Genomic DNA, 64,781 nt, shown 5'->3' with positions numbered 1-64,781 from the left:
AGGCTGCACTTCCATATATACCTCTTATATGAAAAACTTTGAAGCAATGATACTGCCGGCATTTATAGGTAAGAACCTGCGTTATGAAAATGTTGAACCAACATGAAACCTGAAAACCTTAAATACAACATACGTGTGGTGTGTGTGTCGGGGGGGGGCTACTAATTATTCAGTCATTCAGCCCACATCACCTCACATCAAGCCAATAGAGTTGCCTTCTGTACAGTTGGATTAGCTGATAACATCCAAATTCCCTGCAGTATTAATTTGGATTTAAAATGAAAAAGAGGAGAACATGGAACACTTTGCGTGCCATTCGCATTAATTCTGTTTTTTAAAGGTGATTATCCTAGAAAGAAAACTTGAACAGGACCACTTTTGAGAACCATCTATGTGCTGTGATGACTTTGCGCCCTGTTCCTGCCACACATTATTCTGACACCACGTAATATTAGCCTATATTACATTTTATTGACTTTTGTGACTTTATCAATTATATGTCCAATGAAAATTGTTGTGCTCATGGTATATCAAGTTTCTAGTTCTAGGTATAATAACAGAAACATTACGACCCCTTTTAAATCAATTATACCCAGACTTTAAATTCCCTGGACAAATAATATGCAATCACATAGCTTCATTGTTAACTATATACCTGCGATATAGTAAGCTCATTAATACAATCGCGGAAATTTATAGAATAAACTCAACTCACAAGACTGTGAGCTCTTATATTTTATTCTGCATCAATTGTGTGATTACTGTTTTCATATATCCCATTAAACAAATCCCCTATTTAAATCCAAAACCCCACTACACATTTCACGCACGAATAGGGCCTAAACCAAATGTATTAGCCAACTCCCTCTTTATATTATTGTCCTTCGCATGAGTATTGAACGTGATGTTGCTCAATTTTATCGTGATTGCCGATCACTACTGAATAAATTAGCCCCTCCATCCCCTCTAACTCGCAACCATTCCTACACCACCACCAACCCTTACTGTTATTAAAGTTTCCAGTCTTCAAATGTGTTTCAACCATTACTCCATAACCCTTTCGTAACCATAACACTAGAGAAACGGGGGGGGGGGCTGGAAGAAGCCACTTTAGCATGACCGACTGACAGAGAGGAGGTCATGAACAGCGCGAGGAGGGATGCTCTTTTCCTCCAGATGTGTCAGCTGCCTCTCAATAATAAACAATGCAATGCAATCACGCACCATAGGCTACATCAGCAGCAGCATCCAAGGACCCGCTGACATCTATCCCAAGCATTCTGGTAACATGAATATTCATGAAGCTGATGGGTTGCCATAGGAGCCAACGTGGTCTCAGAGCATTTCTTGTTACTCTGTAGTCGACATAAATCAGAGACACTCCATTTAGTATGATATGTTACCTTTCGTATGGTATGTATTAATTTGTGATGTCCATCATCCATGTTGTATGATATGTTACAAATTACTATGATATGTTACGATATCGTATAATATGTTACAAATTTGCAAAAGGTATGATATGTTACGAATTCCAATTTGTTGTGGCTAATGTTAGCTAGGTGTCTAACGCTAGCTAGCATTAGGGGATAAGGTTAGGAGTTAATGTTAGGAGAAGGGTTAAGGTTAGGGGAAGGGTTAGCTACAGTCCTTGACTTGGGCAGTAGCTCACTGGAGCTGATCGGCACCTTAAATGTTCTACTGCTTGAGCTCATGTTCATTTTCTAGAATATTAGCTCAAAAGTATTGTGGAGCTCTTGCACCTTAATATAAACAGTACAGGTGTTGTGCCGAAAAGCTCCCCCCTTCGCACGAACGCGCACGCACTCAATTCTTCATTGCTGCGACTTGCATGCTAGTTGAGATTTCTGATCACGTTTTAGGCTGCGTTTCATTTGATGTTTTATGTCGGTTTGATCGCGGGGGAGGCTCTAGTAATGTCTGTAGTTTTCAGTTTGGCTATTTGTTTCAAGTGTATTAGTCAAAAAAGAAATCTCTTTGCCAAAATTCATCTCTCCCATGTCTTATTCGACAAGTAGTTGTTCTGAAATGTTTATTGCTTGCCTACATTTTACTCCCTCCTCTATGTTTAATATAACACACATACATTAATTATTAATTTTGGTTGCCTATCCTGACGTGAACTTTGTTCTATAGAAAGTATTTGACTCTAGCCACAAAATGAAGGAAATTAGAGGGGGGGGGGGGTCGGCAAGGCCATTTTCTTGCCAGCCGAAATTCTCCCCCCCTTCTATCTTGGGAATGATCTGAACATATATGTTAATAAAAGTACAGCATTTTAAAACACTTTATTGATTACCATATGGAGATTCATAACAGAGGGGAATCTGAGAATGCAGGGATTTTAGCAGGGTGTGAGTTGAAGGAGTCCAATCTGGAGCTGACAAGGGCTGGAATGTAAATGACGAGATCATCTGGGATGATCTAACATCTGAGAATGGGCAGGCATTCCCTCGGATGAAGAGCATCTCTGTCTTGCTGATTATGGGCTGTCATCCAGGTGGAAATGTMACCTGCATATCTGATGTAGGAAAAGAGATGAGATCAGTTGAGTGTCCTATGAATATGTATATGTACTTTTTCTATTATTATTATCATTATTGTGTTTTGTGGTTGAGGGTTAGGGGGAGGTTGATGGGGATGTTGGAGGTGCCCTATTGAGGGCGAAGGGACCTATTCTGGAGGGGATTCTTCATGGAGGCACATTCAGTCAGTTTTGTTTATTATATATATATATATTATGTATTTATTTTTGTCATTTTTTTTCTATTATTATAACAGTTTACTGTGATTATGTATATGCACTCATGTTGACTTATAACTTCCTTTTTCGCCCAGAGTACACATTTTTTATTTATTATTGTTATTATTACTGTACCTACGTTCTTAAAAACTAAAACAGAAAAAGTCTAAAAAAAATTAGGAAAAGCCATAAGAGGGAAAAGCACGATGGGATGGAGGGTTGAGGGCTGGGTAGAGAGAACATTAGAGGGCTCTGAAAACTATTATTGCTGAAATAACCACTTCCTTTTGTGACTAGAGTCTAATACTTCCTGTGGCACACATCAGAGGGCATGATAGGTCACCAAAAAAATGATTCTGAAGTGTGCCAGTCCTTGCAGTCCCAAGATAGAAGGGGGGAAGAATTTCTGCAGGCAAGAAAATGGCCTTACCCCCCCACCCCTTCTAATTTCCTTAATTTTGTGGCTAGAGTCAAATACTTTCTGTGGCACACATCAGTCAAATACTTTCTATAGAACACACTACACGTCAGGATAGGCAACCGAAGGTAATAATTAATGTATGTGTGTTATATTAAACATATAGGAGGGTAGTAAAATGTAGGCAAGCAATAAACATTTCAGAACAACTACTAGTCGAAAAAGACATGGGAGAGATGATGAATTTTGGCAAAGAGATTTMTTTWTWGACTAATACACTTGAAACAAATAGCCAAACTGAAAACTACAGACATTACTACTGCATCCCCCGCGATCAAACCGACATAAAACATMAAATGAAACGCAGCCTAAYGTGATCAGTAATCTCAACTAGCAAGCAAGTCGCAGCAATGTAGAATTGAGTGCGTGCGCGTTCACGCGAAGGGGGAGGGATTCTGGCAGGGGGGAGCTTTTCGGCACAACACCAGCACAACATCTATTTCAGTCCAAGTCAAGCACTGGTTAGCTAACATGCTAAGCAGTTGCAAAGTAGTTCAAAAGTAGTAAGTAGTTGCAAAGTTGCTAATTAGCCAAAATGCTAAAGTTTCCATAATGGGATTGGAAAACGCCGTTCGCGTTATACATCAACCTCGATCAACCCCACTCCTTTCATTTTTGCCTTAAGTAACCTTCTATCTTATGTAACCATGCCAAATGTAACATATCATASTAATATGTCTAGTCTATGAGACCAGTCTGTAGAAGCGAGAACTGCAAATAAGCAAAGCTCTCCCCATTTCTTAAATAGCTATCAGGTCCTTTTAAGTTATATCCCCTTGGGATAGTTTTTTTGCAGCCTGGGCTACGCGTATCCAAAGGTGATACTTAGGCTACTATGCCATTMTTCATGCTTTTGTTCATCAGGTTGTAGGATATACAGACAGCAGCTGTGGTAGATTGATCAGCTGGTAAGGGAAACTGCTACACTAATTTAATGCCATACTGGTGATTTATCAAGATAACTTTCACAGACCAAAATGTATATGAAATAAACATTGTTAAAGGGTTATAGAAATGTATTTTTTGTCTATTTTGCTCAACCTTAACAATGCCTACATAATGCAAATTAACTATGCAAATAAAATCAACAAAATGAATGTTCAAAAAGGATATAGGCTGTGGTAAGCTATCTCATGAATTGATATAATGTATCCAAGTGAGCAGACACCTAAGCCAATTGATTCATGAATGGTTAACTCAAGATGCCCTCAAATGCCCTTTGTGCCCGCTCCCATACTCAATAATTCTGGATTTCTTTGTGGTATACAGGTAGATCAGAAAAGCCACATCCCTGATTGGCAGATGTGTGGCAACCCTGATTAGAAGTATCTGCTGCTCATCGGTTGTTCCCTACAAATGCTGTTTTGAATGTATTTTTTTTAACCTACACACTGAAGAAGACTGCAAGCTGAATCATCTGTGTATGCTATCCCTGATGCAGTAAAAATAATAGATAAACCTAAAAATGAAACATATTTTTCAGTGCAGGCCTATTCTACCGTTTGTTAGCCTATAGCCTAATGATATAGCCTAATGATGCAATGCAGGAAATGTACAACTTGTAGTGTATTTGAGGTTTAAAAAGGCTTATGAAGTTTGTAATTTCCACCTTGAAATTTCAGACTTGATTTTCTCTTATGAAAAATKTATTTATTTACTTTATTTATTTTGCTGATACTCTGTACTGGACCTTATAGCCTACTGGCTACTTTCACCCCTAATTTAGACATGTTTCTGCTCATMATTTCCAACATTTGGTAGGCCATATTATAATTTCAGACCATTTGTTGGACATTTGGTAGGCCATTTATATGTCAACTATAGTTAAGATWCATGCAGCTTCTCTTCTGTCATAACTTTTTGCCCCAAAAAACTAAATAAAGTAKTGCTCAGCAGAATAATGTCTTACATCGATAGAATKAATGCATTAGTAATCTAGGTAACAATGGTAAAGTTGTCTGATTTGTTTAGGGACCGGGAAGAAAACGCAATAACTCGAACAAAGTGGAAAGATTGGTCCTGTGCAAAATGTCCAAATGTCATCAGTTCGACCGGTTTTAAGGAAATGAAAAGCTGAGAAAACAATGAAACAAGTTTCTGATAAGACTTCAGGTCGTCTTTGGTGCATATTTTATGTGATTGAAAATCAGCGGAGGCTCCTCAGAGGAAGGGGAGAACCATCCTCAGTGAATTTCATAAAAATAAAAATAGTGAAACATTTAAAAAGTTACCCTTTTTAGATAAAACTAGGCCTATACAAAATATATTCACATCACCAAATAATTTATTAAAACAAACTGTTTTGCAATGAAGGTCTACAGTAGCCTCAACAGCACTCTGTAGGTTAGCACCACCAGTTTCCGTCCTCCTCTAGGTACATTGACTTCAATACAAAACCAAGGAGGCTCATGGTTCTCACCCCCTTCCATAGACTTACACAGCAATTATGACAACTTCTGGAGGACGTCCTCCAACCTATCAGAGTTCTTGCAGCATCAAAGGATCAGAGAATGAATCTAGTACTAAAAGCATAAGCTAGCTAGCACTGCATTGCGTGGTGAGTAGTTGACTCAAAGAGAGAAAGACAATAGTTAAACAGTTTTGAACAAATTAATTTCTTTAACAATGAAGGAAAATCAAGAGAGAGCGAGAGAGCGAGAGAGAGAGAACTAAAATCAGATGTATTTTTTAAAAACTTTCACTGTCATTTAGCTAGCTAGTTTAGCCTACTAAAACACCAGGCACCAAACAGAGGGATGCTATGTTAGCTAGCTGGCTATGGCTATCCAACACTGGAACTCTTCCAAGTAAAGGTAAGCTTTTGGTTTTATTAAATGATTTCTACTGGGTGTAACTACTTGCTGACTGTTCACTGTACTCCATAATTGTAGCGGGTTTATTAATGAGTTAGTTCTAGTAGCTACATTGACTATGACATTACTAACKWTGTTAGCTAATATGGTGACAAAAATGTAGGCTGTGTGTAGCAGTCAGCAGTTATGATAGGAAGGTTTGGAAATATTTTTCACCTGGWCACAGACAGCTGATGTGTTGTGCACTGTCATCCACAAGCGAACTGAAAAGGTGGGAGGAGGAGAGCATGTAGATGTGAGAAGGAATTATACAACGATCAAAATGTTCATGCTGTTTGTATGTGGCTGCTATGAAAGTGAACTGTGTTTGCACGTGATCAAGGGGGTATTCATTCTCCCGATTCTATTGAAAAACTTAAACAGAAGCAAACAGAACGAAACAGGGATAAATATACCTGAATTTGTCCAATAGAATCTCTCGTTTCCAACTKGTGGACTAATGATTACACCCTATATCAGCTAGATGCAGGCAAGAGTGTGCAAGRCGGTCACTGTCACCTCGATTACTCACATTTTTCTCTCGACCTGTGCACCTACGTTGCAAACTTTTATTCATAGGCTAGGTTTTAGCAACCTCATGATGGGTATTGGGAAATTTTGAGGATCATGTAGTAGCCTAAACCTATCGATGTTACATTGAGCTGGGTGAATGGAATATGAATTATAGTCATCCAATATGCTGTAATAGAAATAAGGCCATGCTCATTTAAAAAAGTATCGTCCTCCCTCATCTTAAACATCAGCAACCACCACTGGTGAAATACTGCTTGCATAACACATTACACATTACATGACATACTCATTCATATTTTCTCAAGAAAGGCTGAAAGAAAAGGCTGACATCATATTTCTCCACTTCTGTTCCTGAGACAAAATTAACATTTGTTGTATCTGCAAGAACTGCATAATTCAGCATGAGTTAATATTATATTTGCGAGGGGTTATTTGCCTACAGTCAGTGTCCATATTTCAGTTACTATTCCATATAAATTTAAATKAGGAATATTCTGTTTATTCGTGAATATAGGGATACTCRTGAGCGGGATATCAAAGGTGCATGTAAACACTTTATCCAAGACTTTACGCTGTATGTGAGCTATGAATACCTTGCGCACTTAAACGTGGTCACTATTCTAATCCATGCACCATCAACACATCACTAAGTAAATCAAAAAATTTAGCAATTGAGTTTGGGGATTAGTTTAGAGTTGAGTAGGTGTAACTAATGTGCTGGGCTAACACAAAAAAAGGCGCACTTCTAGCATCTCCAGACAGAACCCAGCGCATGCGCGCACACAGAAACACAATCTACATGCGTGACTCATGAGTTCGCGAATTTCTGATATTCSCGCGCTCATCAAGCAAAACAAACGTGGCTAACTAGCTAGCGTTAGCTCTTCTTATACTTCTTAAATATTTTATTTTTTACAAATGACAACTGTACATAAATCTATATGGAGGTTGAAACGTTTTGGACGTTTTTTGCCTGGGACCAAAGAAGACGGGGGTAATCCATGGAAGGTGRCATGGAGTTGTCTAGTCKTGAATTTTGTCCTACAACGTCTGTTTTTATAGGAGATAACGCTATCCAAAGTTAGCTACCTAATGCCACTTGCTAGCTAGGCTAACCAAACATTGTTTACAAATATAGGCTAGTTTACTACATTAGCCAATCAAAGAGTTATAGGTCTACACTTTACATTATGGATCTTGCCTCAGATGTGATGTTGAAAAATGTGTCCTGAAACTTCTCTAGATGTTTGAGCACAGTGAAAGCGCGGGTGAATTGGTGCTCACCATTGTGGAATCCGGTCATGTGTTGGTGTCCCAAGGTCACGATCTTCTGGTAAGTGAGTTGAGGTCTAACAACATTATATGTCCTTTGATGTTAAAAAGTAAAGTCATTCCTGGATGGATCTGGATCTAGTTTTTACTGTCTTTTATCTGGACTCGCACATTTCATGCATGCACATCTCTAGGCCAAGTAATAATGTATCCAAATATGATAAAATAAAATATCCCCCAATATATTCAATAATTGATTATTATATACCAAGTTACTGCCAAATGTACACTCAATAGACATATAATAACTGTTATTGTCCAACCTGCACTCATTGTTGGCCTAAATTACACTGACTGTACAAAACATTAGGAACACCTGCTCTTTCCATGACATACTGACCATGTGAATCCAGTTGAAAGCTATTAACACTTACTGATGGCCACTTGTTAAATCCACTTCAATCAGTGTAGATAAAGCGGAAGAGACAATTTAAAGAAGGATTTTTAAGCCTTAAACATTGATTGTGTATGTGGGCCATTCAGAGGGTGAATGGGCAYGACAAAAGATTGCAGTGTCTTTGAACAGGGTATGGTAGTAGATGCCAGGTGCACCAGTTTTAGTGTGTCAAGAACTGCAAYGCTGCTGGGTTTTTCACACTCAATAGTTTCCCATGTGTATCAAGATTGATCCACCACCCAAAGGACAACCAGCCAATTTGACAACTGTGGGAAGCATTGGTGTCAACATGGGCCAGGATCCCTGTGGAATGCTTTCAATACCTTGTAGAGTCCATGACCTGAAGAATTGAGGCTGTTCTGAGGCCAAAAGGGGGTGCAACTCAATGTTAGGAAGGTGTTAATGTTTTGTACACTTATTTTTTATTAACAAGTATGCCTTCTAACTCAGGCTAGTCTATTTTATATTTTTAGATCTATTTTATTAGGATTATAAACAGATAGCCTAGCTATGGATACAATTGTATGTTTTTTTACAACAATGTTGAAAAGTGACCCCAATTTTGGCATTCAAATGACTTGATTACAAGTCCTTGAAAATACAAGGAACGAGAACAAATACTGAACACCTTCTATGTTGCTGCTGTACATAGAATAGTGCCTGTGTTAGTGTGTAGTTTATCCTGTGTCTTCTCAAGGTTCACCTTCAGACTCTGTGTGCAGCTGAGAGACTCAGCGGGAATGGCTGTAGAAACACAATGGCCATAGCTGCACTATGCCACAYCGAGTGCTGGATGGAAAGTGGCTACAGCTATCTTGCTGAGCCAGGGTGCCAGGCAAGGCTACATGCTTATTCAGGTCAGGACACAAAGTGCTCTCTGACAAAAGGGGATAGTGGTCATTGATAGATCGGCGCCCTTAATCTTAATGCTCTTGAGTATCTTTCAATGAAGAGAGTTTACAGTAGTACACGGTGGCTGATGCCAGGGGAGTCCCAACTGAATGATGATGCCATATTAGGATGCATCATGCTTGGAGGAGAGAGGGTTATTGTGTGTAATCATCATCCAGATTACTCCTGATTCTAAGATATAGTGTAACGGGGGCTTTCTCTCAGTATTTGGAGGAAGGAGGGGCGATTGGAATTATAGGAAATGGAACCTCTCAACCCCGACTCAGATAACTAACCATGCCTCAGAAAACGACTGGCTATGCCTCACAGAATGATTTGAAGACAAGTCTTGTTGAAATTATGTAATGTGATTACTTCCTGATATGATAATTTTCAACAAAAAATAAAAATTTGATCTAATCCCTTCAGAACATCTCAGCGGAGTAGGAAAATTGAAATCTGTTTTGAATCTGGAAGTACGGAGCTGAAGTGTAATGTTTTATGTAACAGAGCTGAGTAGACTATTCATCCCTCCATTGTGCTGAAGTCCATTTGAAATGGAGAAACATAACTTGTAGTGTCTATAGTGGTAAAAAAAAWATGTGAACCCTTTGGAAATACCTGGATTTCTGCATAAATTGGTCATATAATTTGATCTGATCTTCATCTAGGTCACAACAATAGACACACATAGTCTGCTTAAACTAATAACACACAAACAATTATACGTTTTCATGTCTTTATTGAACACACCGTGTAAACATTCACAGTGCAGGCTGGAAAAAGAATGTGAACCCTTGGATTTAATAACTGGTTGACCCTCCTTTGGCAGCAATAACATCAACCAAATGTTTTCTGTAGTTGCGGATCAGACCTGCACAACGGTCAGGAGGAATTTTGGATCATTCCTCTTTACAAAACTGTTTAAGTTCAGCAGTATTCTTGGGATGTCTGGTGTGAACTGCTCTCTTGAGGACATGCCTCAGCATCTCAAATCGCGTTGAGGTCAGGACTCTGACTGGGCCACTCCAGAAGGCGTATTTTCTTCTGTTGAAGCCATTCTGTTGTTNTATTATTATTATCATTATTGTGTTTTGTGGTTGAGGGTTAGGGGGAGGTTGATGGGGATGTTGGAGGTGCCCTATTGAGGGCGAAGGGACCTATTCTGGAGGGGATTCTTCATGGAGGCACATTCAGTCAGTTTTGTTTATTATATATATATATATTATGTATTTATTTTTGTCATTTTTTTTCTATTATTATAACAGTTTACTGTGATTATGTATATGCACTCATGTTGACTTATAACTTCCTTTTTCGCCCAGAGTACACATTTTTTATTTATTATTGTTATTATTACTGTACCTACGTTCTTAAAAACTAAAACAGAAAAAGTCTAAAAAAAATTAGGAAAAGCCATAAGAGGGAAAAGCACGATGGGATGGAGGGTTGAGGGCTGGGTAGAGAGAACATTAGAGGGCTCTGAAAACTATTATTGCTGAAATAACCACTTCCTTTTGTGACTAGAGTCTAATACTTCCTGTGGCACACATCAGAGGGCATGATAGGTCACCAAAAAAATGATTCTGAAGTGTGCCAGTCCTTGCAGTCCCAAGATAGAAGGGGGGAAGAATTTCTGCAGGCAAGAAAATGGCCTTACCCCCCCACCCCTTCTAATTTCCTTAATTTTGTGGCTAGAGTCAAATACTTTCTGTGGCACACATCAGTCAAATACTTTCTATAGAACACACTACACGTCAGGATAGGCAACCGAAGGTAATAATTAATGTATGTGTGTTATATTAAACATATAGGAGGGTAGTAAAATGTAGGCAAGCAATAAACATTTCAGAACAACTACTAGTCGAAAAAGACATGGGAGAGATGATGAATTTTGGCAAAGAGATTTMTTTWTWGACTAATACACTTGAAACAAATAGCCAAACTGAAAACTACAGACATTACTACTGCATCCCCCGCGATCAAACCGACATAAAACATMAAATGAAACGCAGCCTAAYGTGATCAGTAATCTCAACTAGCAAGCAAGTCGCAGCAATGTAGAATTGAGTGCGTGCGCGTTCACGCGAAGGGGGAGGGATTCTGGCAGGGGGGAGCTTTTCGGCACAACACCAGCACAACATCTATTTCAGTCCAAGTCAAGCACTGGTTAGCTAACATGCTAAGCAGTTGCAAAGTAGTTCAAAAGTAGTAAGTAGTTGCAAAGTTGCTAATTAGCCAAAATGCTAAAGTTTCCATAATGGGATTGGAAAACGCCGTTCGCGTTATACATCAACCTCGATCAACCCCACTCCTTTCATTTTTGCCTTAAGTAACCTTCTATCTTATGTAACCATGCCAAATGTAACATATCATASTAATATGTCTAGTCTATGAGACCAGTCTGTAGAAGCGAGAACTGCAAATAAGCAAAGCTCTCCCCATTTCTTAAATAGCTATCAGGTCCTTTTAAGTTATATCCCCTTGGGATAGTTTTTTTGCAGCCTGGGCTACGCGTATCCAAAGGTGATACTTAGGCTACTATGCCATTMTTCATGCTTTTGTTCATCAGGTTGTAGGATATACAGACAGCAGCTGTGGTAGATTGATCAGCTGGTAAGGGAAACTGCTACACTAATTTAATGCCATACTGGTGATTTATCAAGATAACTTTCACAGACCAAAATGTATATGAAATAAACATTGTTAAAGGGTTATAGAAATGTATTTTTTGTCTATTTTGCTCAACCTTAACAATGCCTACATAATGCAAATTAACTATGCAAATAAAATCAACAAAATGAATGTTCAAAAAGGATATAGGCTGTGGTAAGCTATCTCATGAATTGATATAATGTATCCAAGTGAGCAGACACCTAAGCCAATTGATTCATGAATGGTTAACTCAAGATGCCCTCAAATGCCCTTTGTGCCCGCTCCCATACTCAATAATTCTGGATTTCTTTGTGGTATACAGGTAGATCAGAAAAGCCACATCCCTGATTGGCAGATGTGTGGCAACCCTGATTAGAAGTATCTGCTGCTCATCGGTTGTTCCCTACAAATGCTGTTTTGAATGTATTTTTTTTAACCTACACACTGAAGAAGACTGCAAGCTGAATCATCTGTGTATGCTATCCCTGATGCAGTAAAAATAATAGATAAACCTAAAAATGAAACATATTTTTCAGTGCAGGCCTATTCTACCGTTTGTTAGCCTATAGCCTAATGATATAGCCTAATGATGCAATGCAGGAAATGTACAACTTGTAGTGTATTTGAGGTTTAAAAAGGCTTATGAAGTTTGTAATTTCCACCTTGAAATTTCAGACTTGATTTTCTCTTATGAAAAATKTATTTATTTACTTTATTTATTTTGCTGATACTCTGTACTGGACCTTATAGCCTACTGGCTACTTTCACCCCTAATTTAGACATGTTTCTGCTCATMATTTCCAACATTTGGTAGGCCATATTATAATTTCAGACCATTTGTTGGACATTTGGTAGGCCATTTATATGTCAACTATAGTTAAGATWCATGCAGCTTCTCTTCTGTCATAACTTTTTGCCCCAAAAAACTAAATAAAGTAKTGCTCAGCAGAATAATGTCTTACATCGATAGAATKAATGCATTAGTAATCTAGGTAACAATGGTAAAGTTGTCTGATTTGTTTAGGGACCGGGAAGAAAACGCAATAACTCGAACAAAGTGGAAAGATTGGTCCTGTGCAAAATGTCCAAATGTCATCAGTTCGACCGGTTTTAAGGAAATGAAAAGCTGAGAAAACAATGAAACAAGTTTCTGATAAGACTTCAGGTCGTCTTTGGTGCATATTTTATGTGATTGAAAATCAGCGGAGGCTCCTCAGAGGAAGGGGAGAACCATCCTCAGTGAATTTCATAAAAATAAAAATAGTGAAACATTTAAAAAGTTACCCTTTTTAGATAAAACTAGGCCTATACAAAATATATTCACATCACCAAATAATTTATTAAAACAAACTGTTTTGCAATGAAGGTCTACAGTAGCCTCAACAGCACTCTGTAGGTTAGCACCACCAGTTTCCGTCCTCCTCTAGGTACATTGACTTCAATACAAAACCAAGGAGGCTCATGGTTCTCACCCCCTTCCATAGACTTACACAGCAATTATGACAACTTCTGGAGGACGTCCTCCAACCTATCAGAGTTCTTGCAGCATCAAAGGATCAGAGAATGAATCTAGTACTAAAAGCATAAGCTAGCTAGCACTGCATTGCGTGGTGAGTAGTTGACTCAAAGAGAGAAAGACAATAGTTAAACAGTTTTGAACAAATTAATTTCTTTAACAATGAAGGAAAATCAAGAGAGAGCGAGAGAGCGAGAGAGAGAGAACTAAAATCAGATGTATTTTTTAAAAACTTTCACTGTCATTTAGCTAGCTAGTTTAGCCTACTAAAACACCAGGCACCAAACAGAGGGATGCTATGTTAGCTAGCTGGCTATGGCTATCCAACACTGGAACTCTTCCAAGTAAAGGTAAGCTTTTGGTTTTATTAAATGATTTCTACTGGGTGTAACTACTTGCTGACTGTTCACTGTACTCCATAATTGTAGCGGGTTTATTAATGAGTTAGTTCTAGTAGCTACATTGACTATGACATTACTAACKWTGTTAGCTAATATGGTGACAAAAATGTAGGCTGTGTGTAGCAGTCAGCAGTTATGATAGGAAGGTTTGGAAATATTTTTCACCTGGWCACAGACAGCTGATGTGTTGTGCACTGTCATCCACAAGCGAACTGAAAAGGTGGGAGGAGGAGAGCATGTAGATGTGAGAAGGAATTATACAACGATCAAAATGTTCATGCTGTTTGTATGTGGCTGCTATGAAAGTGAACTGTGTTTGCACGTGATCAAGGGGGTATTCATTCTCCCGATTCTATTGAAAAACTTAAACAGAAGCAAACAGAACGAAACAGGGATAAATATACCTGAATTTGTCCAATAGAATCTCTCGTTTCCAACTKGTGGACTAATGATTACACCCTATATCAGCTAGATGCAGGCAAGAGTGTGCAAGRCGGTCACTGTCACCTCGATTACTCACATTTTTCTCTCGACCTGTGCACCTACGTTGCAAACTTTTATTCATAGGCTAGGTTTTAGCAACCTCATGATGGGTATTGGGAAATTTTGAGGATCATGTAGTAGCCTAAACCTATCGATGTTACATTGAGCTGGGTGAATGGAATATGAATTATAGTCATCCAATATGCTGTAATAGAAATAAGGCCATGCTCATTTAAAAAAGTATCGTCCTCCCTCATCTTAAACATCAGCAACCACCACTGGTGAAATACTGCTTGCATAACACATTACACATTACATGACATACTCATTCATATTTTCTCAAGAAAGGCTGAAAGAAAAGGCTGACATCATATTTCTCCACTTCTGTTCCTGAGACAAAATTAACATTTGTTGTATCTGCAAGAACTGCATAATTCAGCATGAGTTAATATTATATTTGCGAGGGGTTATTTGCCTACAGTCAGTGTCCATATTTCAGTTACTATTCCATATAAATTTAAATKAGGAATATTCTGTTTATTCGTGAATATAGGGATACTCRTGAGCGGGATATCAAAGGTGCATGTAAACACTTTATCCAAGACTTTACGCTGTATGTGAGCTATGAATACCTTGCGCACTTAAACGTGGTCACTATTCTAATCCATGCACCATCAACACATCACTAAGTAAATCAAAAAATTTAGCAATTGAGTTTGGGGATTAGTTTAGAGTTGAGTAGGTGTAACTAATGTGCTGGGCTAACACAAAAAAAGGCGCACTTCTAGCATCTCCAGACAGAACCCAGCGCATGCGCGCACACAGAAACACAATCTACATGCGTGACTCATGAGTTCGCGAATTTCTGATATTCSCGCGCTCATCAAGCAAAACAAACGTGGCTAACTAGCTAGCGTTAGCTCTTCTTATACTTCTTAAATATTTTATTTTTTACAAATGACAACTGTACATAAATCTATATGGAGGTTGAAACGTTTTGGACGTTTTTTGCCTGGGACCAAAGAAGACGGGGGTAATCCATGGAAGGTGRCATGGAGTTGTCTAGTCKTGAATTTTGTCCTACAACGTCTGTTTTTATAGGAGATAACGCTATCCAAAGTTAGCTACCTAATGCCACTTGCTAGCTAGGCTAACCAAACATTGTTTACAAATATAGGCTAGTTTACTACATTAGCCAATCAAAGAGTTATAGGTCTACACTTTACATTATGGATCTTGCCTCAGATGTGATGTTGAAAAATGTGTCCTGAAACTTCTCTAGATGTTTGAGCACAGTGAAAGCGCGGGTGAATTGGTGCTCACCATTGTGGAATCCGGTCATGTGTTGGTGTCCCAAGGTCACGATCTTCTGGTAAGTGAGTTGAGGTCTAACAACATTATATGTCCTTTGATGTTAAAAAGTAAAGTCATTCCTGGATGGATCTGGATCTAGTTTTTACTGTCTTTTATCTGGACTCGCACATTTCATGCATGCACATCTCTAGGCCAAGTAATAATGTATCCAAATATGATAAAATAAAATATCCCCCAATATATTCAATAATTGATTATTATATACCAAGTTACTGCCAAATGTACACTCAATAGACATATAATAACTGTTATTGTCCAACCTGCACTCATTGTTGGCCTAAATTACACTGACTGTACAAAACATTAGGAACACCTGCTCTTTCCATGACATACTGACCATGTGAATCCAGTTGAAAGCTATTAACACTTACTGATGGCCACTTGTTAAATCCACTTCAATCAGTGTAGATAAAGCGGAAGAGACAATTTAAAGAAGGATTTTTAAGCCTTAAACATTGATTGTGTATGTGGGCCATTCAGAGGGTGAATGGGCAYGACAAAAGATTGCAGTGTCTTTGAACAGGGTATGGTAGTAGATGCCAGGTGCACCAGTTTTAGTGTGTCAAGAACTGCAAYGCTGCTGGGTTTTTCACACTCAATAGTTTCCCATGTGTATCAAGATTGATCCACCACCCAAAGGACAACCAGCCAATTTGACAACTGTGGGAAGCATTGGTGTCAACATGGGCCAGGATCCCTGTGGAATGCTTTCAATACCTTGTAGAGTCCATGACCTGAAGAATTGAGGCTGTTCTGAGGCCAAAAGGGGGTGCAACTCAATGTTAGGAAGGTGTTAATGTTTTGTACACTTATTTTTTATTAACAAGTATGCCTTCTAACTCAGGCTAGTCTATTTTATATTTTTAGATCTATTTTATTAGGATTATAAACAGATAGCCTAGCTATGGATACAATTGTATGTTTTTTTACAACAATGTTGAAAAGTGACCCCAATTTTGGCATTCAAATGACTTGATTACAAGTCCTTGAAAATACAAGGAACGAGAACAAATACTGAACACCTTCTATGTTGCTGCTGTACATAGAATAGTGCCTGTGTTAGTGTGTAGTTTATCCTGTGTCTTCTCAAGGTTCACCTTCAGACTCTGTGTGCAGCTGAGAGACTCAGCGGGAATGGCTGTAGAAACACAATGGCCATAGCTGCACTATGCCACAYCGAGTGCTGGATGGAAAGTGGCTACAGCTATCTTGCTGAGCCAGGGTGCCAGGCAAGGCTACATGCTTATTCAGGTCAGGACACAAAGTGCTCTCTGACAAAAGGGGATAGTGGTCATTGATAGATCGGCGCCCTTAATCTTAATGCTCTTGAGTATCTTTCAATGAAGAGAGTTTACAGTAGTACACGGTGGCTGATGCCAGGGGAGTCCCAACTGAATGATGATGCCATATTAGGATGCATCATGCTTGGAGGAGAGAGGGTTATTGTGTGTAATCATCATCCAGATTACTCCTGATTCTAAGATATAGTGTAACGGGGGCTTTCTCTCAGTATTTGGAGGAAGGAGGGGCGATTGGAATTATAGGAAATGGAACCTCTCAACCCCGACTCAGATAACTAACCATGCCTCAGAAAACGACTGGCTATGCCTCACAGAATGATTTGAAGACAAGTCTTGTTGAAATTATGTAATGTGATTACTTCCTGATATGATAATTTTCAACAAAAAATAAAAATTTGATCTAATCCCTTCAGAACATCTCAGCGGAGTAGGAAAATTGAAATCTGTTTTGAATCTGGAAGTACGGAGCTGAAGTGTAATGTTTTATGTAACAGAGCTGAGTAGACTATTCATCCCTCCATTGTGCTGAAGTCCATTTGAAATGGAGAAACATAACTTGTAGTGTCTATAGTGGTAAAAAAAAWATGTGAACCCTTTGGAAATACCTGGATTTCTGCATAAATTGGTCATATAATTTGATCTGATCTTCATCTAGGTCACAACAATAGACACACATAGTCTGCTTAAACTAATAACACACAAACAATTATACGTTTTCATGTCTTTATTGAACACACCGTGTAAACATTCACAGTGCAGGCTGGAAAAAGAATGTGAACCCTTGGATTTAATAACTGGTTGACCCTCCTTTGGCAGCAATAACATCAACCAAATGTTTTCTGTAGTTGCGGATCAGACCTGCACAACGGTCAGGAGGAATTTTGGATCATTCCTCTTTACAAAACTGTTTAAGTTCAGCAGTATTCTTGGGATGTCTGGTGTGAACTGCTCTCTTGAGGACATGCCTCAGCATCTCAAATCGCGTTGAGGTCAGGACTCTGACTGGGCCACTCCAGAAGGCGTATTTTCTTCTGTTGAAGCCATTCTGTTGTTAATTTTCTTCTGTGTTTTGGGTCGTTGTCCTGTTGCATCACCCAACTTCTGTTGAGCTTCAATTGGYGGACAGATAGCCTAACATTCTCCTGCAAAATGTCTTGATAAACTTGGGAATTMATTTTTCTGCCGATGATAGCAAGCTGTCYAGGCCCTGAGGCAGCAAAGCAGCAAAGCAGCCCCAAACYATGATGCTCCCTCCACCATACTTTACAGTTGGGATGAGGTTTTGATGTTGGTGTGCTGTGCTGTGCTGTGCCTTTTTTTCTCTACACATAGYGTTGTGTGKTCCTTCCAAACAACTAAACTGTAGTTTCATCTGTCCACAGAATATTTTGCCAGTAGCGCTGTGGAACATCCAGGTGCACTTTTGCAAACTTCCGACGTGCAGGAATGTTTTTTTGGGACAGCAGTGGCTTCTTCCGTGGTGCCCTGCCATGAACACCATTCTTGTTTAGTGTTTTATGTATCGTAGACTCGTCAACAGAGATGTTAGCATGTTCCAGAGATTTCGGTAAGTCTTTAGCTGACACTCTAGGATTCTTCTTAACCTCATTGAGCATTCTGCGCTGTGCTCTTGCAGTCATCTTTGCAGGATGGCCACTCCTACGGAGAGTAGCAACAGTGCTGAACTTTCTCTCTACATTTATAGACAATTTGTCTTACTGTGGACTGATGAACATCAAGGCTTTTAGAGATACTTTTGTAACCCTTTCCAGCTTTATGCAAGTCAACAATTCTTAATCTTCTGAGATCTCCTTTTTTCGAGGCATGGTTCACATCAGGCAATGATTCTTGTGAATAGGAAACTCAAATGTTGAGTGTTTTTTATAGAGCAGGGCAGCTCTAACCAACATCTCCAATCTCGTCTCATTGATTTGACTCCAGGTTAGCTGACTCCTGACTCCAATTAGCTTTTGGATAAGTCATTAGCCTAGGGTTTCACATACTTTTTCCAACCTACACTGTGAATGTTTAAATGATATATTCAATAGAGACAAGACAAATACAATAATTTGTGTGTTATTAGTTTAAGCACACTATGTTTGTCTATTGTTGTGACTTAGATGAAGATCAGATCAAATTTGATTACCAATTTATGCAGAAATCCAGGTATTTCCAAAGGGTTCACATACTTTTTTTTGCCACTGCAAGTTATGTTTCATTTCAAATGGACTTCACAATGGAGGGATGAATAGTCTACTCAGCTCTGTTACATAAAACATTACACTTTATATATATATAAATTATATATACATTACATACATACAGTTGAAGTCGGAAGTTTACATACACTGTATCACAATTCCAGTGGGTCAGAAGTTTACATACACTAAGTTGACTGTGCATTTAAACAGCTTGAAAATTCCAAAAAATGATGTCATGGTTTAGAAGCTTCTGATAGGCTAATTGACATCAGTTGAGTCAATTGGAGGTGTACCTGTGGATGTATTTCAAGGCCTACCTTCAAACTCAGTGCCTCTTTGCTTGACATCATGGAAAATCAAAAGAAATCAAGACCTCAGAAAAAACATTGTAGACCTCCACAAGTCTGGTTCATCCTTGGGAGCAATTTCCAAACGCCTGAAGATACCACGTTCATCTGTACAAACAATAGTACGCAAGTATAAACACCATGGGACCACTCAGCTGTCATTCCACTCAGGAAGAGACGCGTTCTGTCTCCTGAGATGAACGTACTTTGGTGCGAAAAGTGCAAACCAATCCCAGAACAACAGCAAAGGACCTTGTGAAGATGCTGGAGGGAACAGGTACAAAAGTATCTATATCCACAGTAAAGTGAGTCCTTATCGACATAACCTGAAAGGCCGCTCATCAAGGAAGAAGCCACTGCTCCAAAACCGCCATAAAAATGCCAGACTACGGTTTGCAACTGCACAAGGGGACAAATATCTTACTTTTTGGAGAAATGTCCTCTTGTCTGATGAAACAAAAATATAACTGTTTGGCCATAATGACAATCGCTATGTTTGGAGGAAAAAGGGGGATGCTTGCAAGCGAAGAAACACCATCCCAACCATGAAGCACGGGGGTGGCAGCATCATGTTGTGGGGGTGCTTTGCTGCTGGAGGGCCTTGTGCACTTCACAAAATAGATGGCATCATGAGGGTGGACAATTATGTGGATAAATTGAAGCAACATCTCAAGACATCAGTCAGGAAGTTAAAGCTTGGTCGCAAATGGGTCTTTCAAATGGACAATGACCCCAAGCATACTTTCAGAGTTGTGGCAAAATGTCTTAAGGACAACAAAGTCAAGGTATTGGAGTGGCCATCACAAAGCCCTGACCTCAATCCATAGAAAATTTGTGGCAATACTGAAAAATTGTGTGCGAGCAAGGAGGCCTACAAAGCTGACTCAGTTACACCAGCTCTGTCAGGAGGAATGGACCAAAATTCACCAAACTTATTGTGGGAAGCTTGTGGAAGGCTACCTGGAACGTTTGACCCAAGTTAAACAATAAAGACGATTGCTACCCAAATACTAATTGAGTGTATGTAAACTTCTGACCCACTGGGAATATGATGAAAGAAATAAAAGCTGAAATAAATCATTCTCTCTACTATTATTCTGACATTTCACATTCTTAAAGTAAAGTGGTGATCCTAACTGACCTAAGACAGGGAATTCTTACTAGGATTAAATGTCAGGAATTGTGAAAAACTGARTTTAAATGTATTTGGCTAAGGTGTATGTAAACTTCCAACTTCACAACTGCGCTGTTAAGACACTGTCCTTTGCAACTGCGCACCTATGTGAGAGTGGATTCTCGGCCCTCACTAGCATGAAAACTAAATACAGGCACAGGCTGTGTGTGGAAAATGATTTAAGAAGGAGACTCTCTAATACAAGCCAACTTTGCAGAGTTATGTGCATCCTTTCAAGCACACCCTTCTCATTAACCTGTGGTGAGTTATTCACAATTTTCGATGAACAAATAAGGTTTTATATGTAAGATGGTTAAATGAAGAGCAAAATTATTGATTATTATTATTATATTATTGTGCCCTGGTCCTATAAGAGCTCTTTGTCACTTCCCACGACCCAGGTTGTGACAAAAACTCACACTCATTCTTATGTTTAATAAATGTATCGTATAGTATGTGTGTGGAAGGCTTACAATGATGGCAAAAAACAACATTTGAGAGTGCGCTGACCCTGGTGCTAGAGGGGGTACACAGCTGGATGTTGAATGTTTGAAGGGATACGGGACTATAAAAAGTTTGGGAACCACTGGCATAACAAATAACTAGCTAAACATTGTATGATTTTGATTCTGTTCGTAAATTCAATCTGGAGTGGCAGAGTGCGCTGTAGGCGTTCGTAAATCCAGAGCGTTGTCAGATTGTCCATTCATAAATTCGGAGCGTTCAGAGCGCACACGGGACGCTCTGGCCGAGAAGTATGGTTGATCTGAGCATTCAACGGCAGTCAAGCACCCAAGCTAACGTTGGCTAGCTACTTCCAGACACAAATGAGACTGAGAGAACACCTCACTCTGACCATTTTGCTTGCCCTAGCAGAGCTGGTTATGCTKTAACTGTCCTGCTGGCAACAATTTATTTACGCATTTTTTGCCGACGTTTACTGACACCGGCCATATTCAACGGGTRTTGAATATAAAGTCATCAGTTATTCTGCGCGAGACTGCTCTGAAATCGAAGTAGATAGTCRGAATGAACAATGTTCATACCACTTAGCTAAGAATTATGTGAATAATCAAGTCAATRAACGTTGGGTAGTTAGTTAGATAGCAGATAGTTAATAATTCTGCCTGGCAAGTTCGATGTATTAGTAGCCAGCTAACGTTCGGTAACGTTAGCTAGCTAACATACCTACTGCTGTAATGCTATGCTGTTCATAAGGATAACGTAGCTAACAAATTGTCACAACAAACTTATTTGAAAAGTCAATACTTTATTACATTACTCAACATTTTCTTTAAATGTTTCATAATTAGTTAAACCAATAAATAATTTGTATCCACTTTCGTCAGACTTCTGCTGCATATTTTCCGCAATTTTCTACAAACTGAAAACGTTGTGAAGCCAAGCCCATTTTTGGAAGAATTGCATTATGGGCCCTAATAGCACGGAAATAGTGTCCACTGCATGTATACTTTGTATTTTGTCCAAATTTAGTACGACAACTTTTGGCATGCTAACTATATCCATACTATGACCAATAAGCATACTATGTACTCAAATCACGTCACAAATAGTATGGTTAGTGTGGGTAGTATGAGAATTTGAACACAGCTTATGACTCTCAAAKATGATATTTAGTACAACAACATTCAGCCTCCAACAGCTGGTTGTTTGAGATGGAGATGGAAGTTAATCTTTCCAAATACATACTGATGGCATGCTGCTGGTCACAGGGTCTGGATGGGTTTCTGAGTCAATAGAGCCCCCTGCAGGCGCGCTTATGTCATTTCAGATCATTTGAGATTGCTCCTGCTAACCAAAAGTAGAGCTGTGATTGCTGCATGCTCYGTCTGATACTATTAAATGGACTTGTCTGGCTCATTGAAGACATGAGGATTAGCTGTGTGCCCTATCCAATATGACTTTGGTTTTACTACTATGACTTTTGACTCTTGTTTGTTTACCATTGTTAGTCTGTCTGATTGTTGTGTTACTGCCTTTCAGGATGGGTTTTCCTTGCTTGATGCTCCAAGCTTCCTCAAAGTTCAGCAGAAATCAGATACCCTGCTGTTCCGTCTGACTGTTAAGGTGGGTTGCGAAAGCCTTTATTTGCTTTTAGAAACAACACCATTTTTAAATAGAAGCTACAGTCAGTCGTACAGTATACAAGAGTATACATACCAACTTGTATTATTATTCTAGCACCTGGTTTTATATGAAATGTRGGCTAATGTTAACTACAAGGCAACACYGGAATTTTACAGAAGGTAATTTCCTCAGCAATTTGTATAGTGGTAGCTTTATTTACCATAGCCAGATTTCACATTGACATGAGTGTGGCAGAGATAATGTTTGGCAGGGGTGGCTGTGCTGAGACAATAGTGTAATTGGTCATTAAATGGCCTGAATTAAGGGGATCTGAGGCCTGACACGATGCATTTTAACAGTCTTGGCACAACTAGCTGGCTGCGAGCAGTGCTTTTCTGCCCATGTTCTGCCAAGGGCCTGGCTTGTGAGTGATATGTAGGCTAAATAAGTGTTGTAGGTAAGTGCCACTGTGATGAATTGTAAGTGCTGTGCCAAGCTTGTAGTCTGCTGGTCAAAATTGACTCAGTAGCGGCGAGGAGCAGATATAGGCCAGCTCTCACACGAAACAATGCTGTGTATGTGCAGGGGGAAAGCCGTTTGATCAGGATGCAGTTCAGTGGCAGCAGGGCTGAGGCCCTGGAGGAGTGTGGCAGTGCAGTACTCAGACTGAAGGAGTACCTGCCTGTCACCACACAGGGAGGGCCACCACCACCACTCAGCTGCCCCCCAACATCCAATCAGCCCCCTACCAAGACCACTGCACAGGATCAACAGGTACTCAACAACACATACACACTGAAAACATGTAGCTACGTATTGCATCATGAAAGCGTATTTTGGAACATCTGAATTGTAACAGCTCCTGCAATACATTAACTAATTGAAATGAGTGCATTGCATAATTTTTTTTCACCTTTGTTGCTATTCTTATTTTAAGAATGTTATTCTTCACAATGTATGAGGCAAGCTATATTTGAGGCACTAAAGTTGCTGTTGTTACAGTAAGAATCACCCACTAGATGGTGSTATTTACAAGCATGAAAACAATATAGCTTGTTTAATACTGAACGGCCCTGGAACCAACTCGGTTAATATTGGATTTTATGTATTAAACTCATGACAATGTGCGATATGTTAATCCTTAACCTCCCCACACAGAAGGGGTAGAAATTAAACCAACAATAAACACCATCACACACATTTGAAAAAGCTCTCAGTGAGGATGAATGAGCCATGATGACTGAGGGAAATCATTCAATAAAGGATGCAGCTATGATGCAGCTTAACCTCCCTTGGTGTGTTGCCCTGTAAAGTCCTGTGGCATTAATATCATCTCTTTTAACCTTGTCATCAGGCGAGTGCTGGAGAGGCTATGGCTACTGAACCTGAGGTCGTCCAGGGCTCTTTATCCATCAAACGTCTTACCCAGGTAAGTTGGTACTGACACAACACAATGATTAGATAGATGACTGATGAATGCTGAGGGTGATGATTCATGTAATGATCACTTGATGGATTTTGACAATCGCGCAAGCTGAATAAGTGGTAGTTACTGCTCTCACCCACTGAGCTTGAATGTAATATACACTTCATGGGGTTGTAGTTATTCCCCGCCACTACTGAAGTGTAGAGTAGGCCAATGGAATAATTAACACTTAATTGACTTGGGAGATTATAGTTAGCCGATATCATGGCTTTATGTCTATACAAACAAATGATCAGATCCCTGGTCTATCTTTATTTTTCCTCAGCACTTCCTGGGCGAGCATGGTCTGTCCTTGCCCCTGGTGTACCGCCACAGTGATCTGTTCCGTGGGGAGCTGGAGCCCTTCCTCCGCCTGTGTCTCTTGGACCCCAGCTTCCCTGCCTTGGTGGAGGAAATGGAAGGGGAGCTGAAGAGAGTGCTCCAGGACTGAGGAGCTGAAGCTCATCAACACGAACAGCCAGAGGGAGACAGGTCAACTCACTACACATGTGGGTTGTGGAAGAGTTGGGGGATGTGTTGTTCTTCATGCTGCTGATTGTGTAAATGTGTGCTGGAACATAGTGACCATTGTGTTGTAGGAGGATATTTATAGCAGGACAAATGTTGTGATTTCTAGAAAGGATTTTCGAGGCAAACAAACTAAATGTATTTTGGAGCCTTTTATTTTCAAAAATGTATTGGTCTCGTATGTTATTGGTCTGATGTTTTATCGTGGCTAGAGATACCGTAGCTCCTTCCATTCCCACCCTAATGTAGGTCCATTTGCACTGCAATACACATGGATACACTGTATTTATAGGACAGGAGTCATGCAGCTACAGCAGTGCATTTTGCTATACCAGCTTCCAAGTGATCCCACAATATTAAAGCTTCACTGAGAAAAACAAACTGCCCCCAATATATCTATATATGAATACATATTGCATAGGATAATAGCCATGCTGTACAATTTCAGAAAAATAAAAATGAATGAATTAAGTTGGGAAATATAAAATGTATTTTTTTTTCTTTACATACGGTATTTGCTATTGTTTGAACACTCGTACCTCAACATATACAAGACATCCTAAGTTACTCTGAAAAATAAAAATAAACACATTTTATTTATAACTAGATAGATATAGTAGTAATTTTCATATAATCATTTTCAAGTAAATACTGCCAGACATCGAATCCCTTGCATCACATTTTCACTATAATGGCTGTTAAGAGTGGACTTTCCTTTCACTAAATCAAACATAGTTTAATGACAATGAATCAGCTGTACAAAGTTATTTAAGAATATAACAGTATTTTTCAGTTCAGGACAATTTCATAAAAAAACATAATTGCTTTGGAYGCAAAATAGCCACACAGACATGAGGGAAAACAACAAAGTCTATTCTGGGCATCCTATTGCGTAATAATTTGCATGCGTTTTACATGATATGTAATACAAAAAGGATCACCTCTGGTTGGAGGACATGATAAAATGAATAAAAGAGACATCAAACAGCACACAAAAAAAGATGTGCACACCTTTCGTGATGGAATTAGTCATCTCTCCRTCCAGGACTGTTCATGTAAGACTGAATAAGGCATGCTTAAGACAGCCATCTTGTTCTTTTCTGCCAGTGTTACGCTGTTATTGTTTTTTCTCATAAGAGAGAGAYGAGATATGCTTCATTAAAAATTGCCTGGAGCTCCCTCCTCAGATACCTTCATGTGGTCAAGATATGCAGTTAGTCATCTGTTAATGAAAATCAGGGGGGAGGAAGGAATTAGTATACCCTGTGCACATTATCACATTCCTACAGTATATCACTTAGTTCCCTGTTGACTTCCATATGCCTCAGATTCCTTTTTCTAAAGGCCAGAATACTCACTGCAACGAGTAGCTTCTCATTTTATGAAGGCTGGAATACTCACTACAACGAGTAGCTTCTCGTTTTATAAAGGCCGGAATACTCACTACAACGAGTAGCTTCTCGTTTTATAAAGGCCGGAATACTCACTACAACGAGTAGCTTCTCATTTCTATAAAGGCCGGAATACTCACTACGAGTAGCTTCTCATTTTATAAAGGCCGGAATACTCACTACAACCAGTAGCTTCTCATTTTATAAAGGCCGGAATACTCACTACAACCAGTAGCTTCTCATTTTATAAAGGCTGGAATACTCACTACAACCAGTAGCTTCTCATTTTATAAAGGCTGGAATACTTACTGCAACGAGTAGCTTCTCATTTTGTATTCCTCTGGCGCATGTTTTTGTCTTTGTGGTTGTTTGTCGAATTTGTTTTCCTAGTGAAGAAATACCAAGAGTTTAGTCAATTCCAGGGGGAAATTATGATATGTATATATACAGTGCATTCGGAAAGTATTCAGACCCATTGACTTTTTCCACATTTTGTTACTTTACAGCCTTATTGTAAAATTGATTAAATCATTTCCCCCCCTCATTAATCTACACACAATATCCTATAATGACAAAGCAAAAACAATCCTGTTTCCATTGATCATCCTTGAGATGTTTCTACAACTTGATTGGAGTCCACCTGTAGTAAATTAAATTGATTGGACATGATTTGGATTTGCACACACCTGTCTATATAAAATCCCACAGTTGACAGTGCATGYCAGAGCAAAAACCAAGCCATGAGGTCGAAGGAATTGTCCGTAGAGCACAGACACAGATTTGGGGAAGGTAAAAAAAAAAAGGGTATCAAAAAAACATTGAAGGTCCCCAACAACACAGTGGCCTCCATCATTCTTAAATGGAAGAAGTTTAGAATCACCAAGACTGTTCCTACAGCTGACCGCAGRGGAGAAGGGCCTTGGTCAGGGAGTTAACCAAGAACCCGATGGTCACTCTTACAGAGCTCCTGAGTTCCTCTGTGGAGATGGGAGAACCTTCCAGAAGGACAACCATCTTTGWAGCACTCCACCAATCAGGCCTTTGTGGTAGAGTGGCCAGACGGAAGCCACTCCTCAGTAAAATGCACGACAGCCCGCTTGGAGTTTTCCAAGAGGCAACTAAAGGACTCTGACCATGAGAAACAAGATTCTCTGGTCTGATGTTAGATTAAACTCTTTGGCCTGAATGCCAAGGGTCACGTCTGGAGGAAACCTGGCACAATCCCTATGGTGAAGCATTGTGGTGGTAGCGTCATGCTGTGGGCATGTTTTTCAGCGGCAGGGACTGGGAGACTAGTCAGGATCGAGGGAAAGATGAACAGAGCAAAGTACAGAGAGATCCTTGATGAAAACCTGCTCCAGAGCGCTCAAGACCTCAGACGGGGGCGAAGGTTCACCTTCCAACAGGACAACGACCCTAAGTACACAGCCAAGACAATGCAGGACTGGCTTCGGGACAAGTCTCTGAATGTCCTTGAGTGGCCCAGCCAGAGCCCAGACTTGAACCCAATCAAACATCTCTGGAGAGACCTGAAAATAGCTGTGCAGCAACGCTCCCCATCCAACCTGACAGAGCTTGAGAGGATCTGCAGAGAAGAATGGGAGAAACTCCCCAAATACTGGTGTGCCAAGCTAGTACAGTGGTTCCTCCTTTAAAAGTTGCGAGCTTACACCGCAGGACCTAGAGGTACTCAGCGTCACAGCTTCATTGCTCCAGACCACGGCAAGGGGGAGTTAGAGCACTCATTATGCATTTGGGTCCCAAGGTTTTTATATGACCAATCATTTCGAGTGGTTCCAATGACGAATTTGACGCGAGCCACCCGTCCCTGGTGACTTTCTTCAGCAAAGATGGCAGACAAAACATTACGGTGGAAGCAAATGTAAGTAATTATAACGTCATAACAAGTCAAGCAAAACATTTACAATTGAGAGGAATATGTTAGTTAATTTAGAGACAAACGATTGTGCATATTTTTTTGTCATAAAGTTAATGTACGAAAATCACTATTTAGCAAGTTAGCTGACTAGCTAACATGAGCCAGCTAGCTAGTGTTATGACATGAGTATGAAAATGTAATTCGTGTTTAATGTTTTAGGGACTCCTGAGAGAACCTGCAAGCCAGACTGTCGTCTTGTGAAACAGTGGATGTAAAGAATCTAGCTAGCTAAAGCATTTACTGCAAATTGAATGTACAATTGCGTTAGYTTGCCTTGCTTATATTTGCCATGCAATGCAGCTGAAGTAACATAGCTAGCTAATTATTTATTTGCTTATTGTGTAATGGAAGATAAAAATAACTGTATTCCTATGAATGTGTAGCTAGCTACAGTAAGTAGCCGATCTGTGTATGGACCCTTAAAACGTTAGGTTCTGAACTAATATTCATACCAATGAACCTCAGCTATCATAGTTGTTGTATCGCCTTCAAGTCTGAATGGCATTAGGCCTATGGATTGAGTAGAATATAATAACTTTATTGTGCCAAGGATGCAAATCCTATAAACATGTACTGGATAGGTGTAGTATTTCAATGAGATACTTCATTTCAACCAGTGGAGAATGTGAAACGCTTTATTGAAAGTTCATTATCCAGGTGTTATAAATACATAATACATGCATTATAAATATTATAATTGTAAATATTACAAATACAAGTTAAATCTGTACTTCAATGCACAAATGGTGTGCATTATAAAAAAAGAGGAACAAAGAGGAGGTGGGGAAAGAGGTAAAACAGAGGAGCAGGGAAGACAGCATATGATTAATGAATTACAGTGCTACCCTAATATTCTCTCAGTTCATCACAATTACATAGTGTCTCTAGTGGTGTCTCCTAACCAGCCTTGGGCTCCCAGTCGGCCTGAAGGTTATCTTAAGAGCGGGTGAGGTGGTGATGACGGGACTGGCTTCCTCTCTCACATCAAAACATACCTGCAGACGAGAGACAGATGGATAGAAAGAGAGCATGATTAAGCTTTGTTTTTTTAATTCTAACACGGTCAGTCATCATAATCATCAGGAGGTGAAATGCAAAACTGACCTTGGATCATTAACTCTGAGACTACTACATCTCTATCTGTATTTCAATGTAAAGCATCTCTTTAATAATACTTCCTGTTGACCCGACCAAGTGACCTCTCACCTATGATCATGCTGTGCCCTCTGTGTCAGCCAGTTCAGATGCGGGAGGGGTTCACCAACACAGCTGATATAACTGTATTTTTTGTGTGTGTAGTCTCACCTGGTGTCCACACTAAGTGGCTACAGAGTTCTTTATGCTGAAAAACAGACACGTGAGGACAAAAAATAGAAGATAATGTCATTATTAGACTTTTACATTACCAGATCACAAATGAATACATAAATACCATTTGAAGCTTGATGATAACTTGATCATTTGAATCCGTTGTGTAGTGCTAAGGCAACAGCTGGTGAGGTGTCAGGTTCGCCTCTGTACTTAAAGGGTGATTATTCCAACTCTCTGTGAAATGGTGCAGATCTGCCCGCAGACGAGGTAGGAACACATATCCCACACAGAAGAGGTGGATAGAATTCGACAGGTCAAGGTATCCTTCTTCCTCCAAACTGTGCAGCAAGTTGTAGTACTGACATGCCACAGCACTCCAAACATCTCTCCATAAGCGTTCCACTCTAACATCTCTGTGGTCCTGTGGTCTTCCTCCATGAATAGTGAACACTGAGGTGGGGCCGAGGTTATAGAAATGCAAGTTGTGTGAGCCTCTGTGAGTGGTTACTGACTGTTTTGTGACGCAGACACCTGTCTGAGTGTACCTTTATATTTAAATATAGAGGGCTATGTGTCTTACCACTTGGTTATTGCTAGGCTAACCCCCAGGGAAATCATGACTTGGCAGCAACGGGCTTGATAGTCCAGTGAAAATGGCTGAGTGTTTATGTGGTGTAAATCGGAAAATTAGCAGCTGACATCTTAAGGTTTTTTAAATTAATGCATGTGAGACAGGTTCCATGTACAACAAGACAGGAAGAGAGAAAAAGAACACAGAGGGGTTTAATTCCCTCTGGTTATGGACACTTATGCCAGAAATAAAGTTCCCACTGCCTGTTCCTCAGACAGTGAACATACATCTGGCAATATCTACATTTTCGACCCTTTGATCAGCTCGCAATCTGAAAGTAAAGAAAATAGCTTATTTATTGTAGATATGAAAACAATAACTGAGGTATTACTGTTCAATCTAAAGCAGCAGGTGTCATTTTCAGGATACGTCAATACAGCACAGAAAGCTTAACACCAGACTGGTATTGTGGTTGTTCATTRGGTGATGGGAAATATGCAATATGCATACAMAATAATATACTTACCTTCCTTGAAAATCCATCTATACTGCCAAAGATGACAATGTTGTATCTTGAAAAAAAGCATTGGAATTAAAGGTGAAATGTTTAACCTATTAACCTGCTTCATTATTCATGTATTACCAGTTGATAAAGAACAGCTCCAATTTCATACATCATTGAAAATTTGTCTACGAATAAGTAAGAATAAAAAAGTTTAAATAACTTCTTAGATTTGATGGAGACATTATACATCTTAGTACCTTATCAATTTATGATTTGTATCAATGTGGACGAGAGACAGGGGAGCAGGAACAGAGTATTTTTGCCGAGCAATGCAACGAAGCTGGATCATTCTGGCAATGATACCTGCACCATCTACCGTACACGCTGCAAAGACTCCCTAACTCTTCGCTATTGTACATGATGGCCCATTACTTGGAGACTTTGAAGTTGGACAGAAGTTGGACAGAAGAATGCCCAGTATTGCTTACCTGAGATGCCATCATCACACAGTCCTTCTTCGTAGGTGTCCGCTATGACTTCCTTTGTGTCGGAAAGAAAGGCTGAACAGTATTGGTTGTAGCCAAACTGACACTCAAAAAATGGCCAAAATGGAGGGTGGTTGATAGCGAAATTAAATTGTTTTCAAATACATGTTTTGTTCTCGAATAAGTTTTGCGCTCTATTACAAAATATTTGATTTGAAAAGGTGTTTTTTTGCTTTCAGAATAATTATTTTTGATTGAAAATAAAAAAGTTGCTTTCAGAACAATTATTTTTGATTGAAAATAATGTTTTGCTCTAGACAAAAATACACAAATGTACCTCCATAGCATATAACAATTTGCTTGTGAATAACCAGACCTTCATACAAACTTGCTATGCAGAATTCTTGACGCACAACTGAAGATGCTGCCATATCCTGCCAGCACGCCCACAAGCGAGCCACTCAGGCGGAGAATGACGCGTGGAAGAGGGCGAGGCACGAGATGGGATTAACAACAATTTGTTGCAAGTTGGGGAGGGGGGCTAATAGCTGAACAATAGACTATTCAACTTTTTCTAAAGAATAGTCTAATAGCCAAGCAAGGTGCGAATACCCCCGTTCTATCACAGACCAGATTTGCCCTAACGACCATGGGGGAGTTTGAGCACTGATTATGCTTTTGGGTCCCAATGCACTACTGTGTCTAACTGACAATGAATGGACAATATAAACCAAATAATAAACTGATAATTGTGCACGACATCAAATGAAACAAGCAGGGAGCAGGTTTCGAACTCTAAATCTTCTTGCCCGAAGTCCAGCTCGCTATCGACTGCACCAAAAGCATGCTCAAGCCTTAGTGTCGATAGAGCGCGTCCTCACGGTAGCTTATTACTCAATGTAATAAAGTAAATACTTTTCAAATAAATTATCTTACACGTTATGTTCGCTGCCAATTTGTTAGCTACGCTGTCCTTACAAACCACATAGCATATCATTACAGCAGTATGTACCGGTATGTTAGCTATCTACCTAACCTTAGTAGTTATAAATCAAAACAAAGTTTATTTGTCACGTGCGCCGAATACAACAGTGAAATGCTTACTTACAGGCTCTAACCAATAGTGCAAAAAAGGTATTAGGTAAGTAAAGAAATAAAACAACAGTAAAAAGACAGGCTATATACAGTAGCGAGGCTATAAAAGTAGGACGGCTACATACAGACACCGGTTAGTCAGGCTGATTGAGGTTGTATGTACATGTAGATATGGTTAAAGTGACTATGCGTATATGATGAACAGTGTAGCAATAGCGTAAAAGAGGGGTTGGCAGGTGGTGGGTGGCGGGACACAATGCAGATAGCCCGGTTAGCCAATGTGCGGGAGCACTGGTTGGTCGGCCCAGTTGAGGTAGTATGTACATGAATGTACAGTCGTGGCCAAAAGTTTTGAGAATGACACAAATATATATTTTCACTAAGTCTGCTGCCTCAGTTTGTATGATAGCAATTTGCATATACTCCAGAATGGTATGAAAAGTGATCAGATGAATTGCAATTAATTGCAAAGTCCCTCTTTGCCATGCAAATTAACGGAATCCCCCCAAAATATTTCCACTGCATTTCATCCCTGCCACAAAAGGACCAGCTGACATCATGTCAGTGATTCTCTCGTTAACACAGGTGTGAGTGTTGACGAGGACAAGGCTGGAGGTCACTATGTCATGCTGATTGAGTTCGAATAACAGACTGGAAGCTTCAAAAGGAGGGTGGTGCTTGGAATCATTGTTCTTCCTCTATCAACCATGGGTACSTGCACAAAAAGGGCTTCACAGGCAAGGATATTGTTGCCAGTTCAATTGTTGTGAAGAAGGATTCAGGGCGCCCAAGAAAGTCCAGCAAGCGCCAGGGCCGTCTCCTAAAGTTGATTCAGCTGCGGGATTGGGGCACCACCAGTACAGAGCTTGCTCAGGAATGGCAGCAGGCAGGAGTGAGTGCATCTGCACGCACAGAGAGGCGAAGACTTTTGGAGGATGGCCTGGTGTCAAGAAGGGCAGCAAAGAAGCCACTTCTCTCCGGAAAAACATCAGGGACAGACTGATATTCTGCAAAAGGTACAGGGATTGGACTGCTGAGGACTGGGGTAAAGTCATTTTCTCTGATGAATCCCCTTTCCGATTGTTTGGGGCATCCGGAAAAAAGCTTGTCCGGAGAAGACAAGGTGAGCGCTACCATCAGTCCTGTGTCATGCCAACAGTAAAGCATCCTGAGACCATTCATGTGTGGGGTTGCTTCTCAGCCAAGGGAGTGGGCTCACTCACAATTTTGCCTAAGAACACAGCCATGAATAAAGAATGGTACCAACACATCCTCCGAGAGCAACTTCTCCCAACCATCCAGAAACAGTTTGGTGACGAACAATGCCTTTTCCAGCATGATGGAGCACCTTGCCATAAGGCAAAAGTGATAACGAAGTGGCTCGGGGAACAAAACATCGATATTTTGGGTCCATGGCCAGGAAACTCCCCAGACCTTAATCCCATTGAGAACTTGTGGTCAATCCTCATGAGGCGGGTGGACAAACAAAACCCCACAAATTCTGACAAACTCCAAGCATTGATGATGTAAGAATGGGCAGCCATCAGACAGGATGTGGCCCAGAAGTTAATTGACAGCATGCCAGGGCGGATTGCAGTGGTCTTGAAAAAGAAGGGTCAACACTGCAAATATTGACTCTTTGCATCAATTTCATGTAATTGTCAATAAAGGCCTTTGACACTTATGAAATGCTTATAATTATACTTCAGTATTCCATAGTAACATCTGACAAAAATATCTAAAGACACTGAAGCAGCAAACTTTGTGGAAATTAATATTTGTGTAATTCTCAAAACTTTTGGCCACGACTGTATAGTTAAAGTGACTATGCATATATGATAAACAGAGAGTAGCAGCAGCGTAAAAAGTGGGGTTGGGTGGGGGGTTCGAGGGGCACACAATGCAAATAGACCGGGTAGCCATTTGGTTACCTGTTCAGGAGTCTTATGGCTTGGGGATAAAAACTGTTGARAAGCCTTTTTGTCCTAGACTTGGCACTCCGGTACCGCTTGCCATGCGGTAGTAGAGAGAACAGTCTATGACTGGGGTGGCAGGGGTCTTTGACAATTTTTAGGGCCTTCATCTGACACCGCCTGGTGTAGAGGTCCTGGATGGCAGGCAGCTTAGCCCCAGTGATGTACTGGGCCGTACGCACTACCCTCTGTAGTGCCTTGCAGGCTGAGGCCGAACAATTGCCGTACCAGACAGTGATGCAACCAGTCAGGATGCTCTCGATGTTGCAGCTGTAGAACCTTTTGAGGATCTCAGGACCCATGCCAAATCTTTTTTGTTTCCTGATGGGGAATAGGCTTTGTCGTGCGCTCTTCACGGCTGTCTTGGTGTGTTTGGACCATTCTAGTTTGTTGTTGATGTGGACACCAAGGAACTTGAAGCTCTCAACCTGCTCCACTACAGCCCCGTCGATGAGAATGGGGGCGTGCTCGGTCCTCCTTTTCCTGTAGTCCACAATCATCTCCTTAATCTTGGTTACGTTGAGGGATAGGTTGTTATTCTGGCACCACTCGGCCAGGTCTCTGACCTCCTCGCTATAGGCTGTCTCGTCGTTGTCGGTGATCAGGCCTACCACTGTTGTGTCGTCTGCAAACTTAATGATGGTGTTGGAGCCGTGCCTGGCCATGCAGTCGTGGGTGAATAGGGAGTACAGGAGGGGACTGAGCACGCACCCCTGGGGAGCTCCAGTGTTGAGGATAAGCGTGGCAGATGTGTTGCTACCTATCCTCACCACCTGGGGGCGGCCCGTCAGGAAGTCCAGGATCCAGTTGCAGAGGGAGGTGTTTAGTCCCAGGATCCTTAGCTTAGTGATGAGCTTTGAGGGTACTATGTTGTTGAATGCTGAGCTGTAGTCAATGAATAGCATTCTCACATAAGTGTTCCTTTTGTCCAGGTGGGAAAGGGCAGTGTGAAGTGCAATAGAGATTTCATCATCTGTGGATCTGCTTGGGCGGTATGCAAATTGGAGTGGGTCTAGGGTTTCTGGGATAATGGTGTTGATGTGAGCCATTACCAACCTTTCAAAGCACTTCATGGCTACGGACGTGAGTGCTACGGGTCTGTAGTCATTTAGGCAGRTTGCCTTTGTGATCTTGGGCACAGGGACTATGGTGGTCTACTTGAAACATGTTGGTATTACAGACTCAATCAGGGACGTGTTGAAAATGTCAGTGAAGACACCTGCCAGTTGGTCAGTACATGCCCGGAGCACATGTCCTGGTAATCCGTCTGGCCCCGCAGCCTTGTGTATGTTGACCTGTTTAAAAGTCTTACTCACTTATACATCAAACTTGACAGTATATTAACTATAGGCTATCTAACTATCCAACGTGTATTGACTTGATTATTCCTGTCATTCTTAGCTTAGCAAAATGGTATAGTTGTTGTGTGTTCTCAATGGACATTCGGGTGTTTTCGTAAATTCGCTCTGGCTATCTACTCCGATTTCAGAACACTCTCATCTGAGTATACCAGAGCGCAGAATAATGAATTTACGAGCTCTCAACACCCGTTGAATATGGCCGGTGTCAGTAAACGTCAGTAAAAAAGCGTACTTAAATTGTTTCCAGCAGCACAGTTAGTCACCAACGCCCTGGTTAACACGAAAACTGCCTAACCAGCTCTGCTAGGGCGGGTAAATGGTCAGAGTGGTCTCATTTGTGTCTGGAAGTAGCTAGCAAGCTAGCCAACGTTAGCTTGGGTGCTTGACTGCCGTTGTAAGGCCAGAACGCTCAAATCAACCCTTCTCCTCGGCTTGAACGTCCCGTGCGCGCCGAGAGAGAAACGGTCTGAATTTACCCAGAGGGTTTTTCGTTTTTCATGGAATAGAAACACCATAATATTAATCAAATGAATTAAGCAAGTACCAGTCAAAAGTTTGGACACACCTACTCATTACAGGGTTTTTCTATATTTTTACTATTTTCTACATTGTAGAATAATAGTGAAGACATCACAACTATGAAATAACACATATGGAATCAGTTGAGAACAAATTCTTAATTACAAGGACAGCCTACTCCTTCCTCCCGGTCGGGGAATTGAACCCCGGTCTCCCGCGTGCCTGCAATATGGAAGACTATCGAATGCTTCTCAAAGGTGCCCTCTGGTGGTCAAACTAGCACTAACTTGCATTAACAGAAAAAATGTCTGACAATTAAATGACGTGCCACAGAATGCTGCGGTAGCCCGCAAGGTGTGCCGCAGTATGACGCAACTTTTAAAGGAGCAACCACTGTAGCGACATACCCAAGAAGACTCGAGGCTGTAATCGCTGCCAAGGATGCTTCTACAATGTACTGAGTAAAGGGTCTGAATACTTATGTAAATGTGATATCAGTTGTTTTCTTTTTATACATTTGCAAAATGTATAAAAACCTGTTTTTGCTTTGTCATTATGGGGTATTGTGTGTAGATAGATTTTTTATTTTTAAATCAATTTTAGAATAAGGCTGTAACGTAACAAAATGTGGGAAAAGCCAAGGGGCCTGAATACTTTCCGAATGCACTGTATATTATATTTTTTTATTGTAGAGAGAACAGAATATTTATCATACTTACGTTGGTGCGGCTGGCTCATCATCTTCGTCACGAGGGGAGAGAAGAGGGGAAAGAGCACAAAAACAATGGAATATTAGACAACATGGTCGTCCCTCAGAAGTGTCCAGCACACTGCTCCCATATTTTCTTTCAAATGTTGTTGACATCTTAACTGTAATTAAATATCAAATGGATTCAATTACATGATTGTTGCATGACTGTAGCAGTTTAAAATGCAGTCACATCACGTCAGTGTGAAGTATTGCAAATTTGCAACTGATGTTAACATTCTTCGAGTTCCCTTGTGGATCCCGCGGTATGGGTATTTTGCATGGGTTGTTCTCAAGTTCCATTTGTCATTACAGAATACCGAAGCTCTAGGAATAAAGTTGACTATTTGAAGTCTCCAGGTCTGCATTTTTAGTCTGACAATAAAAGCTCTGAGTTGTGTAAGCAAGCTTTACGTGTACATGTTTTGAGTGGACATTGCACATTAGAGTGATTAGCTAGTTAGTACATGTTTTTGACCATACACACGAGAAAGAATGGGTCAGTAGGTCAGTATAGTAAACATGGAGAGTGAAAGTGTGTTCAGTAGCATGCAACCAGAGATCTGGGGCACGTATTCATAAACCATTTCAGAGTAGAAGTGCGGATGTAGGATCAGTTTGCCTTTTAGATCATAATCCGTAAGATTATATAGAGAGGGGGGACTTGATCCTAGATCAGCACTAAACTATTGAGATGCTTTATGAATACGGCCCAGAGAGCAGCAGCATGCCATTGGCAGTTAAATGGGGGTATGGTGGTCACAATGTGAGACGGGACAGAATGGCTGCATGTGAGACAGTCTTGGGGACAGAGGGGGCACATCTGTTCGTGCGTTCCCAATCCCCACCTTTTTCCACCCTTACACTACCATCTGAGTTCACTCACAACTAGCCCCTGGGTGCAGAGTTATCCAGTCGGGCAAAGATAATGTTTAAAATATGTGATTCAAGTCATGAAATTTCAAACAAACAAGTGGAGAATATTAAGAGTATAGCCAGGGTAAAATCAATGTATTCAGCAAGTTATTCTTTTATGCCAATGGGTTGATATGCTCTGCATGACATTTTTACAGTTTAGTCATTTAGAAGATGCGCTTATTCAGAGTGACCTTTCACCTAGTCGGCTCGGGGATTCGAACCAGCGACCTTTTGGTTACTGGCTCAACGCTCTTAACCGCTAGGCGACTCGCCATCCTACATTTTGCATAACGTCATTTTTCCTGTTTTTTTCCTAATGATCCCACACAGTAAAAGAAAGTGGAACCCTCACAAGGTTATTTAAAAATGTTTTTGCTCTTTAAAAAATCTCAACCTTTGCTTTAGATCACTTGGCAGTGCATTATCAGTGCTGATACTGTCGTGGAAATTTTGAATCAAATACTTCTCAGATACCGGAGCTTGTGAATTCAAATAGACTTTATTACAAATAGTAACAAAGCCGAGTAATTCCATGGAAGAACTGACTCTTCATTCTTAGTACTTGGCTTTTATACAGTCTTACCCATACATAATTGTCACTCATGAATCTTATTGTCTTGCTTAGTTTCCATTCTCTTATTGGCTCAGACATTGGAGCATAGATTATATTGGTGGCATGACATGCACACTCCTACTGGTGCCTATAACTGATTAGCTAATGTTCCTGTCCAAAGGTCTTCACAAGTTCAGGCCGATGTTGTCTATGTATGATTAATCCATGTGTATGTCCAGTAGCCTTCACAAGATCAGATATGGTCCAGACCAGTTACGTCTTGTTGGTCTACCTTGCCTCATCCATGGATTCTGGGGGGGGGGGGGGGGGGGGGGGGGGGGGGGGGGTCAAAATCAAAAGTAACAGTCAGTATCTGGTGTGACCACCAGCTGCATTAAGTACTGCAGTGCATCTCCTCCTCATGGACTGCACCAGATTGGCCAGTTCTTGCTGTGAGATGTTACTCCCCTCTTCCACCAAGGCACCTGCAAGTTCCCGGATATTTCTGGGGGGAATGGCCCTAGCCCTCACCCTCCGATCCAACAGGTCCCAGACGTGCTCAAGAGGATTGAGATCCAGGCTCTTCACTGGCCAGAACACTGACATTCCTGTCTTGCAGGAAATCACGCACAGAACGAGCAGTATGGCTGGTGGCATTGTCATGCTGGAGGGTCATGTCAGGATGAGCCTGCCGGAAGGGTACCACATGAGGGAGGAGGATGTCTTCCCTGTAACGCACAGCGTTGAGATTGCCTGCAATGACAACTAGCTCAGTTGTCATTGATGATGTGACACACCGCCCCAGACCATGACGGACCCTCCACCTCCAAATTGATCCCGCTATAGAGTACAGGCCTCGGTGTAACGCTCATTCCTTCGACGATAAACGCAAATCCGACCATCAACCCTGGTGAGATAAAACCGCGACTCGTCAGTGAGGAGCACTTTTTGCTAGTCCTGTCTGGTCCAGCAACGGTGGGTTTGTGCCCATAGGCAACGTTGTTGCCGGAGATGTCTGGTGAGGATCTGCCTTACAACAGGCCTACAAGCCCTCAGTCCAGCCTCTCTCACGCTATTGCAGACAGTCTTAGCACTGATGGAGGGATTGTGCGTTCCTGGTGTAACTGGGGCAGTTGTTGTTGCCATCCTGTACCTGTCCAGCAGGTGTGATGTTCAGATGTACCGATCCTGTGCAGGTGTTGTTGCACGTGGTCTGCCACTGCGAGGACGATCAGCTGTCCGTCCTGTCTCCCTTTAGTGCTGTCTTAGGCGTCTCACAGTACAAACATTGCAATTTATTTCCCTGGCCACATCTGCAGTCCTCATGCCTCCTTGCAGCATGCCTAAGGCACGTTCACGCAGATGAGCAGGGACCCTGGGCATCTTTCTTTTGGTGTTTTTCAGAGTCATTAGAAAGGCCTCTTTAAATGTCCTAAGTTTTCATAACTGAGTTTATAACAAAGCTCTTGAGGATAGAGGATACTAAAAGGATATTTCAGAGCTGGCTATTAGCACAAGTGATGCAGTGTGCTGCATCTCTGATTCGGTTGATATGACCATGGCAGATAATCTACCTTCATCTACTCGTTGGGGGTCCAAAACAATATCATGCTGTTGCCAACCTCTGTTCTACACCAAAGCAAGTTTCTCTCTCTCTCTCCCTCCTGTACATAAACCCGTGCCAAACTAGAGGCCTTGCCTACGGGTGCAGGAGATTGGTTGGTATTTGTCAAAGCACTACACTGTCTTCACACTGTACACAAAGCCAATGCTTACTTTATTGGTGAATTTGCATAATTTCTGTTTAATCGTGTACTGCAGTGTAACAAATTTACTGACATATTTAACGCAGAAACCATCATGGGAAGGATTATACAGTGCATACACAATTCAGACTTCAGAAATAGAAGTATGCATAATTTATCTTTTTAATCTACCCTGTCTTTTTTTTCTTTTTTTGATAGCATCTACAGTATATCAGTGCCTTGGGGAACCTAGAGTGCATACTATCTCTCCTCATTTGTGGGGCGGTTTGAGTGATTTACCACTCCTATATAAGACAAGTGAAGAAGACTTGTATAAAATGTATACAGCTATAAACAAGACATAGCAGTGCATTTCAGTAGGCTGATAGCAATATATGTTTTAAACATCAGAGACCACCATCTATACAGGAGAAAACATGTCAAACTGCATTGGCCCCTCTAAATGGAAATGAAAACGAATGGAATATATACACTGCTCAAAAAAATAAAGGGAACACTTAAACAACACAATGTAACTCCAAGTCAATCACACTTCTGTGAAATCAAACTGTCCACTGGATATTAGGAAGCAACACTGATTGACAATACATTTCACATGCTGTTGTGCAAATGGAATAGACAAAAGGTGGAAATTATAGGCAATTAGCAAGACACCCCTAATAAAGGAGTGGTTCTGCAGGTGGTGACCACAGACCACTTCACAGTTCCTATGCTTCCTGGCTGATGTTTTGGTCACTTTTGAATGCTGGTGGTGCTTTCACTCTAGTGGTAGCATGAGACGGAGTCTACAACCACACAAGTGGCTCAGGTAGTGTAGCTCATCCAGGATGGCACATCAATGCGAGCTGTGGCAAGAAGGTTTGCTGTGTCTGTCAGCGTAGTGTCCAGAGCATGGAGGCGCTACCAGGAACAGGCCAGTAAATCAGGAGACGTGGAGGAGGCCGTAGGAGGTCAACAACCCAGAGCAGGACCGCTACCTCCGCCTTTGTGCAAGGAGGAGCACTGCCAGAGCCCTGCAAAATGAACCTCCAGCAGGCCACAAATGTGCATGTGTCAGCATATGGTCTCACAAGGGCTCTGAGGATCTCATCTCGTACCTAATGGCAGTCAGGCTACCTCTGGTGAGCACATGGAGGCTGTGCGCCCACAAAGAAATGCCACCACCACACCATGAACTGACCCACCGCCAAACCGGTCATGCTGGAGGATGTTGCAGGCAGCAGAACGTTCTCCACGGCGTCTCCAGACTCTGTCACGTCTGTCACATGTGCTCATGTGCTCAGTGTGAACCTGCTTTCATCTGTGAAGAGCACAGGGCGCCAGTGGCGAATTTGCCAATCTTGTGTTCTCTGGAAAATGCCAAACGTCCTGCACGGTGTTGGGCTGTAAGCACAACCCCACCTGTGGACGTCGGGCCTCATACCACCCTCATGGAGTCTGTTTCTGACCGTTTGAGCAGACACATGCACATTGGGCCTGCTGGAGGTCATTTTGCAGGGCTCTGGCAGTGCTCCTCCTTGCACAAAGGCGGAGGTAGCGGTCCTGCTGCTGGGTTGTTGCCCTCCTACGGCCTCCTCCACGTCTCCTGATGTACTGGCCTGTCTCCTGGTAGCGCCTCCATGCTCTGGACACTACGCTGACAGACACAGCAACCTTCTTGCCACAGCTCGCATTGATGTGCTATCCTGGATGAGCTGCACTACTGAGCCACTTGTGTGGGTTGTAGACTCCGTCTCATGCTACCACTAGATGAAAGCACCGCAGCATTCAAAATGACCAAAACATCAGCCAGGAAGCATAGGAACTGAGAAGTGGTCTGTGGTCACCACCTCCAGAACCACTCCTTTATTGGGGGTGTCTTGCTAATTGCCTATAATTTCCACCTTTTGTCTATTCCATTTGCACAACAGCATGTGAAATTTATTGTCAATCAGTGTTGCTTCCTAAGTGGACAGTTATTTCACAGAAGTGTGATTGACTTGAGTTACATTGTGTTGTTTAAGTGTTCCCTTTATTTTTTTGAGCAGTGTACATAATTTCAACATATATATCGTCTATGCAAAGACGCCAAACAACTTGTAGTCAAATAATCTGATAAACGGTGTTTGACATGGTGGTCTGGATGGACTGTAGTAGAAACGGATCAAATAAATAAAAAAAGTCTCTGAAAACATGCAAGATCTCTCACTTACCAACCGTTTAGATAATGATGCCATTTGGAGAGAGGGGAAAGAATCATAGAGCCAATAATTAATATCTTGCTGATATCCTGAATAAAGTTGATAGAACCATAGGCGGGTGAAGCTCAACGGCCTTTTTGGCTTGACTCTACACTCAAATGCTTAACGCCTTTGTTTTGACTTTGACACTTTTGAATCTAGCTTTAACAGTTTATATTAATTGTATGTTTTCAAAGTGTTTTTGTTATTAGGCAGATATTACTCTGTAAAAGTAGTAACTAGTTAGTAGTTACCAGCGTAGGCTACTTTGAGAATAACTTACCTGTGGGTGTGACGGGCTTTGATTGGAGCAGGGTAACAGGGATTTTCGATTCTCTACTTTAAGCCCTCAGCCATAGGCAGAACTTGTAGGACAAATTCCAAAATAACACATCAAACTTCCCCTGATTCCCTGTCTCAAATTATTGTCAATGAAATGAATTGATCAGTTCTCCAGATGGGTGATAAAATGGTCCCTGGTTATCATCATTAGCGAGACCGCAACGGCACTTCAACTCTTTCATTTAAAAGGTTAGCTGTGGACCCCCTCCTGGTTTACTAATGTGGAGCATCTCTAAAGGTCATATTATTATGCAGCTAATGTGTGGCGCTGCGCTGTGTGACAGCCAGCGGTGTCTCTGTCTCCCTTCTCAGTACTGACGGAGCATCCAGGGAGCGTGTCCCCCGACAGAGGTCAATTATTCACAGTGGGTCTCCGCTGCTACTGCTAACACAGCAGAGTCAGCGTCATGAATATTCAGCACCGTGTCTATTGCCTCCGCAACATGTTCACTTGGTAACATTGTAATAAATGTGTGTGCTGATGGTAGAGGAACCCTGTTTGAATTGGTTCTTGATGGCTGTTGAACTTCTAGCCGAGCGCAGCCCCGTAATCAAATATTTGAATCATTGTTTAACTGGAGTGAGAATTGTATTGTATTGTTCCAGGAGCAGCAGCCTATTTCCTGGGTCATAATTCCCTCTTCCTCCCTGATTTTACCCCATGGCCACAAGCACTGCTTGAATCATTATATACTCCCTGCCGCTGTTAGCATGTTGCTCTCTTTAAGTTGAGATCGAGAACCCTTTTTCCTGTTAAGGTAACGTACTGTACAGTCATTTCAATGACAGCATCCAGTAACGCTGACCAGTATAATAATCAAACAGGCCTGACGATGACAACATGGCGAGAGGTTGTCTGTCTCCCCAAAGAGATACAATATAATACTATATTTAACGTTGTCTTACCGTCCAACACATCGTCTGGCCTCTTGCGTTTTTCATACACTACGATGATGACCACCAGGATGATGATCTCCGCTAGCACCCCCAGGAAGGGCCAGAGGGGTGCCAGGTGGCTGCGCACCCGCAGGATGGACGACATGGACTTGGTGCCGATGTGGTTGGTAGCGTTGCACTGGTATTCACCAGGGTCCGAGGTGCGGTTCAGGTTGACGATGTTCAGCTCTGTGTAGTTGTCTTTGTTGGTGATGAAGAAGCGGCCAGAGGAGTTATCGATTTCCTAGAGGAGGGTAAATTAGCACATCAATGATTTATATGTTACAGACAATAGTATGATCACATTCCAGACAGTGATCACAGTAGTTTAGCACAGCGGTTCCCAAACTAGGGTCCATGCGGGGTCACCTGATATGAAAATGGGGTTGAGGGAGAATAAAAAAATACTGAAAAAAATGTACCAAAAAATATATGTATATTATAATATCATCTTTGTATCTCAAAATCATTGTAATGTGGTTAACCTTAATCTAAATGAAAAAGATAAAAATCTAGAATTCAACCAGAGAGCCCCTTAGATCATGGGAAAAGGCTGCACTTGACCGTTGCACTTGAATCATTCCCACGGTGAATGACTAGGCCCGCTATGCTATGAAACCACACACTATTGCAGAGACTTTGATATTACTGGCCGCAATTGATAAGGTGAAAACAATGTGTGGGGAGGCAGAGGCACAGAAACTCACATCAATACCTTTGTCAGATAACACTGCTAAAGAATTTATGCTTTTGCTGGCCATTAAGAGAATACTGACTGAACAACTCAAACTCCCCAGCTAATGCTCTCTAAATGGACGCTAGCTGTGAGGGCCGAGATGGCCATGCATGAGTTTTGTTCGCTATACACGTCAGGGGATGCTATTCACAAGGACATATTGTTCTGTCTCACGATTTCCGAGCATGAAACAGCACAGCTGCTTGGCTATATTGACGAAAAACAGATTCCATGGGATCGAATGGTGGGCTTTTGCACAGATGGGGCTCCATCTATGGCGGGACGGAGGGCAGACCAATGCACTCTAGTTATGAATGTGTCTCCCTCTGCCATATGGACTCATTGTATGATTCACCGAGAGCAACCGGCGGCAAAAGAGCTGAGCACAGAACTCTGAGATATAATGCAGCAGGTAACTTTGATTGTAAACCATACTGAACAAACATATAAACACAACATTCAACAATTTCAACAATTTGACTGAGTAATAGTTCATATAAGGAAATCAGTCAATTGAATCTATGGATTTCACATGACTAGGCAGGGGTGCAGCCATGGGTGGGCATAGGCTTTGCAAGGGCCGTGGCTTTTGTGGAGCGATAGGTAACGATGCTACGTGGGAGGCAGTTGTTGATGTGTGCAAAGGGTCTCTGGTTCAAGCCCAGGTAGGGGCGAGGAGAGGGACGGAAGCAACACTGTTACTGTACATCAGCATGTCAATTGTACGCTCCCTCAAAACATGAGACATCTGTGGCATGTTGTGTGACAAAACTGCACATTTGAGTGGCCTTTTATTGTCCCCAGCATAAGGTGCACCTGTGTAATGATCATGTAGTTTAATCAACTTATTGATATGCCACACCTGTCAGGTGGATGGATTATGTATTTGAGAGAAATACGCGTTTGGGGGTATGGACATTTTCTGGGGTCTTTTATTTCAGCTCATGAAACATGGGACCAACACTTTACATGTTGCATTTATATTTTTGTTCAGTATACATCAAACCACATCCACTGCGCGCACATCTGTTCGCTAAACTATGTGGAGATATGGGATCAGAGCATGACAGGGTTCTATTTCACACGAGGCTTGGTGGTTGAACTTTTTTTTTTACATTGAGAGAGGAACAGTTGTCATTCACAACAAAAAAACAGACTTGGTTGACTTTATGTGTAATGAAAAGAAAATGTGTCTCCTTGCCTATGTAACAGACATATTTGGGAAACTGACCAAACTGAATGCAGGGGAAATACAAAATCCTTCTACAGATGAGTGACCGAATCAGTGGATTCAGAGGAAAGAATTCTTATTGGAGAGAGAGTCTTTCAAACACAAACTATGCCCCCTTCCCTTCGCTGTGCATGTGTCTAACAGAAAACAGCATTAGTAAGTGTCCCACATGAGTGATGACTACTCACCTCCAACGCTTGGTAGAGCACTTTCGGACCTACTTCCTAATCCGTTTGACTGTGATTCTGGCTCAGTTGACATGCCGGTGTGAAATCAAACAGCTGATCGAGCTGTCATGTGACCGAATGCATTCACGGTCACTAAGGAGGAGTTTTGGTTCCTTACTCAAAGGGAATAATACTTCCGACTTCAGTGAGTTCAAGACAACTGGGAATTCGGGGGGAAAAACGAGCGCCGACTGGGAAAAATTATTTTGAACGGTCATCCAACTCAGAATTCCAACTCGGGAACTCGGGCCTCTTTCTTGAGCTCCGACTTTCCGACCTGAAGATCACTGACGTCATGATTTGACCTCGTATTTTTCAGAGTTCCCAGTTGTTTTGAAAGCACCATCAGTGCTCTCGTCTGCATTAAAACCAAATATCGATCCAGTTTGGATGTGACAGCAGAGATGAGGTGCGCACTGTCGACCACGCCCCTGACTTTGAGAAGCTCCGACACAACATTCATCAAGCACACCCATCTCATTAGTGGTGTTGAGATAAGATACATTATGTTTAGACTAATTTGCAATTGATTGTCATAGCCCCACATTAAAAGTATGTGTCTTCTCAACTCACCATCAATCAGAACTACTGTTGAAAGTTTTTCAATTGACTGCCAAAGCCCCAAATAAAAAAGTCAACATTGGCTGTTAATAACATAATTATTTTCACATGGTTGGGATCGCGAACATTTTCAGATATCAAAATGGGGTCGTGGGCTAAGAAAGTTTGGGAACCCCTGATCTAGCATGAGTTATATAGAGTCAAGGAAGAGGACACGTACCATGTAGTTTGAGCCATCCAGTTTACGCCATGTCCAGATGGGAAAGGGGTAGCCCACAGACTTACAGTACAACAGAGCACTCTGCCCCTCGTTCTTATTGTCACTGCGCTTGTGGCCCGTGATCTCAGGTGCCGCTAAAACAAGGGGAAAAGGGAGTGAAATGCATTTGAATAAAAATTCTAACATTTTATGCAAGACGTTCTATGTTTGTGTCAAAGGTGTTCCTCATCGGCTTCTCTAAATAACAAGACGTCAGAATATAGTTAAGTCTGTTGGGACCGATTTTGATTATGGTAACTAACATTAAGATGTACATGAAAGTGATGGTAAATTAAGAAAGGATTTGGGGAATTGTTCCATGATTTAGCTGTGAGGCACTGACTTCCCTGGAGATGGACGAACACTGGAATCAATGCTTTATCACCACAGTGATCGAGGCAGGGACACATTTAGCTGCTTTAGTCAATTTCCAAGTTTCTTTAAAAGGTAGATCTCATGGTTTGCTGTGGCTTACTTCCAAGTCTGCCCTTTGAAGGAGTAGGCTTACATATCTTGCAGAGTTTCAGTTCATAGTCAACGAATGACTGAGACTTTCTCAAAGGTGAGATTCTCCAACCCAGCGACACCCTGGGTTTTCAGACAGAATCCTCTGTTTAACTCGGCTCTGGAGCCGGGTGACAACTGCCACAGTCTTTTGCTAATCCTTGAAATTACGGTAATTCCTTCCATGCAATTAAGCAGGATCAGGGGAGAGGCTGGCCTGGTGCTGCAGCTTTTTCTGCAGCGCAGCGGAAGCCGTTGTCGTGGAGGATGATTGAGCAGCAGTGGCTTGAGCTCAAAGTGACATCATCCTTCCTACTGTAACTATGGTGCACACGTGCTCGCTGGCTAGTGGGGGAGGGGCCGCGTTTATCTCTGTCTTCGTTATCCCCAGCTCACTTCCACTGTGACTGACTGACAGCATGGAGACTGGCTGCCCTCTGAGGGGTGCCAAAACAGGCAGAAATCTTCCATTTCACACCCCCAGCAGCTTGTGTGATTACTGATCTACAGTGCTGCTGTGTGGATGTGTCTGTCTGCCTGTGTGTCAGAAATATATAGAGAAAGAGACAACTTCTGGTGGTCTATCTGGAAGAGGCGATTAGGCAGTCCGATTTCTATTTACTGTTTTTGATACCTCCCATCTCTCCACTGAATTTAAAGAGCATTTGAGCTCAAATGTGATGATCGTGTGGAGTGGAACTAACAAAGTTGCATTATTTTACAGAGAACGCATAGAGCCCCGAGTTGATTATCCCTTGCATACCATGGCTATAATTTAACACATTTACCGCTAGAAATGTGTTTAATTTGCAGGTAGAAATGTGTTCAACATCCACTGAAGCAGCTAGCAAGTTTACTAACCAAACCATCAGTCCTAGCTAACTATTATGAAAATCGAATTAAACGATGCCAATAATGTTTTCAATTCGACTTTTGCTTTCAAAAGCAGCTCAAACATAGAACATGGAAGAACTATAGCCGTTGAATTCTACTCTGCTGATATACTGTACTTTATAGAGAAATAATGCATGCTCTAGAATGCCCTTCAAGCCAATCAGAAACAAGTATTCAACAATGTCATGGTATAAAGAATTATATGACACATTATCCTGTGGGCCTGTACTGTGCGTTTGACAAAAAATAGGAATTTGAAAGAAATCTAGATCTGCAAAATTCATCATTGATTTGATTCAATCAACAGGGCGTGTGGAATTATCTCTTTAAAAAATGTGTAGATAGCACACAACAAAATCGGATATATAAAAATACGAAGGATAATTGGGATGCGCAAAATATGCATGCTCAGGACAGCAGCTTACTGTATCATCGTGGACAACAAAGTCCTGCCATTACAAATGGCTGGGAGCGGATTCTGAACCTTAATCCCACACCACCATCACACAAGCCTCCATCTGTTGCCTTGCTCTGAGCTGAGAGCTGGAGAGATGGGAGCGCCAAGGACACTGCAGCCGGAGAGAGCTGGGGGGGAGCTCAGAGCTCAGCTGCCAGGAGCATAGAGCACACAGGCTCGGCCCCTCTACCATGCTTAATGTATGGGACCTGGTGGTACGACCGAGTATGGGTTTAATGGTATGGGACTCAGTGCCCTTGTATAAGGCAGGGCAAGACTAATTGGATGCAGTTGGTCACAACTATCATGTATTTCTGCTTAGAATGATCATTCTCTGTAGCTTTTATTGAGTCTATTCCTCAATCGGTCCTTAACTGTAACAATTAACAGGAAAGCCTGCAAATGTATCTAAATCTATCTCAAAAACTATTGTCGTGTCCATGCTTCCTCCAAACCAAGACATTAGCATCCCAAATACGACTAACAGCGTCTGTCAACAATTCAGTTAATACTCCCAGACAGTAAACAATAATTTTGAGAGGCAGTGCTGCCATGGTGTTTGTATGTCCAGGAAACGGTGTGTTGTACAGGCTCTAACAGCCAGGGGTAGCAAGCCTCCCTGCCTGCCTGCCTCCCTTCACACGGCCTTAGGGTCAGGACGCTGAGGTTTGATTGGAGATGAGGCCTGTCATCTCTCAGGCTGGAGGAAGCAGCAGAGCTGCAGAGCATACACGGTCATCACACGCGTTACGCAACCAACCACGCAGGCAGCTAGCGCTTAATACAGCCACGGCAGGCATAACAGTCAATGGCAAGCTCACTATGCACAACCATAGCAATGTCACAGCAAATTGGCTTAACACTGTACGTGTAGGCAAGCTTCTCTAGAACAGGGTTTTGCAAGTCCTTTCTCACCCAGAGGAAAATCCCTTATTCCACTTCAAGGGTGAGCTGTCAACTTCTATCTCGCTATGGTTTTAGTTTTTCTATAAGCGTCTTTCACGTCAATGAATGATCCTAACAATTATGAATATGTGCTTTCAAATGTGAACGATGTTATCCAACATATACGGTACAGAATAAGCCACATTATTTGACACGTTACCACTAATTATCGTCATGGTTACCCTTAAAAATATAACAAACACAACACAAATACGATACCCTTGGTCCTGCGCCAATTATATGTGGTAACTGGTGCAAAATGACTGACAATCTTAATAATAATCTGGCTAATAAAAATAAATCAAGTAAATCACTGTTGACCAGTGTCTACAGAGGAGACAGTAGCCTGAAGGAAGGCGTGTCTGTGTGAATCGAGTGTACAGAGAGAGCCTAGAAGACAGGACTCTGTCCCTCCCTTCAGCTGGCCTGTCCTGCCCTGTCCTCTCAATGAGTGACAGCAGCCTCCAGAGGCCAGCCTGTCAACACCAAAACACATCACCGGACCATCATCTCAACGTCTGTCACTGGAAGGGGATCTGTTCACAGGAAGTAGCTCTAGATTGTGTTATCCATCAGATCCCTCATAGGAGAACTGTATCTCTCTCTTAGGTATGGCAGAGGGTCAAATGAAAGTGACAGTATTGATTAATTATAAAAATCAACAGAGTATCTGTCATTTGTTTATACCGTGAGTGAGATCAGGTGGTCGGAGAGTCTTACCTTTTACCTCAATAGTGGCGTTGGCGTTGGGAGCCATTTCAAACGTGTAAACACACATGTACTCCCCTGCGTCGTCTGACCTTGGTTTTTTGATTCTGCAACAAACCACAAAATATCAGTTACTCCGTAACTTGAGCTCAGTCAAAAATAACATTTTCTCTAATTCTGTTGTCTATCACTGTACATCACCCAATGATGCATCACCCAATGATGCATGTTGTGTGGAAGTCCTTAGCGTACATTGTTAGCACTGTGCTGTGTTTTAGGCAGCCAGGAAAGAGGAGAGGTTAGGTCGGGCTGTCTGTTCTGGGGTCAGCCATTAGTAGAGTACTGAGATGTAATGTGACAGGAAAGGAGCTGCCCAGCGGTCTCCTCATGTAGCCGTCCGCGCCTGGCTGGGGAGAATCTGGGAGATGTCTATGGGGGTGTTGTGCAGTACAGGGGCTGGTTGCTCTGCTCTAAGCTCAGAGGCTGCTCTGATGGCTATGCCCTGCGAGGGATGGAGCTGCCCAACAACTGTTTTCACTAAAGGACTTGGCAACATGGCTCTTATTTCCATCTCAGGGTGATTGGTCTTAGTGTTGATAGTCGGTGTGACAATTAGAAAGGCTTTTTGAATGCTCTAGTAAGAGAACTACAGAATAAGTAAGGACTCACATGTACTCTGTGTTCTTCTGCTCGTTCCGTGTGTCTGCGATCTCCACTCCGTTCTTCATCCAGAAGCTCTCTTGTTGGCCTTCGTGGGCGTTGGTCAGGTTACACCGCAGGGTGACAGGGGGCCCTTTGGTTTCCGAGGGCAGGATGATCTGATCTGACGCATTGATCTTGGGCTCTGAAACACACAGAGAGACAGCAACCCCTTATCATTGAACTGGGGTTCAACACTATAGCAGAACTGTAACTGTACTGACTATCCCCACACACAGACTGAGTGGGGGACATGCGTGGGAGTTGGGGCTGGAACAGAAGACAACACACATACATAAAGATAAACACAACATGGAGCTGCAGCAAAATAATTTCAACACTAAACCCTGTATCTGTCTTTGGTTCTGTTGTTACCGTACAATAGATGGACTTAAAAAAACTAACTTAAAATATTCTCACAAAATGAAGTCTGTAAATTATAATGATGATTCGTCTCAGACCTAGTACCTCTTGTTCCTGCTCCCATTTTGAGATGATAGATACTCATAAGGACACTACATTTACATTTTAGCAGCCGCTCTTATCCAGAGGAACTCACAGGTGCAAATAAGGCACATTGACAGATTTTTCAACTAGTCGTTTTAGGGATTTGGGTTACTGGCCCAACACGCTTACCCGCTAGACTACCTGGAGTTGTGGAAGTAATGATATTTAAGGTGATGACCAGCACCAAAGCATGTTTGGTTTGGAACCACTGGCTCTTGATAACTTCCTGAACCTAACTGTATTATCATTATGCCTAATTCATACAGTAGCACTCAATTTGATATTGATATTGACAGGTTCTTTAAACAGTACAAATTGATTCAGGAAGGCACTTGGATACGAAAAGAGTGATGTAACCTTGAAATTATCATGAGATTATACAAATATGAGGTTGAATGGTATAAAGGAAATTTGAACAACATACATGTTTTCAGTCCAATGACTGACTTCCAAATAACTGCTGTCCTGTCATTCAAACCAAAACAAGGAAGTGAATAAGGTATACTCTTCAGCAAACCTATCGGGTGGAAGAAAAAATCAATAGCTAAACAGAAGAGGACAAAGTATATAATCGTGGCAAACAAAAATGAGCTGAACAACAGCTTGACTACTGCTGCACTACACTATAACAACCACTAGCTCTTTACTAGTGTAATCATTTAGTGTATTTGTTAACAGAGCAACCAACCCAAGGGTCCATTTCTCAAGGACATAGAGGGAGGCTCAAGCAGGATGTGTCATCAGAGCGCGCAGGCAGGCAGCCTTGGGTAGTGAGGAAGCTCCCCTCACTCCCTCCCTCCCCCACGGCGGGCCAGCCTTGGCAACCACGCAACCCCGGTCTAGAGGGGGGAGGAGCATAATAATCTTACTATTGGCTGCTACTACAAACCTCCTAGTAGAGGAGGGGAGGGGAAGTCTCTGGGCCCTGGCTAGTGACTTATATTAGCATTCATGGCAGCACCTACTCCTGCAGTTCTGTATACCCAATAGCTCGAGGGAAATATCTCCCTATTGCTCTCCTTCTTTTTCTTTCCCCCTCTATCTCTCACTCTATTGCTCTCACTCTATTTCTCTCTCACTCTATTTCTCTCTCTCACTCTATTGCTCTCTCTCTCTCACTCCATTTCTCTCTCACTCTATTGCTCTCCCTCTCACTCCATTTCTCTCTCACTCTATTGCTCTCTATCTCTCACTCTATTGCTCTCTCACTCTATTGCTCTCTCTCTCTCACNTTCTGTTAGTCACATGTCTGTGGAACTTGTTCAGTTTATGTCTCAGTTGTTGAATCTTGTTATGTTCATACAAATATTTACACATGTTAAGTTTGCTGAAAATAGTAGACACGCTGTTGACAGTGAGGACGTTTCTTTTTTTGCTGAGTTTATCTCGCTAGTGTGTCAGGTTTTCTATAAGTGTCTTTCACGTCAATGAATGATCCTAACAGTCACATTTGAATGTGCTTTCAAATGTGAAACAATGTTATCCCCCCAAAAAATAGAACAAATACGACACAAATACGATAAGCTTGGTCCTGCGCCAATTATATGTGGTAACTGGTGCAAAATGACTGATAATCTTAATAAGAATCTGGCTAATAAAAATAAATCAAGTAAGTCACTGTTAGACCAGTATGTACAGAGAAGACACTAGCCTGAAGGAAGGCGTGTCTGTGTGAATCGAGTGTACAGAGAGAGAGCAGAGAAGACAGGACTCTGTCCCTCCCTTCAGCTGGCCTGTCCTGCCCTGTCCTCTTAGTGAGTGACAGCAGCCTCCAGAGGCCAGCCTGTCAACACCACAACATCACCGGACCAACACCTCAACGTCTGTCACTGGAAGGGGATCTGTTCACAGGAAGTAGCTCTAGATTGTGTTATCCATCAGATCCCTCATAGGAGAACTTTATCTCTCTCTTAGTTATGGCAGAGGGTCAAGTGACAGTATTGATTAAAGTGGAGGTTAATTATAAAAATCAACAGTGTATCTGTCATTTGTTTATACCGTGAGTGAGATCTGGTGGTCGGAGAGTCTTACCTTTTACCTCAATAGTGGCGTTGGCGTTGGGAGCCGTTTCAAACGTGTAAACACACATGTACTCCCCTGCGTCGTCTGACCTTGGTTTCTTGATTCTGCAACAAACCACAAAATATCAGTTACTTCATAACTTTAGATCAGTCAAAAATAACATGTATGCAAAGACAATGCTAATTTTCTCTAATTTTGTTGTCTATCATTGTACATCACCCAATGATACATCATCCAATGATGCATCACCCAATGATGCATCACCCAATGATACATCACCCAATGATGCATGTTGTGTGGAAGTCCTTAGCGTTCATTGTTAGCACTGTGCTGTGTTCTAGGCAGCCAGGAGAGAGGAGAGATTAGCACAGGGTTGTCTGTTCTGGGGTCAGCCATTAGTAGAGTACTGAGATGTAATGTGACAGGAAAGGAGCTGCCCAGTGGTCTCCTCATGTAGCCGTCCGCGCCTGGCTAGGGAGAGTCTGGGAGATGTCTATGGGGGTGTTGTGCAGTACAGGGGCTGGTTGCTCTGCTCTAAGCTCAGGGGCTGCTCTGATGGCTATGCCCTGCGAGGGATGGAGCTGCCCAACAACTGTTTTCACTAAAGGACTTGGCAACATGGTTCTTATTTCCATCTCAGGGTGATTGGTCTTAGTGTTGATAGTCTGTGTGACAATTAGAAAGGCTTTGTTGAATGTTCTAGTAAGAGAACTACAGAATAAGTAAGGACTCACATGTACTCTGTGTTCTTCTGCTCGTTCCGTGTGTCTGCGATCTCCACTCCGTTCTTCATCCAGAAGCTCTCTTGTTGGCCTTCGTGGGCGTTGGTCAGGTTACACTGCAGGGTGACAGGGGGCCCTTTGGTCTCCGAGGGCAGGATGATCTGATCTGACACATTGATCTTGGGCTCTGAAACACACAGAGAGACAGCAACCCCTTATCATTGTTATTGGGGCTCAACACTATAGCAGAAGTGTAACTATACTAACTATTCCCCACACACAGACTGAGTGGCGGACGTGCGTGGGAGTTGGGGCCGGAACATAAGACAACAAACACACACATACATAAAGAAACACAACATGGAGCGGCAGGAAAATACATGCAACACAAAACCCTGTATCTGTCTCTGGTTCTGTTGTTACCGTACAATAGATGGACTTCAAAAAACTAACTTAAAATATCCTCACAGAATGAAGTCTGCAAAAGTCAAATGATGATTAGTCTCCTTACAGACCTACAGTAGCTCCGTTGTTCCCGCTCCCATTTTGAGATGATAATCATGTTGACACTACATTTACATTTTAGCACACACTCTTATCCAGAGCAACTTACAGGTGCAAATAGCGCACATCGGCAGATTTTTAAACTAGTCGTTTTAGGGATTTTAACCAGCAACCTTTGGGTTACTGGCCCAACACGCTTACCCGCTAGGCTACCTGGAGTCGTGGAAGTAATGATCTTTAAGGTGATGACCAGCACCAAAGCATCTTTGGTTTGGAACCACTGGCTCTTGATAACTTCCTGAACCTAACTGTATTATCATTATGCCTAATTCATTCAGTAGCACTCAATTTGATATTGACAGCAACAAGGTTTGGTGTACTATATCTTTTAAACAGTCTAAATTGATTTAGGAAGGCACTTGGATACGAAAAGAGTGATGTAACCTTGAAATTATCATGATATTATACAAACATGAAGTTGAATGTATAAGGGAAATTTGAACAACATACATGTTTTCAATCCAATGACTATCTTCGACATAACTGCTGTCATGTCATTCAAACCAAAACCAGGAAGTGAATAAGGTATAATCTTTAGCAAACCTATTGGGTGGAAGTAGAACCAATAGCTAAACAGAAGAGGACAAAGTATACTGTATAATCGTGGCAGACAAAAACGAGATGAACAACAGCTTGACTACTGCTGCACTACACTATAACAACCACTAGCTCTTTACTAGTATAATCATTTAGTGTATTTGTTAACAGAGCAACCCAAGGGTCCATTTCTCAAGGACATAGAGGGAGGCTCAAGCAGGATGTGTCATCAGAGAGCGCAGGTAGGCAGGCAGCCTTGGGTAGTGAGGAAGCTCCTCTCCCTCCCTCCCCCACGGCGGCCAGCCATGGCAACCACACAACCCCAGGGAGAGGAGCATAATAATCTCACTATTGGCTGCTACTACAAACCTCCTAGTAGAGGATGGGAGGGGAAAGTCTCTGGGTCCTGGCTAGTGACTTATATTAGCATTCATGGCACCTACTCTTGCAGTTCTGTATACCCAATAGCTAGAGGGAAATCTCTCGCTATTGCTCTCCTTCTCTTTCTCCCCCCCTCTCTCTCTCACTCTCTTTCTCCCCTCTATTGCTCTCTCCCCCTCCCTCTCTCACTCTATGGCTCTCTCCCCCTCCCTCTCGCTCTCTATCTCTCCCTCTATTGCTCTCTCTCTGTCTCTCTCTGTCTCCCCTTCTCTCTCTCTGCTTCAGAACCCCTATACAGGCCTCTCAGCCCACATAGTGTGGCATCCTGGGAATATACACAGACTACACAGAAATAGTTCATTCAAGAAATTTGCAATTAGGCATTAAAGGCACAATGTTTTCCATGGGAGGTTTCCTCAGCTCAGAAGAAGGTCATTTGTAGGACACCTGCTCAAAAAGAGAATGAATCAGTGATGTCATGCACAACACACAGGCACTGACCACGTGGCCACCTCTGTCTAGGATTGTAAAAGCATCATTACATTGATAGTGTTACCCACTCATAACAGTGTAGTACATTTTATTCCATTATGACCTGCATACAGTCCTAGAGGATGGTGCCAGTAATGGCTATTTCTTGCTGACAGAGGGAGGATGTTTGCCCACTTGATTGGTATGTTGAGCCAACCCCCCCCCCCTGCATTAAACAGAGCAGCTAGAACACAACACAGGTTGGGAAGGGATCTAAACCAAATCACACTGAGGCCTGTATAGATGAGTTAATTTAGTGCAATTAAGTACGCTGTTGATTAAATTGTTACCTAAGCTAAGGAGTTTATTACAAATGTAGTAACAATATTAAGTTAATAAAAAAAACGGCCTTGACTTTGGAATGGATCTCCAGATCGACTCACAATCACAAATGAAACGGTTACAACAAGACCAGCACATGTTTGAAAACATTCCCCAATAACTATACATTATCGTCTCCTTTGGTTCAGTGTGTATAGCCTGTTGTATACATGTAATATACACATATTATTACATGTCTATAACAAGAACGTTCACACTCAGTAATGACAGAATATATTGGATGACAAAAGGTCCGACTCAATTATTAGAACATGTACAGATTTTTAAGGAACGAATATCTGCTCTTTTTAGGAATGAATGTGTCTTTTGAATAAGAAAACATTGAATTGACCAATTTCATGTTAGCCTGATGACGGACACATTTCTACCACCAGTAAACTAAGATATCTACTGTAGGCCGACTGTACACGTCTCAAGCCAGCTGGTGGAGTGAAGTGTAATGGGTGTGAGATAAGGAGAGTGTGCACATGCAGTCAGACAGTAGTCCAACAGCACGGTAAACGCTGTGTACGACAGACAGATCAGTAGGTAATGCTCAGGAGATGAAGGAGCTGACTCCTGTAGTAAACCTCTGAGAGTTTCTGGCTGCATGGCTGTGACTAACAACATTCCATATCTCTCTGTGCTCCAATGGGCTGGGCACTCAATGGAGCGTGCACACATTTAAAGGGTCCAGTTGAGATTCAGTGTGTTTGAATGTTTGTATGCAATACAGCAGAGAGGGGAGAGGATATCATGTCATTACTGATTCATGCTCAAACACTTAATAATGGCTAAGAAGGTACAAGGTCATACAGTACACAGGCGAGTCCAGGGAGAGACTGTCTGCTGCAGCAATGAAACCAGCTCTCTCAAATCTAGAAAGGAAAGTCTTCTTACGTCGCATCTACCCCTTCCCGACTAAAATAAGTGGCACAACTTCAAAGCGCAGCGATGCCTAGAGTACATGGTGCAGACAGGGCAGAATTTCACTGGGCTTTGAAGTGAATAAAACAACCCACTCAACGCAAGAGAAAAACACAAATCATAAAAGAAATCCAGAAATCCAGAAATAAATGGATGAAATTTAGATTATTTTTTTTAGAATAAGGAAAGAAACGGGACAACTGTCGAAGGACACATGAGACAGAGGAGAGGGCCAGAACGGCCAGGATGGGCTGTATGTGGGGAAGGAGAGGTTGGTGTGGGAGGAAAGAGGGGTAGGTGGACAGATACAGGGGAGATTTCTGGGTTTGTGGTGATCTACAACAAAACGCTCAGGGTTTTGGGAGAGGCAGGAAATCTACGGAATTCTGAGAATCCTCAAATTCTGCAGGGCGAGGAGGGAACACAAACAAAAACCCAAAAGGGCAGTACTTCTAGGAGGAAATAAAACACAATGCCTTCCCATTTCTTATACAGAAAAATAAAACAAAGACAAGTCTTTGAAATGAACAAATAACAAGGTGGTGGTTGGTGTTTTGTTTTATTTGTCGTTGCCAGGGACAGCTGTGGTGGAGGTGTGGTGGTGGGACAGGCAGGGGATTGTTAGTTTGTTCACCAGCTAGGTACTACAGGACATAGACCACTCACTCTGCAGCACCGAAATGGTGGCCTGGGCTCGGATCCAGGTGATGGCGGGGTTYTGGCGCAGGTCGTTGCGCCGYGGGTYGTTGCTGGCCCGGCACTCGTAGGTCCCGGAGTCCTCCAGCRTGAGGCGCGTGATRCCCAGCACGCTCACCCCGTTGTTGCCGTAGGCCGTGTTGATGGACACGCGGCGCTTGCGGGCGCCGTCCCATAGCTGCTTGAAGGAGTCGGCACGGTTGATCTCGGCGTACCACCACTGGATCTCCGGGGTGGGGTTACCGATCACGTCGCAGTACAGCTCAAAGGTGTCCAGCGTGAGCTTAGTCTCAGACATTGGCGACTTCACAAACCCAGCTGGAGAGGAAAAGTGTATTGGGGAGGAGGGGAGGGGGGTGGAAGAGGGGTTAGAGTGGAAGAGGGAGGGGATGGAGAGACCAGGGGATGGAGGTAGGAGCAAATCAAACAGGGATCAGTTGGAAACAAAAGAAGAGGATGATTAAAGGCAAATCGAGAAAAAAAGCAAGCTACAACGCTTAAAGTGGGTTGTATATTTTCTGTGTAAACAAACAAATAAAATGGATTTACTGTGCAAAATATGTTGCCTACTCACACCATTGTGAAATGTATAAAGATTTGACACTACTAACGTGGAACAACATAGCAAACTGACATGCAGTAGAACTACAAGGAAATCATGTTTCACATATGGGCAACTTAGTCAAAACATGTTTCTTCATCTCATCAATAAGTTATATTTTCCTCCTATCTGTCAACCTTTACATGGCATGCAGAGATTACATTCCTGCCTCATAAAACCACATAAATAGATTCAATGTTATATCTGACAGTCACTGAAACACACAGAAATACCCCTGTGAGTTTCTGAACAGATATTGCATAATAGGAGAGCCTTTGCTTTCTTGTATCTCTTTGATGTTAGATTGAAATGACAACTGACTATAAAGCTCTCCAGTATACAGAAGGGTTTCGTTCGTTTGCCACATTAAGGAAACTCATGTTGTGTGATGTGACATTTATGTCAAAGGACAAAGCCGATGGAAAGTCATGTGACTACTTGTAACACTGTCTGAGTATAATTTCCATCAAGCCCTATGAACCATGATGAGGACCTTATGTACAGGCCATGCTTTATTCTGGTCAAATGAGAACTGAAATAGGAAACTGCTCTAACAGCCAATCTGTTTCGGAACATAACTGACTCAGTCAGGAATAATAAAGGTGAAATGCATTGAAGCTGAAACAGCAGATATTGCATGTGCTTTGATGACTAGTACTGTAGTAATTTATTATTCTATAGCAAGACATACATTCTGTTTGTTTTCAATCTGATTGTCTGTGCGTATATGATGGCGTTGGCAACTTTAGAAATGAGGTCATCCATCCTGTGATTCACTATCAGCTGGACTTAAATGTCACAGAATCATCATCACTGTGTGTGTGTGTGTGTGTGTGTGTGTGTGTGTGTGTGTGTGTGTGTGGTGTGTGTGTGTGTGGTGTGTGTGTGTGTGTGTGTGTGTGTGTGTGTGTGTGTGTGTGTGTGTGTGGTGTGTGTGTGTGTGTGTGTGTGTGTGTGTGTGTTGTGTGCTGTGTGTGTGTGTACACCATTCTCATTACATGAATCATACTACCGCTACACAGCAGAGGTCAGCCCCTACAACCATATGCCAGCATTCTAGCACAGACCCAATGCACTCATCACCCGGGCTGTGCCTTAGGGTTCCTGTTGCAAGGACATTCTAGCACAGACCCAATGCACTCATCACCCGGGCTGTGCCTTAGGGTTCCTGTTGTAAGGACATTCTAGCACAGACCTAATGCACTCATCACCCGGGCTGTGACTTAGGGTTCCTGTTGCAAGGACATTCTAGCACAGACCAATGCACTCATCACCCGGGCTGTGCTAGGGTTCCTGTTGCAAGGACATTCTAGCACAGACCCAATGCACTCATCACCCGGGCTGTGCCTTAGGGTTCCTGTTGCAAGGACATTCTAGCACAGACCCAATGCACTCATCACCCGGGCTGTGACTTAGGGTTCCTTTTGCAAGGACATTCTAGCACAGACCCAATGCACTCATCACCCGGGCTGTGACTTAGGGTTCCTGTTGCAAGGACATTCTAGCACAGACCCAATGCACTCATCACCCGGGCTGTGACTTAGGGTTCCTGTTGCAAGGACATTCTAGCACAGACCCAATGCACTCATCACCCGGGCTGTGACTTAAGGTTCCTGTTGCAAGGACATTCTAGCACAGACCCAATGCACTCATCACCCGGGCTGTGACTTAGGGTTCCTGTTGCAAGGATTCTAGCACAGACCTAATGCACTCATCACCCGGGCTGTGACTTAGGGTTCCTGTTGCAAGGACATTCTAGCACAGACCTAATGCACTCATCACCCGGGCTGTGACTTAGGGTTCCTGTTGCAAGGCATTCTAGCACAGACCCAATGCACTCATCACCCGGGCTGTGACTTAGGGTTCCTGTTGCAAGGACATTCTAGCACAGACCAATGCACTCATCACCCGGGCTGTGACTTAGGGTTCCTGTTGCAAGGACATTCTAGCACAGACCAATGCACTCATCACCCGGCTGTGACTTAGGGTTCCTGTTGCAAGGACATTCTAGCACAGACCCAATGCGCTCATCACCCGGGCTGTGACTTAGGGTTCCTGTTGCAAGGACATTCTAGCACAGACCTAATGCACTCATCACCCGGGCTGTGACTTAGGGTTCCTGTTGCAAGGACATTCTAGCACAGACCCAATGCACTCATCACCCGGGCTGTGACTTAGGTTCCTGTTGCAAGGACATTCTAGCACAGACCCAATGCACTCATCACCCGGGCTGGACTTAGGGTTCCTGTTGCAAGGACATTCTAGCACAGACCTAATGCACTCATCACCCGGGCTGTGACTCAGGGTTCCTGTTGCAAGGCCTCTGTTGACTGCCTGTTCTACGCCATGTGTCCTCGGATGAATCACATAAAAGGCCGCACACCCTAACCTTAACTCTGACTATGCTGAAGACGAGAGAGACAGGAAGAGTAGCAGAGCAGCAGTCTCTCTGTGGCGCTATAGTCGTGTGTATTACTACAACAGATTACAGGCCCTCACAGAACAGCCCAACCTGCTCAACAGTAATGTACTGTATCATCAGCACGAGCAGATAAGCTGCTAGTGGGGGGGAGTTACTAGCTGCCTAGTGGGGGGAGGTTACTAGCTGCTTAGTGGGGGTTACTAGTGGGCGGAGTTACTAGCTGCCTAGTGGGGGAGCTTACTAGCTGCTATGTGGGGGTTACGTAGTGGGCGGAGGGTTACTAGCTGCCTAGTGGGGGGGGGGATTACTAGCTGCTTAGGGGGTTACTAGTGGCGGAGGTACTAGCTCCTAGTGGGGAGTTTACTAGCTGCTTAGTGGGGGGGAGTTTACTAGCTGCCTAGTGGGGGGAGGTTACTAGCTGCTTAGTGGGGGTTACTAGTGGGCGGAGGTCACTAGCTGCCTAGTGGGGGAGGTTACTAGCTGCCTAGTGGGGGGAGGTTACTAGCTGCTTAGTGGGGGGTACTAGTGGGGGGGGAGTACTAGCTGGTTAGTGGGGGGTTACTAGTGGGCGGAGGTTACTAGCTGCCTAGTGGGGGGAGGTTACTAGCTCTTAGTGGGGGGTTACTAGTGGGGGAGAATACTAGCTGCCTAGTGGGGGGAGGTTTACTTAGCTGCTTAGTGGGCGGAGGTTACTAGCTGCCTAGTGGGGGGGAGGTTACTAGCTGCTTAGTGGGGGTTACTAGTGGGGGAGGTACTAGCTGCTTAGTGGGGGTTACTAGTGGGCGGAGATTACTAGCTGCCTAGTGGGGGGAGATTACTAGCTGCTTAGTGGGGGTTACTAGTGGGCGGAGGTTACTAGCTGCCTAGTGGGGGGAGTTTACTAGCGCTTAGTGGGCGGAGGTTACTAGCTGCCTAGTGGGGGGGAGCTTACTAGCTGCTTAGTGGGCGGAGGTTACTAGCTGCCTAGTGGGGGGGGGGGGGGTTACTAGCTGCCTAGTGGGGAGGTTACTAGCTGCCTAGTCGGGGGGAGGTTACTAGTGGGGGAAGTTACTAGTGAGGGGAGGTTACTAGCTGCCTAGTCGGGGAGGTTACTAGTGGAGGGAAGTTACTAGTGAGGGAGGTTACTAGCTGCCTAGTGGGCGGAGGTTACTAGCTGCCTAGTGGGAGGAGATTACTAGCTGCCTAGTGAGTGGAGGTTACTAGCTGCCTAGTCGGGGGAGGTTACTAGTGGGGGAGGTTACTAGTGAGGGAGGTTACTAGCTGCCTAGTCGGGGGAGGTTACTAGTGGGGGGAGGTTACTAGTGGGGGAGGTTACTAGCTGCCTAGTGGGGGAGGTTACTTGTGGGGGAGGTTACTAGCTGCCTAGTGGGGGAGTTATTAGCTGCCTAGTGGGGGAGGTTACTATCTGCTAGTGTGGGGAGGTTACTAGTGGGGAGATACTAGTGGGGGAGGTTACTAGCTGCCTAGTGGGGGGAGGTTACTAGTGGGGGAATACTAGCTGCCTAGTGGGGGGGGGGGGGGGTTACTAGACGCCTACGCATAGCTGTCAGTACTGCGTTAAAATGTCATTATTGCAATATAACCTAGATACTTAGCGTTTTGGTTGGGCAAATAATGTACTGTTCTGTATCAGTTTGTAACCAAGAGACTGCGTTTATACTGTATGGCTATCATTTTCCATTTTAGGTCAAATACTTCTAGCTATGCAGCCACTGTGTTTCCACAGCTAGAGACAGTATGTTCTGTACACAACTGAAGCCAAACACTCTTCAGTCTGGTCAACCCGGAGCAAGAGTGTCCAGAGACTGAACAATACAGAGGTGAGGATCATACCATACCCTGGCAGCAACAGTTAGAAGTGAGTGACAGGCAGCTGTAAATAATAAGGCAACAGGAAAAGGGTAAATGATTTGGACATGATCCAGACTAGCCCGGCCTGATTTACACAGACCAGAGCCTACACATACCAGAACTACACAGACCACAGCCTACACAGACCACAGCCTACACAGACCAGAGCCTACACAGACCACAGCCTACACAGACCACAGCCTACACATACCAGAACCTACACCAGACCACAGCCTACACAGACCAGAGCCTACACAGACCAGAGCCTACACAGACCAGCAGCCTACACAGACCACAGCCTACACAGACCACAGCCTACACAGACCACAGCCTACACAGACCACAGCCTACACAGACCACAGCCTACACAGACCTTGTGCCATCTTGCCTGACGCCCAGATACATGCAGAGTAATTAGTGTTTGTGTCTTTCACCTGAAACAATCTGGCCCCATCATCACAGAGGGTAAAGCCCAGCCTGGACGCCCACCGTCTCTGCCCAGGCTGCCTCCCAACTAAAGCATCCGCTGAGATCCAAGAACTGGACCGGCCTCACATCCTCCACTCTTTTGGAGGGCAACAGAAAGTGAAGAGAACCAGGAGGTTTTCATAGAATAGAGTAGCCTGTAATGTAATTAAAGGGATACTACCACAATTACATAGGTGATGTGAATGAAATGATACCATAATGAGGAGGGATTCATATACAGCACAGACTGAATCACAAGCATCCATTAATCTCTGTTTATTCTGCGAGGCACTTCATTATAATGTCATATAGCATCATAGAGTATACTGTGGTGAACAGATGCCCTCTAAGTATGTGTGGTGGCCCATCACACATGTGCCCGGCCTAGTGAGTGAGTTGGGGCGCTCTCTCCCCTGATGACTGCAGAGCACACATCACCAGGCAGGCAGGCAGTGGCTTTGAGTCAACCACCTGTAACCTGCCACCCAGTCCCACAACACAGACAGACCGCAGCTAGATAACCCCAAGGGCCACTGCACTGGCTACGTGCAGGGCATTTATTTTTGTGGGGGCAGGGAAATATGAGCAAATCTATAGTTGGATAAATACAAATAAACTCAAAATGGAGTATATAATGAATGTTGAATTTGATATTGAAATCACAGGCATTACAGATCTAGCTGTAGTATCAGTGTACTGTGGTGTGATGCTCCATTGTCTTAGCCAGTATATCTGACTTTTGTAGGAGAGCCAACTTAGCTGGCTTCCAGCATCTGGTTAAGAGGTGTTACACTTGGCCAATTGCCCAAGGTTTCACAAAGCCTCCTGCTCTGACAGTTGTAAATGAGTCACTGCTGTGGGTTGAAGGATGATGTATCTGTTTCTGAGCTGCTCTTAACACATCGATGGGGGGGCGGCTATAGATTTCCTCATTCGTTTGAACAAATCAACAATAAACCTTGATGCCTGCATGAATTAGAGTGGTGTTGTGGATAAATGGCAGTTTGCAACAGCAGCTGAGATGAGAGGGAGGAGGTGACCTCTGCCATCTTACTGTAACTACTCAGGGACAGCCATTCGGGCCATAGAGGGGAGCCACCGCTTTCATGAGAGTTAAATCCCCCCCATCCCCGGCTGAAATGGACTAATCCCCATCAACCAGCAAACATTGCTCCCCGATTAACCCTTTCAGAGGTCAAGATGACAGACAACCCGGGCCCTCTGTCACTGTGCAAAGCTAGCATGGTTACAACACCCCATACTAAGGTGCCACACAGCGGACTCACAAGGCCTCCAAACTAGAACACTCATCATGTCACCCATAACAGTTTGTGAACAGTACAACACACCAGACATACTGTAGCTTACTGATGATGATACCCAAAATGGAGAGCTAGAACGGAACTTTAAACAAAATGAGACTTAATGTTGATATGTGGTTGTGTAGAACATTTCGTTCTGGGAGATTTGGTTTGTGGTTAGCAATATTGTTGTCACTGTTGTCCAGTAAAGAAAACCCCTAATTTGATAGTTGTTGTCACAAACTGTTATGGTGACATGGATGAGTTGTCAGCTAGTCCTGTGGCATATGGTATCT

The 64,781-nt window shown here is 42.6% G+C and overlaps 2 protein-coding genes and 1 pseudogene across 6 annotated transcripts; 1 reads left to right on the top strand and 2 right to left on the bottom strand.

The window, feature by feature from the left end:
* The window catches only part of LOC139028874 (potassium/sodium hyperpolarization-activated cyclic nucleotide-gated channel 2-like), a 109,083-nt pseudogene extending 106,543 nt beyond the window's left edge, over window positions 1–2,540 (bottom strand).
* A 12,582-nt stretch (window positions 2,541–15,122) lies between these two features.
* Window positions 15,123–25,162, top strand: LOC111974600 (meiotic recombination protein REC114). Its single transcript, XM_024002460.2, has 6 exons — window positions 15,123–15,350; window positions 15,586–15,675; window positions 22,705–22,788; window positions 23,374–23,562; window positions 24,143–24,217; window positions 24,540–25,162. The coding sequence occupies exons 1-6, from the start codon at window positions 15,261–15,263 to the stop codon at window positions 24,702–24,704; spliced, it is 693 nt and encodes a 230-aa protein (XP_023858228.1). The 5' UTR covers window positions 15,123–15,260; the 3' UTR covers window positions 24,705–25,162.
* LOC111974601 (neuroplastin-like) lies at window positions 24,919–58,174 on the bottom strand. Of its 5 annotated transcripts, none has more exons than XM_024002461.2 (8): window positions 57,813–58,174; window positions 53,898–54,072; window positions 53,173–53,267; window positions 46,389–46,522; window positions 43,384–43,657; window positions 36,651–36,672; window positions 26,482–26,558; window positions 24,919–26,003 (listed from the first exon to the last, which is right to left on the bottom strand). In XM_024002461.2, exons 1-7 carry the CDS (start codon window positions 58,138–58,140, stop codon window positions 26,498–26,500), a joined length of 1,089 nt encoding a protein of 362 aa, XP_023858229.2. In that variant the 5' UTR covers window positions 58,141–58,174; the 3' UTR covers window positions 24,919–26,003; window positions 26,482–26,497. The 5 variants fall into 5 exon arrangements, 4 of the variants coding, with proteins under 4 accessions (XP_023858229.2, XP_070303401.1, XP_070303402.1 ...); XM_070447300.1 differs by lacking the exons at window positions 53,173–53,267; window positions 53,898–54,072 and adding exons at window positions 49,948–50,042; window positions 50,605–50,779 and having other exon boundaries at window positions 57,813–58,172; XR_011481080.1 differs by lacking the exons at window positions 24,919–26,003; window positions 26,482–26,558; window positions 53,173–53,267; window positions 53,898–54,072 and adding exons at window positions 28,733–29,106; window positions 29,318–29,453; window positions 49,948–50,042; window positions 50,605–50,779 and having other exon boundaries at window positions 57,813–58,172.
* Between the last annotated feature and the right edge of the window lie 6,607 nt (window positions 58,175–64,781).

This window comes from Salvelinus sp. IW2-2015, linkage group LG15 (genome assembly GCF_002910315.2).
Source record: "Salvelinus sp. IW2-2015 linkage group LG15, ASM291031v2, whole genome shotgun sequence".
In the NCBI taxonomy this organism is placed as follows: Eukaryota; Metazoa; Chordata; class Actinopteri; order Salmoniformes; family Salmonidae; genus Salvelinus; species Salvelinus sp. IW2-2015.
The sequence above is the reverse complement of the archived record's forward strand: the minus strand, read 5'-3'. Positions and strand labels throughout refer to the sequence as shown.

Excerpts from the sequence above, each read along its gene's own strand:
- LOC111974600 (XM_024002460.2), top strand. The coding sequence starts at position 15,261 with ATGACAACTGTACATAAATCTATATGGAGGTTGAAACGTTTTGGACGT. Across the intron at positions 15,676-22,704 it reads CCCAAGGTCACGATCTTCTG|GATGGGTTTTCCTTGCTTGA; the intron begins GTAAGTGAGTTG and ends ACTGCCTTTCAG. Across the intron at positions 23,563-24,142 it reads CCACTGCACAGGATCAACAG|GCGAGTGCTGGAGAGGCTAT; the intron begins GTACTCAACAAC and ends CCTTGTCATCAG.